Source organism: Coptis chinensis, chromosome 7 (genome assembly GCF_015680905.1).
Source record: "Coptis chinensis isolate HL-2020 chromosome 7, ASM1568090v1, whole genome shotgun sequence".
Lineage (NCBI taxonomy): Eukaryota > Viridiplantae > Streptophyta > Magnoliopsida > Ranunculales > Ranunculaceae > Coptis > Coptis chinensis.
The window spans coordinates 95,301,992-95,374,080 of NC_141462.1; the positions used below are offsets into that span (position 1 = coordinate 95,301,992).

At 36.3% G+C, this 72,089-nt stretch overlaps 5 protein-coding genes and 3 long non-coding RNA genes across 10 annotated transcripts; 6 read left to right on the forward strand and 2 right to left on the reverse strand.

Annotated features, from left to right (window-relative positions):
* Positions 1-9,255: 9,255 nt before the first annotated feature.
* Positions 9,256-9,809, forward strand: LOC147490217 (uncharacterized). The gene is made up of 2 exons (XM_086574829.1): positions 9,256-9,574; positions 9,646-9,809. The coding sequence occupies exons 1-2, from the start codon at positions 9,256-9,258 to the stop codon at positions 9,807-9,809; spliced, it is 483 nt and encodes a 160-aa protein (XP_086430955.1).
* Positions 9,810-18,080: 8,271 nt separating this feature from the next.
* On the forward strand, positions 18,081-19,276 carry LOC147490218 (non-specific lipid-transfer protein 1-like). Its single transcript, XM_086571673.1, has 2 exons — positions 18,081-18,524; positions 19,074-19,276. Exons 1-2 carry the CDS (start codon positions 18,178-18,180, stop codon positions 19,081-19,083), a joined length of 357 nt encoding a protein of 118 aa, XP_086427799.1. The 5' UTR covers positions 18,081-18,177; the 3' UTR covers positions 19,084-19,276.
* A 16,639-nt stretch (positions 19,277-35,915) lies between these two features.
* Positions 35,916-49,465, forward strand: LOC147490219 (uncharacterized). 3 transcript variants are annotated; one of them, XR_015201489.1, is made up of 5 exons: positions 35,916-35,971; positions 36,090-36,227; positions 47,968-48,115; positions 48,828-49,046; positions 49,132-49,465. It is a non-coding gene; the product is annotated as an uncharacterized LOC147490219 (long non-coding RNA). The 3 variants fall into 3 exon arrangements; XR_015201487.1 differs by having other exon boundaries at positions 48,828-49,465; XR_015201488.1 differs by having other exon boundaries at positions 47,979-48,115; positions 48,828-49,465.
* LOC147490220 (uncharacterized) lies at positions 39,593-43,785 on the forward strand. Its single transcript, XR_015201490.1, has 3 exons — positions 39,593-39,847; positions 43,196-43,267; positions 43,606-43,785. It is a non-coding gene; the product is annotated as an uncharacterized LOC147490220 (long non-coding RNA).
* Positions 49,466-51,910: 2,445 nt separating the features above from the next.
* Positions 51,911-55,840, reverse strand: LOC147490221 (transcription factor RF2b-like). Its single transcript, XM_086571376.1, has 4 exons — positions 55,275-55,840; positions 53,217-53,349; positions 52,733-52,817; positions 51,911-52,552 (listed from the first exon to the last, which is right to left on the reverse strand). Exons 1-4 carry the CDS (start codon positions 55,697-55,699, stop codon positions 52,188-52,190), a joined length of 1,008 nt encoding a protein of 335 aa, XP_086427502.1. The 5' UTR covers positions 55,700-55,840; the 3' UTR covers positions 51,911-52,187.
* A 3,120-nt stretch (positions 55,841-58,960) lies between these two features.
* On the forward strand, positions 58,961-60,519 carry LOC147490222 (RING-H2 finger protein ATL72-like). The gene is made up of 2 exons (XM_086573251.1): positions 58,961-59,105; positions 59,632-60,519. The coding sequence occupies exon 2, from the start codon at positions 59,794-59,796 to the stop codon at positions 60,355-60,357; it is 564 nt and encodes a 187-aa protein (XP_086429377.1). The 5' UTR covers positions 58,961-59,105; positions 59,632-59,793; the 3' UTR covers positions 60,358-60,519.
* A 1,527-nt stretch (positions 60,520-62,046) lies between these two features.
* Positions 62,047-65,181, reverse strand: CHIL (Chalcone-flavanone isomerase family protein). Its single transcript, XM_086573376.1, has 5 exons — positions 64,836-65,181; positions 64,585-64,671; positions 63,123-63,278; positions 62,705-62,931; positions 62,047-62,352 (listed from the first exon to the last, which is right to left on the reverse strand). Coding segments are annotated over exons 1-5 (630 nt in total). The 5' UTR covers positions 64,837-65,181; the 3' UTR covers positions 62,047-62,193.
* LOC147490224 (uncharacterized) lies at positions 63,285-64,555 on the forward strand. Its single transcript, XR_015202619.1, has 2 exons — positions 63,285-64,243; positions 64,330-64,555. It is a non-coding gene; the product is annotated as an uncharacterized LOC147490224 (long non-coding RNA).
* Positions 65,182-72,089: the final 6,908 nt, after the last annotated feature.

Genomic DNA, 72,089 nt, shown 5'->3' on the forward strand with positions numbered 1-72,089 from the left:
ACTGATAACACCCTAGCAAGTAGCAACCTGCAAAATGCCTGGTATAATAGTGGAATTTCTCATTTATCAACCTGAACAAGATGCCTTACACAATAGATTAAAACAACAAGAAATTGGTCCCAAGGCCCATTTTCGAGTGAAAATCACTCTTAGAACTAGTGTTTTTTTTTAATCACTCTCAAGGACAATTTTCAGGTGAAAATAACCAGGAAAACCAATTTTTGAATGAAAATAACCCGTAAGGACAAATAGCCCGGATTTGAAATAAATATTTTTCGATTTTACCCTTTCTGTCGTTTTGCTATGAACAATGAGTGTTCATATATACCTTATATTGATGTATGAACAATGACCCAAATAGGTGAATGTACCTCATACAATATATTAATGTATGAACAATGATTGCTCATAGCTCATATTGAAGTATAAACAATGATTGTTCATACTCCAGTAGGTGTTAAATTCTTACTGATCATACATTATGTTGAGGTATGAATATTGATTGTTCATATCCCAAATAGGTATGAACAATGATTGTTCGTAGCTCATGTTGGGGTATGAACAGTGATTGTTCATACACTAAATAGGTATGAATAGTAAGTGTTCATACACCAAACAGTGATTGTTCATATGAACAATGAGTGTTCATAGCTCATGTTAAGGTATGAACAATGATTGTTCATACTCCAATAAGTGTTCTTACTGATCATACATTATGTTGAGGTATAATTGTTCATACCCCAAATAGGTATTCATATGAACATTTATTGTTTATAGCTTATGTTGAGGTATGAATAGTGATTATTTATTCAACATAATGTATAGGGAGTTCGATACCCTATACATAATGCCAAACTTTATTCAACAAATGTTCAATAAATGTTTATTGAACATATAAACATTTATTCATATAAACAATGCTATCGAACTCCCTAAATGAAGAAAACAAAACAAAAATATAATAAAACAGGTGACACTCAACGGCTGGGATTCCATCAAAGGGTGGTCTGAGATTGAATATAATGCCTCAAGATGTGTGTGCAATAGGTGGGCTTTTTATACGTGGGCTATTTAAATTTGGCAAACCTTAAAAGCTAAAAACAGAAGTTAGAGCATCTTTAATGGTAAGGCCTGAAAAACATCAAATATTTTGACCAAACAAACACTAAACATCTTCAGCCCAAACATCAAAGATTCGACATCAAATCCCGCTGCTTTGGATACACCGCATGAAAAAGCCCACGTTGTGTTTTGAACACCGTGCCATATAAGCCCAAAGTACAAGCCCAAACCCACGCGGTTTTCGATACACCGCGTGCTAGCACCTTATAATCTACCAAAACCGCGCGACTTTCCTCATTTCTCACCTTCTTCTCTAAAATTAAACTCCTCTCCTTAGCAAAAAAAAAAGAAAGAAATACTACCGAAACTCTTGAACTTTTTCTATGGATCATAATGATTTTGAACCTTTTAACAGTGATGATGAATATTGGCATTACACAAATGATATTGGCGATGACATACAACAAGATGATGTAAAGGAAGAAAAAAAAGAGGAAGCAGAAGACAATGAGGGAGAAGAAAACGAGGAAGCAGAGCCGACTGATTTACATCCATATGTCGTTGACTACCAAATGCACGACTTCGATTGGCAATTTCATACGAATGAAAAGATGGATATGCAAGTAGTGTCTCCTACACATAATCCAAAGCAAGTGTCGAGTGTAGTGACTAATTCTCAGGTAAGTAATTAGTTTGAATTAAATATTTTTAATATTATGTATTAATTTAAATATTTAGGTTTAAATTAATTGTTTATCTTATATGCATTATTCTTTTTAATAACACCAGAGAGTAGTAGACTACCGGGTTAGATCAGCTTTACATGGTGTAAGAGAGTGGTGGAACATTCATAAGAACTTGGATGAGTTTGTACATATTAGAGATAATATTATTTTGTAGACACCTTTGGGTCCCTTGGTAGATGTAGATTATGAAAGGGCTAATTGGGCACGCAGTAGTGATTGCTTTAGTAGAAAGATGGTGGAATACAACTCATACATTTCATTTTCCTTGTGCATAGTTGGGGTTTACACCACTAGACTTTACCATGATTTTTGGGTTGAGTATTGGTATAGGCCAACCGATACCTTTTAGTACAAACTACGAGAACATTCTGCAGATGATGAAATGTTTTCCTCTTTTGCCTCCGGATGCGTATGATTATTCTGGGATTAAGCTTTCTCATATTAAGACTACATACATGGATCCTCTCTTGGATGCTCATACACGAGCAAATTTAGGTTTGACCGTTATACATGGTAGTGAGAGTGCTGATGTGTATGTCAGGGCTTTTTTGATGTTTTTCATTGGTCATGTTATGTTTCCAAATGGCCATTCTACTGTACGACTTGGGTATTATGCTTATGTGTCTGATTTGCATCGTATGAGAGATTATGACCTTGGTAGTTCAGTATATGCGACATTGATAGCGACATTAGACAAATCTTCACAGACATTTAAAAGTAAAAATCCCCAGATTGTAGGATTCACAGGACTTTTGGAGGTTTGGTTTTACGAGTACTTCCATTGTCTTTGTCTTAACATAGACATGATTGCTGATACTCCCCCTAGATTTTTAAGTTGGTCAGGGCCTCACTTGATTCGTAATAGAGGGAATATTAAAAATAATGTGTGTATGGCTTGTGGTTAGATTGATATTAGATCGTTGTCATCTATTGAGTAGATGTTGACTGGATATTTTGGAGTTCCATGTGCTCCCCTACCAGATGTTAGTGATGATAAGTCGTGGAGTACAACGAAAGTTCATGAAGTTCATGCTAGTGGTGGTCTTTAGCCAGATATGTCTCAGTTTGTTGTTGAGCAAACCGCTGATTAGTATTTTAGATGGTGGTAGCGTGTTTCTATGGGTCCATTGTTGCCCCTGTTGGTCATGGTAGCAACTTCGAGTTTGTGGGCCTACATGGGATGAGACGTAAGCTACATATTCCTCACCCACCATAATTTGTTTACAACCCACAACCTCTTAATGCATATCATCCAACTCCTGTGTCTGCCAATGATTCGATTAATGCCTAAGTCTTCATCTTCTTCTTCTTTTGATTCATCAAGCTCTTCAGATGATAACACTCACTATACCAAAACAGGACATCCCTAACAGTCAGAAACCGTTACTAAAAATATTTGTAACGGTTTTTATGCGTCACAGTTTGGGCGTTGCTAATTTGTTATTAATATTCGTAACGGTTTATAACCGTTACATAATTATTTATTGTAACGGTTTCTAACCGTTACTAAAATATTTACTAACGGTTTTCTTTGCTCAATTGTATTACTCTTTAGCAACGGTTTTATAAAATTAGTAACGCTTTTTGGTGTTACTCTTTTTTAACATCAGTAACGGTTTTATAACATTAGTAACGCTTTTTTGTGTTACTCTTTTTTAACATCAATAATGGTTTTATAAAAATAGTAACGCTTTTTTGTGTTACTCTTTTCTAACATTAGTAACGGTTTTATAAAGTTAGTAACGTTTTTTTTATGTTACTCTTTTCTAACATTAGTAACACTTTTATAAAGTTAGTAACGCTTTTTTGTGTTACTATTTTCTAACATTAGTAACGCTTTTATAAAATTAGTAACGCTTTTTTGTGTTACTTATTGCAAAGCTTAGTAATAGTGAAGAACCGTTACAAAACTATTTCATATGTAAAAAAAAAAAAAAAATCCCCAAAACCACCCCTTTTTTGGGAGACTACTTAACCTGCATAAAGATGCCCCCACTTATTGGGTATTTTACAATCGTCCATAATATAAACAAGAAATCTTACAAGTACATCCAATCACATAATCTTTTATTAAAATAACATCACCAAAACGTCTTTCATAAATAGGACTTGCCACTTAATGAAATACACACTGTTTTCCAAATCAATGGGACTTGTCCTTAAACTCAAGCTCTCATATCATTTGTACAAAACTAGCACCTTCAGTAGTTGTAAGCATCAGGGGATGACTTTGGGATGGTATCATCAGAAAAGTCCCTTTCATCCTATACACCAATAGAAATAAATAAAAGGAGTCGAGCAGTAGAAAACAAATATGTATATATAGATATATACTTATATCCTATTCTTAAGTAGTAGCTCCTTATACTCAAACTACGGAATTCAGAAAACAGATTATGGTAGCATAATTCTTAAGTAGCAGTATGTTTTGTCCCTTCCAAGAGATCGGAAAGTTCAGTATTTATTTTCACTGGTCCAACAACCAAACTCACAAAAAATGTGGAAACAGGGTCTCATACTCCTAACAATATGAGCAATTCAAACTCCAATAAACTGTTCCACTTGAGCAGTCTTCAAAGATCCTAATTTTGACACTGTTTTGTGCCTTCCAGAAAAATATTTGACGCAAGGAGGTGACGCAAGGAGGTGTTCTCTCGTCTCATATACAACCCTACAGACTCTATTAAATCCATGGGAAGAGTAAGAGAACAGTTCTATTGATTATTACTAAAGAAGCTCATGGAGTCCAAAAAAAGCTATATGCTGAAGATTACTGACCACTACTAGTGTGTATCTACGGGTATGATCATACTATTTGCAACAATTCTTTAAGGTTAAATAGCTAAACAAAGTAAACAAAAACAAACAAAATCATTCACAACAATTCTTTGGAGCTTTCAAGAAATTTTCGCAAACACGACACCTTATATAGCAGTTTGTACTTGAGCAGATTCTAGAACGAGATTAGCGTATTTGTAAGTACACAAAGAGAGTGCCTTGGTGTTTTCAATAATCTGTTGCAAGTCAGATCAGAGAAGAAAGGGAGTGAGTTGGAAAGGGCTAGCCGACAAAGACGCAAATGAATGCTTAGCAGGAGGAACACCAGTTGAACACTTACACATTCACATGATTGGGTTCCATGACAACAGTTCCGACTTGGAATCAATCTTTCGTCAAGCTTTGAATTTCGCACAAGATTCACTATCCATCTTTCAGCCTCGTCATAAGTCATATTCAACTTTTCCGCAAGTGTTCTGTCAGATATAAATGAAAAGACAGATGAATGGACACTGAATTTCTACACGTCACAAATTACTAGACGAACAAAGTGAAACTAATTTACATATAAAACTGATTCTTCAAGTCGCATTTAATTACCCTATATCAATGTAATGCGATGTATTTGCACTAAGTTTCAAATATGAAAAGACGGGCATTTTCGAGAAACTCATCCCTCAAAGGTGCGTAGTAAAGTTGCCTTCTTCAACACGTTTTTCCCAAGAAAGGATCATTCAGTATAACCTGCACAGAGTCCAGAGATTCAAAGGCAGAAAAATATTTCAGAGACATGCAGTTGGCTTTCATTCCCAATATAACATACAGTTGTTTTCGCATGCATCTATACACTTGGCTTTCATTCCCAAATCTTTTAACATTGCCTTCATTACAGGATACTTTAAAGGCAACGTGTTTCCTTCCGGCAACCATTTTCTTAACATGGACAAGAGCGCGGTCACACTGTTTCCTGACCAATTATATTGCTTCTTCAAGTTTTGTAGGTCCACCACTGCCGAGAGAGTTGTTATAGGAGCCTCGCATGAAGGGTATAATTTTTCTTCCGCTTTTTGTTTATATTCATTATACCTTTTACCCAAATCTGGTTCAAGAACATATGGTGGTTCCAAATCTCCACCCTCACTTTCATCGCCTCCATTCAAATCACCTGCTAGCCTTTCATGTATGCCATAAGCAACGTCAACAAGATTCCCCATTATGAGTCCTTCAGCCTCATCGTTTTCTTCTGCATCTCAGTCTACCATTCGATCCTTATATGGGTTCTCACCATGTAAAACCCATACACGGTATGTTTATTCTATACCATGCAAAATCAAATGTTTTCTCACTATATCAAACGGAAACCTTTTCCTATTTCGGCACTTAATTATTGCAAGGGCAAGGACACGTGGTCGATGTAGGGTCCTTGTCACTAGCAAATTGAATAAAATCCGACACCCCTTGCTTGTATACAATCCCAAATCTGTCAATTTCATTCATCCAATCCTTTGGAATTGGATTTGAGACATACTGCAAAATAACTCTTTACACTACACCGTTTAGAATAAAATAAAATCTACGCAAAATAGTTTAGAGGCAAAAGGATGAAAGTGACTTTGAGCTTGCAATATGACATATACAGACACAACTATTTACTTAACTTCATTATACCAAATCAGGGAGTTCCTTCAATATGCAAGTCTAGTATAGGTAATAGCAGAGTATCATTTTTTTTTCGGTAGAAATATCGGCAAAGTATCAAACCACTAAGGTAAGTATACTCAATATTTTAATCCAGTCACCATAACAAATTTGACAAGGAAACACTAAAGAAAAATACAAACACTCGAGTTCACTCATGACAATGATGACAAGATATTTGTCCAAATAATGACATATAAGAAAAGATCTCTCAAAGTCAGTTTTAACACCATCGATTAGTTTACTTACCACAATCATTTTACTTGAAAAAAAACCATAGGATAAAACAACGATAATAACATGTAAACAGATAATAACCACAAAGATGCATTTCCACAAACAATCCAGAGACTCAAAAGAAGAGTTCAAACAACATAGTATTCATATATTGAATAGTACTAATAGAGCATACCCATTACATGCCTGATTAAACCAACAAACTGAAACAGAGAACTAACAACTCCCAAAACAATTGTTTTTATGCCCCGATTGTTATGTAATTTTTTTTCTTGGTTACAAAATTATTTGCGTGAGTTTCTAATGGGCTTTGAATTTTATATTGTATGAACTCAAATATAAATATTTGCGTGGGTTTCCTGCTATGAATTTTATATTTGCGTGTGCTATGAATTTTATATAATATTTGCGTGGGTTTCCTATGAATTTTATATTGCCCAACTATGAATTTCCTACACTATGGGGGCATATGTGTGAGCAATGTCTACTTGCAGGCCCAAGTCCCCCCGTGTACTCATAGTTTAAATCCAAGTCCTCATTGCAAGAGATCAATTATCTATCACAAGTAAGGGAAGAAAAAGTAAAAGGGACAAACAAAGTAAAATAGTAAATTGAAAAGATGGTCTTAAGTCTAAATACACTAAAGAACACCCACTGTAGAGAAATCTATTATATGGTCTTGCACTAGGTCATTGAATTTCAGTACAAAAACATCAAATCCTAGGTTCTCTGATCAAAGTTTCTTTAGAAGAAAGGAAACGTACATATGGGTGTTGTAGGGACTTTGGAATATCTTTCTAGTTCGCTAAGCAAAGAACCATGAAAAGAGCAAGAAAAATAAACTATTGCAAACTGGGAACTTATGGTCGGGTATGGATGTGTGATGGGTGTGAGCTTAAAGTTAAGAAAACCCTCTCTTCACTTAAAGGTATCTCTACTACTTAACCCCTTAAAATGTATTTGCATATATAAAAAATAAGATATGATACATAATATGGTTGTACTCAAAACAACAAACCATATGATAGTGGGTATAGGTTAGAATATAATAGGTAGATTGAGCAAATAGTATACTAACACAGGCTATTGTATACGAAACTGACATGTAAGGACTAGGAAGCATAGGGACCGTGAATAGGACATATACTCACCATCGAAGCAGAATTTAGGGATCTCCTGGTGGCAAGAATGGGATGAGATTCGCATACTCCCAATTCCAGTCAAGTAAAAACAGACGAATTCCCAATCTTTGTCTGAATGAGGGAGATTCAATACTTGCGTGGGTTTCCTGCTATGAATTTTATATTTGCGTGTGCTATGAATTTTATATAATATTTGCGTGGGTTTCCTACTATGAATCCTAAAACCCTAAACCCTAAAAAATATAAAATTCATAGTTTCTAATATTTGCGTGGGTTTCCTATGTAACCTGCTATGAATTTTATCTCTCAACTCAAATATTTTGAACCTGCTTCAAATGAGCCTGAATTTCAAAAAGAGATATTTTGTGTGCCAGTTCATATTTCATCTATTAAAACCCACAGTTGCCAGAAACAAGACATGGGTTATTCTTTGTTTAAATATTTCAACCCATTCCAACATGAACTCTAGAAAACCCTATCCACGCTATCTAACTCAAAAAAAAAGGGAGTTAGATACTACTAACAATCTAACAATCCACAAACCAATGCTGACAATGGGTAGCTTTAATCTTGTTATATGGGATGATAACTGGACGGTTGTTACATCAGATGGGAGTCTATACAACTTACCCGAGATAGATGGAGTCAAAATTTCATCTCCAATCACCAAGGAACAGCCTAGAATCGTGACAAGCAAGAGCATAACTTGAGCCACTTTACTTTTCTCCAGCTTTTCTTTTATTTTTTGGGCTCTCCTTAACTGGTTTGATGGTGTATCTACAAGGAAAACTAAAGGTCTCGTACACTAGGCTTAAGATATTTTAGCATAACAAGTTCAGTAATGCCTAAGGTGCTTGTTTGGCATGCTTCAACAGCACATACTTCTCAGTAGTGTGTGTCAGGTGTACATGGATGGATAACCAAGAAAACTTATTTGAAGAACACAAGATATCAAATAAAAATCGAAATTTTTCGTTGTATTTCAAAATAAATATCATACCTTTGGTTATAACTGAAGCAAACTAGCACCGAAATTACTTGCAGTTGTGGATTAAACACCTAGAGCAGTGTGAAAAAAAAGCATAAAAGTGGAAATTAGTTAATGAAAATTAACAGACCCGTATAAGAAGAAGGAAAAGGAAGAGAAAACTACTGGATGTCGGTGGCGGCAGAAGTGTTTGTTTGGTTGAGAGAGAGAGGCGTTGGAAAAACAATAAGAGGGGATGAAAAATATAAGAGAGAAGAGAGAAGAGAGAAGAGCGCGATTTTTTCTTTTTTCCCTCTCGCCCAAAATTCTAATTTTGGATTTTATTTAGTTTCTATTATCTTTTTTTTTTTTTTTTTTTTTTTTTTTTTTTTTTTTTTTTTTTTTTTTTTTCCGCTAATCTAGTTTCTATTATCTTAATAACCTTTACGGTTTACTGCCAAAACAAAACTTTATAAATACGTTACAAATTAATTCTCAAATCGGGAAAATTAACTAACACATTATTTGCAATTTTAACGCTAAATAAACGTTAGGAACTTAGTTATGCCTAAAAAGCGTTAGTAAACAAAAAAAGTGTGCGTTACTGATTTTCTGTTTTGGTGTAATGACTGCAATTAGGCGTTGTCCAAAACTGGTGGCTACTGCTCTACCTTTGGTCCAACATCGCATGGTTTTATTGGGTGAACAAAAAGTAGAGTCTTCTTATAAACCACATGGTGGTTCGAAGAAAGGAAGAAAATACAAGCATCATCAGTATGAGACAACATTGGCGCGTTTAAATGCTAACTACTTCTGCGCAAATCCGATATTCACCAACCACGACTTTCGACATCGATTTTGCATGGGTCAGTCATTGTTCCTTCATATCTTTTATAATCTTCAACACAATGTACCATATTTTAAACAAAAAGTTGATGTTGCAGGTAAGTTTGGTATTCACCCAAAAATCAAAAAGTAATTGTTGCTTTATGAATGCTTAATTATGGTTCTCCAGATATGGATGACATGTTACATATTGCTGAGCTAACTGTTCATGAAAGCATGTGCCATTTCTGTGATGAAATTATTAGATTTTTTGGGGATGAATACTTGCGCAAACCAAATGCTGGAGATATTCAACGCTTCTCAAAGAGTCGGAGGAACGCGAATGGCCTATAATGCTAGGAAGCATTGATTGTATGCACTACCATTGGAAGAATTGCCCATCTTCGTGGCAAGGGTCTCACACTGGCCATGTACGTAAACAAACAATGATCCTGAAGGCGGTAGCTTCTCGTGACACGTGGATTTGCATGCATTTTTTGGAATGGCAGGTTCTCACAATGATCTAAATGTACTTGACCGGTTACCAATATTTGATGATGTAGTCAATGATGAAGCTGTTCCTTATAACTACACTATAAATGGCCATCATTATGATATGTGCTATTACTTGGCTGATGGTATTTATCCCCATTATGCCAACTTGATTCAGACGATTTCTAAGCCAACTGTTGGACAAAACAAATACTTTGCAAAGAAGCAAGAAGCTGTTATAAAAGACATTGAGCGGACATTTGGTATATTGCAGGCGCGTTGAGCTATTTTAGCGAATCCGTGTAGGTTATGGTATTAGGAGACCATGGCTACGGCGATGAGGGCTTGCATCATCTTACACAATATGATTGTGGAAGATGAACATGATGCCAATATACCGCAGTATATTCCTTATTATGAACCTCCAAGTAGAGAAGGGGCAATTAAAGATGAATGCCACTTTGTTTTGTCTCGTTGAGGAACTGGCGTTGATCGGGTTCGTTCATCAGTTGTTCATGATAGGTTGAAGAATGACTTGGTCGAGCATTTGTGGAGTAGGCGTGGTTAACGTTGATTCTACTTCATTTGGACTTTGTTTTATTTATCGTTTTATATGTGTTTGTGTTTTATGTATTTGTGTTCTATGTTTTATGTTTTATGTTTATTTATTTTGTGTGTCTTTTTAAATTCTCCTGTTGTATTCCGTTATTATTATTATCAATAAAGATTGATGTTTGCGTATCAATTTTATATTAAGGTATATGCAAAAATAATTAATTAACTAACTCAAATTAAAGGAAAACTTCAATTATTAAAGTACATTCTAAATAAAATCAAAATACAAACTCAAATTAAAGTACGTGCTAAATTGAAATACATAAATAGAAAGTAAATCCTTTATAACTCATCATCATCACCAAAAGACCCCTTTGCGCTACTTCCACTGCTAGCACCCATGCCATGAATTCGATTCTTCATTTTTTGTATAATTTCCACCTTTTTGAGTTGTAGGAATTCACGCTCATATTCAGGTAATCCATCTAATTTCATTCATAGTAGTTTACTATCATTTTCATCCTCTCGAACTCAAAGTGCATCTTTCTTCAATTGAAGTTTCTCTCTTTGGATTTTGAGCTTCTCACGTTCGAGCTCATGCTTCTTCGGTTGTCTTTGAGCTTCCAATTTATTGGCTTCTTTTGTGGTTTCAGAAAGATCCACAAGAAAAGCATCAAGTTTCTTAGCAGATTGCTCAACTTTAGAATAACTTTTTTCTTTCTTTTTTTGCTTTATTCTCTTTTATTCTTTCTTTCCAATTGGCCTATCCACAAAAGCCTATCAACTTGATGTGGATTATAATTCAATTGTTGAATTGTTGCACTTGATATTGGAGTTGATGAACCTTCTTCCCCATTGTTTGATTTCGACTTTTTGTTAGATCGTATTTCATTTCTCAATTGTAGTCTCCTCCATTTGGATCTTTGGTCTTCATTAGCCATTGTGGATTTGTGGTTTAGTTGAGTTTGTGAAAACAGTAAAGAGTTTGTGAGAGTATAGAGTTTGGAGTGCATGAAGTTATAGTGCAAGAATGAGAAATATAGTCGTTTTTTGGCCGTTTTTTTACTGTTTTTTCAATCAGAGCATGCTGCTTTCAATACACCGCGCGGTTTTATCAAAACCGTGTGGGCCTGATTATAAAGTCCACGCTGCTTTGAAAAAACCGGGCTGTAGGATCCCATAATTCAGTAAAAGCCCACGCCACCGGTGTTCGGTTTTGGGTAACCTGCGATGTACATTTGATACAACACCAAAGGCAAACACCAAATTGAAGCCGATTTGGTGTTTGGTTTGTTGTTTTTTTTTATTTGAGGATTCTCATTTTAATTAGAAGTGCTATATTTTTCTTTTTCAATAGGGGAGGAATTTCCATTATAATAGGATAATGATTCCCGTTTTAATTAGCAGTGCGAGAATTTATTTTTCCAATAAGGGAGGAATTCCCGTTTTAATAGGAGATGACGTGGAATTTTAATAGAGATTGGAAAATACTCTTTGTGGGAGCTTTAATTTAATATTAAGATATAAATAGAAACGGGAATTCCTCCCCTATTGAAAAGGGAAAACCTAGCATATCTAATTAAAACGGGAATCCTTCTCCTATTAAAATGGGAATCACACTTCTAAATTAAGTAAACTACTAAAACGGGATCTCTCTCCCAATTAAAAAACAGGGTTTTAAAACTTAATTAAAACAATTTATTAGAAATTAAAATGGATTTTTAAAACTTAATTAAAACAATTTATTAGAAAATTAAAATAGGTTAATGAGTAAAACGGGAATCACAATTTGTTAAAAAAAAATTATATGTATAGTTATGATTGTAGAACGTACAGTTTTCAAACGAGTTTGTGCGTATGCACATGCCTACTTTCTAGTATCTTAATATTAAAGCTTCCACAAATTGTATTTTTCGAGCTCTATTAAAATTCCACATCATCATCTCCTATTAAAACAAGAATTCCTATTTTTGTTGAAAAGGGAAATTCTAGCACTTCTAATTAAAACGAGAATCACACTACCAATTAAAATGAGAATTCCTCTCCTATTCAAAACAGGAATCACTATTCTAAATTAAGCAATCTCTTTAAACAGGACTTTTTCACCTAAATTAAGTCAACAGGTTCCCTCGATCCCCGACCCCTACTAATGTGTTATTAAAGCTTCCAGTTAATGGGTTTTAATCAATATAAATTTCCGGTGCATATGCATGTGCATACACAGCTAGGTCTTAATATTAAAGCTTCCACCAAAGGTATTTTTCGAGCTCTATTAAAATTCCACATCATCATCTCCTATTAAAACGGGAATTCGTCTCCTATTGGGAAAAAAAATAAAATCTAGACACTTATAATTAAAACGAGAATCATTATCCTATTAAAACGGGAATTCCCCACCTATTAAAAAAAAAAGTATAGCACTTCTAATTAAAATGAAAATTCCTACTATATTGAAAAGGAAAATTATAGCATATCTAATTAAAATGGGAATCACACTTCTAAATTATGTCAACTATTAAAACGGGATCCCTCTCTCACTTAAAAAACAGGTTTTCAAAACTTAATTAAAACAATTTGTTAGGAAATTAAAACGGGTGAGCGACTAAAACTGGAATCACGATTTGTTAGAAAATTTCTATATGTATAGTTATGATTGTACATCGAGCAAGTTTTCAAAAGAGCCTGTTGTGCATATGCATGCATGGGCCTACTTTCTAGTACTTATGAATTGTCTATTGTTGTAGATTTATTTTCTTTAAGAATTTTATTTGTTAGAATTAAATAGCCTTAGAGAGAACACCACACTAACCAAAGTAGATTGAATAATGGAGAGAATGAGAGAGAGAAATCTTATTGATAAAAGTGTGCCTGAATGGGAGGAGGTTACCTTTATATATAACTAGGTAACCTCCTTTCCAAGATACAATGATTACCATAATGGAAGCATATGAGGAGGTGCACCATATGGGCTCAATGGTAGGCATCCATATAGGCCTATGGATTTCATAACACTCCCCCTTAGATGTCCACCATTATTGTGGAAATTTTGGTGGATGCATCTTTTGTAGCATTCTTCTGGATGCTCTATGACTATCCAATGACAGTTGCCTCATTAAAACCTTGCTAAGGAAAACCCAGTGAGAAAAACCAAAGCGAAGGAAAAAGAGTACAACATTACTCAGAATCATTGTAACTTGTTTAATACTACCTCATTAAAACCTTTACTAGGAAAACTCAGTGGGATAAAACCTAGATAAAGGAAAAGAGTACAGTGCATATGTTATGGGACACATTTTTTAGGATGCTCCCCCTGTTCTATTACTCCCCTTGATAAAGACAAGTCTTTATATGACTTGGTGGTGAACTCTACGCATGCCGATCCCATATACAAGCTTTTGAAATGTATGTTTCGGTAGTGATTTAGTAAAGAGATCAGCAAGGTTGTCACTGGAATGAACTTGTTCAACCTTAATCTGCTTCTTCTTCTTCTTAAGCTGGTGAGTGTAAAAGAATTTTGGCACAATGTGTTTTGTCCTATCTCCTTTTATAAATCCTCCTTGAATTTGGGCTATACAAGCTGCATTATCCTTATAAATAATGTTGGGAACACCTGTTATAGAAGGTAATTGATAAGAACTACGAATATGCCCAATTAATAACCTTAGCCATACACACTCACGACTAGCTTCATAAAGAGCTAAAATTTCAGAGTGGTTAGAGAAAGTTGCCACTAATGTTTGTTTAGTGGAAGGCCAACAAATGACAGCATTACCACTAAGAAATACATAATCTGTTTGGGAGCGGCACTTGTGAGGATTTGACAGAAATCTTGAATCTATATATCCCACAAACTTGGAACCTTTAGAATCCTTTAAGTAAAACAAACCTAAATCCATGGTTTCACGTAGATATCTTAAGACATGTTTTACGCCGTTCTAGTGTTTTTACATCATTCCAGTGTCTTTTAGTAGGCACTGAGCTGTACTTGACTAACAAATTTACAGAAAAAGAAATGTCCGGTCTAGTGCATTGTGCTAGATAAATTAATGCACCAATTGCACTCAAGTATGGTACTTTAGGACCCAATACTTCTTCATTTTCTTCTTTGGGGCGATATGGGTCTTTCTCTATGTTCAGTGACCAGACTACCATTGGGGTACTTAATGGATGTGCCTTGTCCATATGAAAATGTTTCAAAACATTCTCTGTGTAATTGGTCCAAGGGACTAATACACCATTAGAACTTCTCTCGATCTGCAAGCCGAGACAAAGTCTTGTTTCCCAAGGTCTTTCACCTCAAATTCCTTATTTAGGTATTGAGCAGTTATCTCGAGCTCTTCTGGAGTTCCAATCAAATTTATGTCACCCACATAAACGGCTAGTATTGCAAATCCATTTAAGAATTTCTTTATAAAGACATGTGGGCAAATTTCATTGTTTGCATACCCTTCATTTGACAAATATTCACTTAGACGATTGTACCATAATCTTCCGGATTGTTTCAAACCATATAATGAACGTCTTAGTTTGATTGAGCACGTACTCCTTGATTTTGCTTCAGGCAAACCAAATCCTTCAGGGATTTTCATGTAAATATCTTTGTCTATGCCCCCATACAAGTAGGCAATTACTATATCCATGAGTATCATATCTAAGTTTTCAGAAACTGCTAAACTTATTAGATATCTAAAAGTTGTAGCGTCCATAACAGAAGATTATGTTTAATTTCTTCATAATCAATCCTAGGTTTTTGCAGAAAACCTTGTGCCACAAGACGTGCCTTATATCGAGAAATTTTATTTTTCCCTCTTTTCATTTTCGAACAAACGCCCATTTGTAACCTAGAGGGTTAACACCATCTGGGATTTGTACTATAGGTCCAAATACACCACGTTTATTGAGAGACTCTAATTCTGCCTTGATAGTAGCTTCCCATTTTGGCCAATCAGATCTTTGTCGACATTCTTTTATACTACGTGGTTCAGTTTCGTCATTGCCCTTGGATATTTTAGTAACTACTGTATATATATGCAAATATGTCATCGATGGTCATATCCTTTCTGTCCCACACTTCTCTCGAGTACGCATGAAATATTGAGATCTCAACATTTTCTAGTACCAGTTCCTCTTCAAGGGTTTCTATAGTTAATTCGTTCATAACCTCTACTGGGGTTTTAGAGGAAGTGGGTGTTTCGCGCATAACCTCTTCTGGAGCGTTTTGCACAACTTCTTTTAAAGTATTATTGTGGCATAATTTTTTAGTAGACCTCCTCTTCCGGGGAGCTGAGTCTTTGGAGCCTATAGGTCTGCCACGCTTCTGGCATGCAACAAATTCATTTGCAGCTATATTCAGATTTTGTCCAACGAGAACATTAATCTTAGCAGGTGTATTCATAGCTGTTCTACTGGAACATGTGACCTAGTTACTTTTTTCTACATCATTGAATGCATCAGGCAATTTATTTGCAATTTCTTGTAGATGCAATATTCTCCTAACCTCATATTCACACTTAGGAGTTCTAGGATCTAGATGAGACAGAATGGGAGTATTCCACTTTAATTCTTGTCATTTTTCAGGAACGGGTTGTCCTGCTAGGACAAGACGTTCTTCAAGAACTTTCTTATCTCCCCCTAACAGCAAGAATACTGTCTCATCAAAATACGATCCATACATTTTTAGAGAAAAACATAGAAAAATAAATAAATAAAATAAATTAATGTAACCTAGACAATCACAGAATAATAACTAATTCATTATAATTCCAAATTCAAAATAATATCGAAAAAACAATAATTACCATCACCTAATGAGGAAAAATCAAACTTAAGAACAAAAAATTATTGAATTGTCTACCAATCAGACAAGTAATAGTAAAATTTAGATCTTATGGATCTAGTTTGGTAATGGTCCAAACTTAGCATCAAATGCTTCATTACTGAGAGTTTGGCCATCAGCATCCTCGAAGAAATCATTACAATTCAAGGATGTAATGTCAAATGGTATTCTTGTATTAAATCCTTCCACCACATTTGTCTCCATCTCCATGGCATTAATAGAATCCCTGTATTTTTCTACCTGATGTGCTGGTGTACGACAAGTACGTGACCAATGCCCAGGTTCTCCACATCTGTACGTAGCAGTTGCTCTCTGAATTTTGATTTAGAACTTCAAGTCCCTATTTATGTTAGAACTCGATCCAGGTTCTTAAAATTTAAATCTTGGAACTTCAGGTTCCTAAAAAAAATAGATCTTGGAACTTCGGGTTCCAAATATATCGTAGAACTTTAGGGTCTACATCATTGTTCAAGAATATACATAAAAAAAAACAAAAAGATCAAGTATGAACAATAACGTTCTTTATTTTATATCTGATGATCTAACCGTTGGATGTTCCTAAAATTTTGATATGTTTGTACTTCATGAGTCGTGCATCTACAGTAAAACTTTCAGGTCAATCCAATAATGGAAAGACTTTTATCTAAGCGGAAAACGAAAAACTGCTCTAGTGAAACAAATCAGTTAGTGTTCTCGTACCTTTGCTTTTGTGTAGTAGATGATGAGTAAAAGAATATAGTACTTAGTAGTTGATAGCTCATAGAGTCTTCGTGCTGATAACGTGTTAGAATTAAATACCCTTAGATAAAACACCACACTAACCAAAGTAGATTGAATAATAGAGAGAATGAGAGAGAGAAATCTTATTGATAGAAGTGTGCCTGAATGGGAGGAGGTTATCTTTATATATAACTTGGTAACCTCTTTTCCAAGATACAAGGATTACCATAATGGAAACATATGAGGAGGTGCCCCATATGGGCTCAATGATGGGAATCCATATAGGCCCACGGATTTCATAACAACTAGTGAGTTTTATGATAGATATACACAAAGAGGGCCACATTTCACTGTTTGCACAAGGCCATTGAAAACTCAGAGATGGCCCTGTATGCAACTATAAAGATGAGTGACCGTCACCTTAGTGGGCCATGAAATATAATCCTAGCTGAGTGACCTAAACTACAAACTCGCCATTTTTTTATATTTTTTATTACCTTTTTTTTTATCAAATTGATCTAATGAAAATCATTTTTTTTTAACTTTTTTATTATTTTTATTTTCATTTCTTTATATATGTGTGGATCCAGCAATAGTTACATAATTCAGAAATAAAATATGCCAATAGGAGGGACTTTGCTTAATTGAGTTTTTCTTACACAGACACACAGTGAAAGTGTTAGCTAACTCATTAATGGGAGTAGTTGTAAAGATGGCATTTTGGAAAAGGTCCTCATCTACATTTAAATCAAGGGTCTTTGTCGAGAAATGCAATTGTTCGTGACTAATGCACATCTCTACGTACAGCGTTTGCCTCTTATAGCACCTAAACCAAATACAGCACTCGTGGTTATATACTTATATCGATGACGTTCCTATACAAATACAACATTTCAAAGCAATTATGAACTATGCTTTCGTTGAGAATAAGGTGTCCAGGCCATGCATTTAATAGGGCCAACTACCAACAATAATATTTGGCACTCTAAGTATCTAAAACATGTCATTCATTCTCTCTATATATAGAGAACATGTAATGGCTTTTAGAATCACTCAGCCCCGCAAGTAGAATATATAACTTAAACCATTTATCAGAGTTGTTTAGTAAAACCATCAACCATGGCTTGCCCAATGATCCTTAAGCTCACATTTGTTGTGCTTGCATGTATGGTGGTGAGTGCACCCTATGCGGAAGCCGCCATATCATGTGGATTTGTTGTTAGCAAGGTGTCTCCTTGCATTCCCTACCTACGTGGAGGAGGCCCGATTCCTCCAGCTTGTTGCAACGGGGTCAGGACACTTAACGCTGCAGCACAGGGCACACCAGACCGCCAGACTGCGTGTAATTGCTTGAAGCAAGCGGCAGCTGGGATCTCTGGCATCAATCCTGGTTTTGCTGGCGGTCTGCCTGGCAGGTGTGGAGTCTCCATTCCTTATAAGATCAGTCCTTATACTGATTGCTCTAGGTATGTACTCTTCGCCTTTTATAATAATATTCGTCTATATTTGTCGATATGGGGACAGAGCATGAGAACAAGCAGGAATCTGGGTCTTGGGAAGGGGGGAAGGTATATGAGGGGGAAGTAGTGCATTACTCCAAATAGTTTCAGGAATCTTTTTACCAATTGAAGTATGTGTTTTATACACACAAACTCTTTTATACAACCTTGGCTGAGTGATGCTTCAATTCTAAGTCTCGTAAAGAAGGATTTAGCATCTGCATGATGAGGATATGACAGCCCCTGATGTATAGCATTCAATTCATAGCATGATGGGTGAAAAGGTTGCAGAACACCCTACTGCTTACTGCTTAGGAGCTCTGAGGCGATACTAGATGTCCCAAATATTGGTCCTTCCACCAGAAACATGCACTCGTATTATTATTATTTCTCCTCTTAAATTTGGATATTCTAGATAGCTATATTTTGAGATTTCAACAATATAATACTACTGGTAGGACCATGACTTTCTACGATATGGATTCTAATTAATTTGGTGTAATATTTTGTTGGCAGGGTGAGGTAAAAAAAAAGTACAGACGGGACAGATTCTACACACATCATCATCAGTACTAAATAAGATGGATATGTCCCATATAAGCTAGTGATCAGAGATTAGTGAAGAGTATTGTTATCCTCTGTCTATATTGTGTGTTTCCTCATTTGGTGTTCCCATGTAATACAATCGATATAATTATAGTTGTGTCCCGTTCAATTCTTATTTTGCTGTCATAATATATTTCACCGCCCTTCTTCGTTCTCTCTTACAATAATTCATATACAGGACCAGTGGACGGTTCTTCTTCATATATATATAATACACATACGAAATCTCAGCCAGAAAACCAACGTCCAATCTGACTGTACTATCTTAATTATTTGTCTTCTCCAAAACTGAAATGATCCTTCAAAAGTTCAAAGTATATATATGCATCTCATAGGATCTTATAGTAGGGCAATAGGGAGAAGAAAAGTAAAATATAAAAAAATTATTGCACCGTTTAGGCAATAATTACAAAAAATTAAGTCCACTATTAGATGAAAGGTATGCTGGCTATGGGGTTCGAACCCATGCGCACGTGTGTGCAGAAGATCTTAATTCTTCCCCTTAACCTCTCGGGCAAACCAGCCGAACGAAATTTATGCAATCAATATATTATTAGGCCATTACAAACAAACCAGTATTGGACAAAATCTCAAATTTAGAAACAAATACTAAATTGTGATAGATAACAATTTCAGCTGTGCAAATAATTATTCTCCTATGCTTGGGAAAAAGCCAAATTCAATTTGTTATATATCACATCTTAGTGGCGTGATAGTTGATATCCGACAACTCGAAAAACATGAACTTTGTTCGAAATTCAACTTATTTTTTGGAATTTTTGGCTAAGACTGTCGAAATGCAATGTAAGATTCGAGTAGAATAATTGAAAAACTAAGATTTAGTAAGAATTTTGGATATCGTTCAAAAGTGTTGTATATCGTTCAAAAGTGTTGTATATCGTTCAGTGTCTTTGAAGTTTGAACATATAATAAAGTAATAAACAGTTGGACACTTAGACCTAAAAAATCATTGAAGTTTTTTTTTATAGGAAAAAAAAAAAATCATTGTGGTCGTGATTATGGCTGTCAATGGATCGGCTTGGTTCGGGTTTTGAAAAATCCGAACCGATAAGAAAGTTAGGAACCTGAAACTGAACCGAACTGATAAGATATATTGCAAACCGAATCCGAACTGAAAACTATAAAATCAGTTAAATCTTAAATTAAATCAATTAATTTCAACCACACAATTAATAAACATATACAAGATTAATCATAAATATTACTAAAATGTCATCTTATCAGTTCGGGTTCATATCGGTTCGTTAGAGGGCAAACCCAAAACCAAACCAATATCTTATCGGTTCGGTTCGGTTCGGTTTCGGGTTGGTGGAAGGTAAACCAAATAACTAGAAACCAAACCATTTTTTATCAGTTTGGTTCAGGTCGGTTATCGAAACCCATTGATAGCCCTAGTTGTGATGGTCTCCGTGCTCAACACTTGTTAGATGCTATGAGTGGCGTTGCTGCTGCTATAGCTACAAACCTTATTGATGCCTTAACACTAGTGGTAAATCTCTAGTTGCAGGGTTGATGTCCTCAGGCTTTAACAGAATTTATCGATAGTGCTCCTCTGACTCCTCTCCTCAAACTAGATAATAACATTCGTCCTATAGTAGTGGGTATAGTTTGGCATCGGCTAGCGTCTAAGATTGCCATGAAAGGAGTTGTTGGGGACATGGTTCAGTAGCTTAAGGACTTTCAATTTGGAGTTGGTGTGTCAGGTGGAGCAGAAGCAATTCTTCATGTTGTTAACCATATGGTCTATAACAACAAAGATGACACCTCCCTCACCATGATGCTAGTGGATTTTCATAATGCATTTAATCTTGTTGGTTGGGAGACCTTGTTGAGAGAAGTTCGTGTTAGGTGCCCAACTATTTCTCCTTGGGTCAATTACTTGTACAACCAACCGGCTAGATTATACTTGGGGCAACATTACATATGGTTAGTTGGAGGTGTTCAACAAGGTGATGATCCCTTAGGGCCTCTTCTTTTTGCCTTGGTCTTACATCCACTGGTATTGTGTATCCATTCTGAATGCCAATTAGAGCTCCAAGCTTGGTACTTAGGTGATGGTACGTTGATTGGTGATATAGAACAAGTTGCAATTGCCATGCGTATCATTCAGGAAGCAGGTCCAACATTAGGGCTTGTACCTAACTTGAAGAAGACAGAGATCTTCTGGCCTTCTCTTGATTATCGATGGTCTAACCCATATTTGTTTCCCCTAGATATGCCACGATCTCAACCCGTATCGGAGTTAAATTGCTTGGTGGAGCAGTAAGTACAGATGTTTCATTTATTAGGAGTCTTGCTTGCAAATGGGTTGAGAAAACCCTTATTTTAATGAACTTATTTTCCCAGCTCAAAGACCCCTAATGTGAGCTAGTATTGTTACGAGCATGTGCAGGGTTAGCAAAACTTGTCTTCTCTCTTCGCACTTGCATGTCCACCATAATTTTTTAGAGAAGCAGCTGAGTTATTTGACCGCGGTCTTTGGAATGTTCTTCAGATCAAGCCATTGTAGTATCTTATGGCCCTGGGTTTGGTGATCTTCAGTGGCTCCTTTCCACACTCCCTTTGCACCTTGGTGGTCTTGGTATTTATTGTGCTACTAACATAGTCAATTTCAGTTTTGTGGCAATGCGAACTCCAATAAAAGAGCTTCGATCCAGAATCACATCCTAAGAAGTCATGCAAACACTCCTATGGGACAGGTTTTCGACAATGCCATAGTTGATTTACAGCTTTGTATACCTTATTACGACCTTAATACTCTAGCCACAACAACAACCGTCCCTTCTAAACCACAACAGATTTTGGCAGAAGCTTATTACGACATGGTTATCTCTGGTCTTGAGATGGAATTTGAGTTGTCAACTCACCAAAAAGATGTCATTGGATGCATACATTCAAATCATGCATATGATTTCCTCCTAGCAATTCCAATTGAGGGTCTTGGCCAGCACATGACACTAGTTGAGTACCAGGACATCCTACGTTACCGCTTCATGATCCCATTGTACAAGGATGGTGATCGTTGTCGAACATGTAAGAAAAACGGATTAGATGCTTTTGGAGATCACGCTTCACATTGTAGGTATTTTCCTGATTTCAAATATCGTCATGACCATGTACGTGATATTTTGTATGATGTTATTTGGCGGGCAGGAGTGCAAGTGAAAAAAGAGGCCCCTGTCAATTTTCTAAAGACCCAGCTGATGGTAGATCGTCACTTCAACCGACAGATGTCCTGATCTATAACTTATTAGAGGGTAGCATGTTTGTGTGGATGTTATGGGTGTCTCCGCTATGGTAGGGTTTGGCAATGGAGTGTTTGAGGTAGGGCATGTGTAGTGTTCTGGGAAAACTCTCTAAAATCACTAAGATTGAACTACTGTTTGAATGAATATTTAAGATTGAGATGATGTAAAACTGAGCTTTTGTATTGATTAACAATGGCGATTACAAAGTCTCTCTCTCTCTCTCTCTCTCGTTTTACAAGTCTTTCTCTAATGAATCGAATCTCCTTTCTTTCTCTTCATCTTCGTTTTATATAGTCCTCCAACTATAGTGGTGCTCAATCCTATCCTGACGCGTGTCCATTTCCCACTATTCTCCTTTCTTTTCCCGCTTGTTCCTGCAACATAAGCACTTATGCGCAAGATATCGATATCTCAAATTATTTACAATATTTGGGCTGGAATATTGGATTGACGATATTTACCCATGGGCAGCTAATAGTACAGCGGCAATGAAGATGGAGAAACATGAAACAGCGTGCAAGGCCAACCAACATCGGTTTATTGCACTTACCTTTAACACTTTTGGGTTTCTGCCATTAGAGTTAATAGAACTTCTCAGAAAATTACAACAAGTAATGGATAGTAACGTGATGACGACTGGTTCCAATGAATTTGTATTTAGGCGGATTGGTTTCGCTATCTAAAAGGGGCATGCGGCGCAATTTGTAGCGCGTTTGACCCCTTCTTGCGGCACAATTTGTAGCGCGCTTGTGTATTATCTCTTTTCTTCGTTGACTGAAAAAAAAAAAAAAAAAAAAAACTGTGTATGATCTCTTTTGGATATCAAATAAAATATATTCTTAAAAAAAAAACATTAAAGTCATGGGATCTTAAATCCGTACACAAAATTTGGTGGTCCTAAACCATTTGCTAGTCGAGTGCTCGATTCATTCTGTGACGTACTCACATAGTCACATACACATTCTGGGATTGGTAACCGACAAGGTAAAACAGTGACTTAAACAGAGATTCTCTTTGTTGTTTCATTGTGATTTCTCAAGTCTTTCTTAATTTCATTTACACCTAGTCAGCTACCTACTTATTTTCAAGGTTGTTCTCAGTTCTCACCATCTCACCTCGGAAAAGGTATATTTTACCCTAGATTTTTTTGCATAGACTGATCTGATGAATTTAATACCTTTGAACCTATGTGTGGACAGTCAAGAAATTTTATTTTCCTACGTTTCAAGTTTCGACAATGTTGTAAGTTCAATTGAAGAAACAAAATGTAGCACACAGCTAAAGTATGTTTGCGCATTATCTTGATTTTGCGATATAACAAAAAAGCTATACTACCTATCAGCTACGAATCTACGATAAGAAAAAATCTAGCTCGCAATCTACGTTGAGCGATTGATAACATGCTAGGGCCTAGTGGTGGGGGGGTTTACAGTCCGTTTCATGCGCTTCACATCAACAGATGGTGAAAGCTAACCAGTTACTAACTTTGGTAGGGCTAAAAGGATTAAGGAAAGATGGAGACATTTGTCTGTGTATGCTTGTGTAAGACTGTGTAAGACTGTCAGGTGGTGGTGTACTGTTGCCTTTGTTATATTGTGTTCCAGGCGCTCAGCTTGTGTCACTACATTAAAGTATTAAACTACTTTTACATACCTGTGCATGTAGTGTGTGGAATCTAAATTCTAAAGTATGCAGGCAGGCCTGGCTAACAGCTTGAACTACCTAATAGCAAGGTCTAAAATATCGATATCAATGAATATATCGGTATACCTAAAACCGATATATATTGGATATATCGGATATTTCGGATATATTCATTTTTTTGATAATCAGTCCAAACTATTTAAAATATCGAAAATATAATATCGGAAATATCGGATATATATTGGAAATATATTAAAAATATCGGATTTATATTTTAAAATAGTCAAAAATTAATCGATATATATCGATTATATCGGAAATATCGATTATATTGGCGATATAAAATTTTATATCGGAAATTCCGATATATATAAAAAAAAAAAAATTCTATATTCGGTGGATATATATCGAAAATATCGATATCGGTGTTAAAAATACCAATATATATCGAATATATCGGATATATCGACGATATTTTGGTCCATGCCTCAGAGGCTCTATTTTCAAGACACCATAGAGAGAGTTGTGCTATGTTTTTGGTCGCCGCGTTAAGCGACTTGTGTCAACGCTCAAACAACTGCATTTTTTGTCAAGCTAAATTCAATTAGTGCTATATAGCTAACACTTGAACTTCGGTATAACATTCCGCCTTTGACCAATAACCCATTTTAAGTTTTAGAGCGAAAAATACCTTGAAAGTGTCACACTTTTTACTTTGGCTTTGCCATTTAGCATTCTGTCAACGATATGCTGACTTGTCAATATTTTTTTTTATACGTTCCTCCCCTCATTCATCTATGGGTACCCTTCATCTAATAGGCAGATAAATTTGACTGTATAAAACTCTTTCCACATCAGCTCCTGGCCTCCTACATGCTCTCACTCTCACCTCACGTGCTTTCTTGTATATAAACCAACACCAAAAATCCCTTTTCGTATCCTACAGTAAAAAAAACCCTTTTAAAGCTATCTGATATGATTTTAGAAGCGGCATGAAAAAACTTCAACTGCTCATTTAGAAGGGGCGTGAAATCTGCACGGTGTTCAACTGCTCACTTCAATTATGTAAAATACAATTTAATGGAGATGAAATTACTCATTAAAGCTATCTGATATTTTTAAAAAATTAGAACTAAACTGCCAGATACCGAATAAGAAGTTCACCGACGAAAAGCAAAAAATATATAAAAGTAGCACTACTGCATTCCCCATCACTGTCCATAGAGACCATTTAAAGGGACCAGTCTCAATCTTCACTTGTCTTCTACAATCTTTAAGTGTACCGCAAACTTGCATCAAACCGGTAACTGCAAAGCGTCTTTCCATTGATTATTTGTCATGCTTCTCTCCTTGGTGTTGCTTCCTTGAAAATTAGATAGATACTTCTCTTGTGACTTGGTCATTAGAGACCTATTTTCATGCATTCTGTACGCCTGCTATCATGCAACAAGCCTTCACAATGTTGCACTGGTGCCTAAATGCTCGTGGCCATGGCTAAGTCCACCCTTGATCGTCAAAAAGCTTGCGCATGTACAAAGCATTTCGAACTGATGATTCCAGGGATCCGTTATGACCTCATTGACTTGATCCCTCAATAGTGTGATGACCCTCTTCCATTCAAGATTTCATCGCCTGAAATAGATAATTCAAAGTCAGTCCTCCTGCCCACTATCAGAATTCAAGATAAAATATACACCCTCTGACAGTAAATTTTATTTTGATCATTCCTATTTTAATATAGCTAATGCATATGTTTATACAGCAATTACATAAACATCAAGAATTTGACAGTCCACAGTGCATACAGCCATGATATCTAAACTCAATACTACAACTCATTAAATATGGGGGTGTCCCGTGTGGAAGGGCACTCGTTAAATGGTTCAAAGGTATGCCGTGGATAACAAACTAATGACACCCAAGAGCTCTTATTTGGTCATGAAATCTAAATTTCAAAACATTAAAGAATATTTTCGTGAATTGGGTGCAGGGTCCAGTGAGTTCATGGCTGGTGTCAAAACTTTCATAAAGTGATCAAAGCTCATTCTGTAGAATCAAATTAATTTATTGGCCATTCTTGTCATGTGGTTGCCTGAGCACATATAATTAATCACTGGTTTTAGATACTACTTTAAATTTTGATGTAGGAGCAAGTTCAGGCCAGCACACTAACCAAAGTTATTAGATATAGTTGCAGTTGAATAAGTTTATGCTAATGATGGTATACCAAAGTAACTTGGCCAAACCTACTTTAAAAGTTAATTTAAGAAAGAGAACCACAAATAATTACTCCACAGAAACTGAACCAATATATCTGATCAATTCCAAATCAGACCAAATTTGATGTTTAAAAGATAGAACTTTGCATTACACTTAAGAATTTGGTGGCACTTCGTCTCAGCTCACTGCCTCAGGTCACTGGTTTATAAAAGGATTGTTTCTAACCCCAAGAAACACTATCACGGGGAAAAGAACACAAGCTAATCTCAGATCTCAATCTTTGGTACCTCAAAATAGGTAATTGTAATCAGTAAAGATAATGCAGAGGTACCTTATGGAACTCAAAGATATTGATACAATTCATAAAGAGGAATAACATAGCTGTACGCTTCCGCTTCATGTTTTTGATCCCAAAGGAACCTCAAATAAGTTAGACCTTTATCCCTATGTTTCGACACTTATGTCTTAAAAGCATCTCCCCGTCTATTAAACATGCCACTTGATACTTGCCATGTAACTAACAAAGATCATCATTGTCAGGGGAATGGCAAAATACACTCACCAACCCGATAGTACATTTTTTTGATAAATAAAGTATATTTCAACCATCCTAAGATCATTTCCTTGGCATCAAATACACTAAGTGTGTGATTGGATGTCACCTTTCAGAAAGGTGTTCTATTCAAATTCCCTTTTTTTTTTTTTCCTATTAAATTCTCCGGTGGTCGATTCAATTTCGTTATTTTATACTCAGATCAATTGTTTACGAAAAAGGATATAGGATTGTTCCTAGTTGCACCCATAAATTTCCATAAAAAATTGAAAAAAAAGAAGGTATGGAAAAAAGGGGGCTGAAAGTACAACAGAATTTAGCAGCTTAACAATCAATATTGTGATTTGTGACAAACTCTCAAAAACTAGATATGAGTGGTGAAAACCAATTTCTATTTTGCCATAATAGATTCGGGAAAATTCTCGAAGGGAGACAAATTTCTACATCGTACATTCATACCTACCTTGCATACGTGAAAATTTAAAACTGCTTGGTTTTGAGATAAACATGGCACAAGATCACCAGTAAGTAAGAAAAACATGACATTTGAGGAAAGACAAAAATATATCATTCAAAGACTTGCATTCCGATTGTATCCTGCAATACAGGGTACACCCTGTTTTTAATCATAAGGAGAAAACAATATATAGTATCAGTTTTACTAAGATAAGGCAGGTATATCTATTATACAATGTTGATAACATGTGACACCAATACCACAGAGAATTGCAAACTTGACTAAATGGAAAAAGCATAAACTTGTGACTAAACAGATGAATAATAAAAAACTTAAAATTTACTTTTAAGTAAATCACGAGAGTATAGAATAGAGTTTAAATAAGTGAGACTGAACTATCTCTGTACCTTGCTAAAGTTCCTCCCCATTCATATCCGTTTCAAGTAAAATCTTTTCCCAGCGATCTATGAGACTATGAGAAGATGAAAGCTGATTCCTTAAAGTACCATTTTCCATTGTCAAATTATCGATCTCCTTCTTTAATTCCAGAATATGCTGTTCTTGCTGATTCCTTAGTATACTAATTTCACTTTTCAGGTCATCGTTCTCCTTCTTTGATTCCACAAGCTGCATTTCTAGCACTGTCTGAGCTCTTAAGTTAACCTCCTGCGTGTAAAACTTATGTCTAGTTTAAGCAAGACTAGTTCTAGTATGTACACAAAAGTTTAATAATGAGAAGAAAGAGATAAGCTCACATCTCCAGCTGTACCACTTGTGGAAGCAGACACTGATCTGGATAGATGCTCTATACTGTCTTGTTGAACCTCCAGTGCATTTTCTATTAGAGCATTGTCTGAATCTTCACACTCTATCACATGCTCTTCTAATGCTAAAGTTCTAACTCCCACTTTTCCTTCCTGTGAAAAAAAAGTAATTGTACTTTAAGGAATAGATATAAGTATAAGACATATGGATGAAACAAACCAACCAACCACATCAGCTGCATCACTTGTAGAGTACAGTGATGTTGATGAAATCTCTACATTTTCATTTTGCATTTGCAGCAAGTCTCTGATGATGTCAATATTTGACTCCTCGGATGTTGGCTGTAACCTCCAGACTATCTGAATAAAATACTAGACAAATTACCATCTTGACTTACAAATAAAGTGTTAGCATGCAAAGCGTACCAATATGAACAAATAAAGTTCCATTCTCAATCTTCCATAGCCACCAAAGTATGAAATCACAAAACCAGTGATCTTTTATCAACAGTTGTTGACTATGTGTTATGTATGCACTTACGCATAATTGCAAACAAACGATTTTGCTAGAACATATTGACACGGTTTAAAGTTTAAACATTGTGGACCACCTTTTGCATTTTTATTTTATTTGGTAGGCAATACTGCAATACTACAGAAGGCTCACACCAGCCTGCACCATTGTGCAGATAGGACAGATGGGTCAGCCAAATGGTGGTCAACATGGTCACATATGGGCAAGGCCCACACTCATTCAGTCATTTGCATGACATCACAAGAAATTCCATCATTGTGATTTGAACAGCAAACATTTTGGTATACAATTAATTATACTTGAGCTCCTAATCAAGATACATGACTCACAACCAATTCATGATCTCTGCACAATGCTCATTACGACCATATAAAGTAACAGAAACAAAACTTCAAATACCTGATTGCCCTGTAGTTCCTCAAATTTAGTGGTGAACCACTCCCGACGACGAGAGCTACTGTTTTGCCACCTAGTAGAACGAGGAAATGTCAAGTTGCATGACGTTAAACCAGGACGTCCAACATCAATGTGTTCAAAACTCCACATCTGTAAAGAAAGTATAGAGGAATCATTAAAGCAAAATATGATTGAATAACAAGGTTATGAATGTGGATAATTACCTGGAGAAAAATGAGACAACCGCCCATGTAGCGTAACTCTTCACTTTTATATCTGTATATCCATTCAAACAGGTCATCAAGAACAGCTTTTCCCCATGCAAACTGGGGCACCCTTTCTAGGTTCTTCAGAAGCAAAAGATAACGAGAATCAACTGTTCCAGAATCATTTGGAACAAGAACTGTCCCAAGAGTAAATAACAGAAAACTCCTAACAAAATCTTCAGTTACATCTGTTTTAAGAGAATCTAATCTCTTCTCAAGATAACCTACTGAGATGCTCCTCTTTTGTACAGTGGCACCATACTCTTTTTCAATAACTGACATGGGCAAGTCCTCCTCTAGTACAACAGGCTTGCCCGTTACTTGGAGACCTAAAATCAAGGCAACATCCATTAAGAGGATTTCTAGTTTTCCAGGTGGAAGTTGAAAGGATTTATCTTCACAATCCCATCTTTCCAACAATTCAACTAAAAGAACTTTGCTTAAGATTTGAGAGTGCATGTCAAGGAGATGACCAAATCCCACACTATTTATCTTGTTTCTTTGGTCTTCTGAAAGTTTCTTCACTCTTTTGATAAAGGAAGATAATGAATACTTAGTATTGAAGCTCGAAACCTGCATCCAGCACAAGTTCAAACAAAGCCAACAATCAAAATTCGAGAAAAGTGCGCATCGACATATATGTACATCTGCAGCCGTTGTTGGGAAATGCCATCTGCACTCTAAAATGCCTTCTCCTATAGTGCAAATGCCCATTCAAACTTCCCAGTACTTACTTTTTACTTTGATTTTCTTCGACCAGAAAACCAATCAAATTTAATTTATTACCAAGTGATAGAAAAGTTTAGAACATTAATGAACTAAAGCAGTCATGAAATACTACACAGATGCAGCTCTTTGCATAATGAAATTATTCAGACCAAGTCATAAAACCATTCAAAAACATCTCCAACGGTGTCCAGGGGTACACAAAGAACAACCATCTGTCCACTTTCAGAAACACACTACAAAATTCCTACCAGGGTCATATCCACGGCTCAAACTCGGTGTGCCTATTAAATTAAGGGAAAACTTTTGGTAAAGAGGATCTCCAACCATGGAGATCATCTTAGTAGGGTGATGGGTGGTGTTAATGTAAGTGTAAACACTGTATAACTTTTCGAATTTGATTAGAAACATTCAAACGAGTTTACCCAACCAACCTTGGAACAAATATGCTTAAAACGCAAAATGAAATAACATTACCATGTCTTCTCACCAACTAGTATACAACAAAGCCAAATGGTCCGGTGTTAATTCAAATATCTGCAACACCATAACCATATGAATGAAGTTATACACACATACAGAACACCTAGACTATATTATGGCATTTTATTTGTTTGAAACTCGTTATTTTCGTAATAATAGACAATAATGTTCTTTTTAAGCTGAAGCTATTTAATTTCTATACATATTCCAAAGAAGCAATGTATATAAAATAATTAGACTAATTAAGTAACAAAACCCTAATACAAATAATAAACCAGAAATTCCATTCAGAGAAAATTAGCAAATGTTACTGAAATAAGGATGTCAATTTTTTATGTAAAAGGCTACTTACAATAAAGTTGGTTGATAGTACGATGCGTAAGCAAGGGAGAATGTGATGTGAAAAACGTGACACGGAGAAAGAAAGAGAATGTTTTTTTTTTTAAGAAGAAGAAGAAGATAATGTAATGTGATAAATGAGCGGGAAACAAATGAAAATGGGCAAAAGGAAGAAGATAAAAGAGGAGTTTGGTGGGAAGAGGAAGAGTATGAAACAAGTCACTCACTCAATAAACATTAAACAACGCCTTCTTTTCGATTCTATTTTTGGTGAAATATGTCGCAGAATTTGAAAATTTGACCACTTGCTTCCTTGTAGATAAACTTGTATGGTTATGGCTGTTATGTTTGTTTGCTTGGATATAGTTTTGACATTTGAGTGTGCTGCCGTGCTGGTAGTCACCATTCAAAACTAACAAAAAGGATGCAAATTTGTTGTTATTTCAAACCTGAAAAAAGTGGACAATAAGACACAGCTCTATGGAGTTTTGTCAATGAAAACAGTTGGTGCCAATTCAAACTTTCATGTCATTTCGAAATTTAAAAAACTGAGGAAAAAAATCATTATCCCATCAAAGACCATTAATACTGAGAAGTGGAAAATGCTCCCAATGACCCACGTCAACCCCCCTTTTTTCTCTAATACTGACACATCAGATTTTACATAAAAAAAAGAATTATATGCCATTTTTGGCGATTTCAATTGTTCATAATCCAAAATAGATAAAAACTTCTTTCTATATTTTTTTTTTCAATTCTACAAAACACTCCCAACTCTCCAAAAAAAAAATTCATTTCTTCAAACCCTCTCTTTTATTCTTCTCTTCTTCCAAAATTAAACGACGTAAAAAGATTTACTTTGATGGCTTCCTAGGTCAAGGGATTTTCAGGGTGTCAGCCCGAACCGTTTTGATGGGCATGGAAATTATAGCATTGGTATACGAGAGCAAGGTGTCTTTCCAGAGATCCATTATGATGCCCTTGGTAAACCAAGGGGGATGGATGTTTGCATAACCACCACAGCGAAAACTGATAAAGAAGGTCAAAAGCTACTTGCACTCATGGGGATGCCATTCAAACAGGGTGAAAGCTAAACTACTGTAGTTCGCAAAAAGAAGTTGAAGAAACATCATTTTGATTCCAAATATAAAGGAAGGAGGTAAAAGTGAAGAGTGTTTATGTTGTACTTTTTGTGTATTCTTGAATTTTCCAATGTGATGTTCTTTCAAACAAATTGTGTGAAAGAAAACAAATAGTTATGGTTTCCTCAAGTAGTTAAATTTAAAAGATACTCCAAACCTTTAGCAGTTTTGCTTTTGTCTTGGTAAGTGTGTTGTAAGAGGAATTTTAAGTGTTGGAGGTGTTAGTTCTACATTGAAATTATAGACAAAAGAGAGAAGGCATCACTACATTAGATGTCAGTATTAGTATCTCGGGGTACTACAACAACAGCCAATGTGGGTTTTTCGTTAGCACGTCTAGGTTTCTCAGTTGTTGCCACAGATGCTGACATGGGTCTTCGAAATCTCGATTTTATGTATTTCAAAACCGAGATCGAAATTACCCCTGGGGTTTGGAGGAAAAGCTTTTGAAATCCAAATTCTAAGCCCAGACTCAGATAACAACAACAATAGTAGTAGTTGTAGTTCATCTTCAATTAGGGAACAACAACAAGCTTTGGTTCCAGAATCACATATACTACAATGGAAAAACTTGATTGATACTATAAAGAAGAAATCGATGGTCGTGTTGTCATCATCGCGGTTTTCGCTTCGGGTGTCGATCCAACTGCAGATGGTTTAAAACTCACGTCAGATGGGAAACCCAAAATTCTAGACGTTCTCGATTGGAACATACATTAGAATCTTTTTTTTTAAGCATCTTACTTTGTTTTAGTATTAATAAAGAAATATTGTTGTTGAAGGTATGATTTAGCAGACTTGCACAAAGGAAATGGATGCGTATGCATGTTGCATCTATTACCACACCAATGAGTTTGATTTGTGTCGCAGAGAGGAGCAAAAGTTTGATAACGCGTGCCCGTTCCCTGTATGCTATCGTGTTTTTATATTCCTTTGTTGCCAATAATATGTTTTGTTTTTTTATGCATTGGATATTAAATGACCATATCTATATTTGCGCTATACATTATGTGATTCTAATGCAAATGGTTCTGTTGTCTTGGTTTGATTTTTTTTTTCCCTGTTTCTGCAGGATTTTAAATGTTCAAAAAGGCAGGACATGGAGTTGCAAAAGCCTCCTCTGGGTAGAAGTGTTTGGCCTATCCCGGATCGTAAAGTTATGCCTGCAATGGTATTGAAAATGTGTCAGAATTGTTTTTTTTTCCTCTCCCGCATCTAAATCTCAGTATGTCAAATTATATATTGGGGAGCAATATCTCCCTGCTACAACATAGTTCTCATTTTTGTTACCTGACTAGAAGCCGTTTTCCTTTCTTTCTAATGTATCGTACTTAACCGGTGCAATTCAAAATTGGGTTTCTTTACGAAATTGATCATAAACAAATGCCCTTAAAATTCCGAACTCAACTTGAAGCCATTCGAGCAGTCATGGTTAGAATAAGAATAAAAAAAACAACATTAGTTCTTCTTCACTATCTCTACCAATATTTTAGAAATAATTTTGGAGGTTTCTGTTACTTACAGTGTGTGAAATTGGGCGATCTAATTTAACGTGTATATCATGTTTCCTAACACACTCTCTGTGCGTGCGTATTTCAGTAATATGAATCCCAAGGGTGTAAATCTCCAAGGAAGAATCTTCCCTGACCTAGATGAAGAGTCTGTTATGAGTTTCTGACGATATCCTTTTCAAATACCGTTCAAACAATCGATCCAACTGTTTAAGAGGGACCAAGTAGATAGCTTCCCTGGGCAAATTTTGCCATAAAACGAATATATCCGTTCAGATATATCAGTTGTAGTCCATTGGTATATCGATCTTTTGGGACTTATTCAAATAGGTTTTCTGGGAAAACTTCTTGAACGGATCTTAATTTTTCTGACCCATGCTTACATTAGTTTTCCTTGAGAGGGTTGGGTAGAGATGCCTGTAGCATACTAAATTTTTTGCACAGTTAGTCCACCTGCAGATGGGTAAGGCCCGTTTTCTGAGATATGGGGAGTTAAACCCCAGAGAATGATATGCACCAAAAAAGTTTTCTTCCCATTTTCGAACCAAGTCAAAGAGAAACAGAGGAAGTTTTATCGTCATTACCATAACTTCTATGTTCTATCCCCCAAACAATAATGTAAAATTTTAATTTTTGCCTATAGTGTTATTTACGTTTTTTTGTTTGCTCTTCTAAGATTTTGTTTTATGAACCTGTGATAATACTTAGGAATGCATTTGCTTGGTTAGTTGGATTGGAGCCATAGTTAGAATGGAGAAGAAGGCAAAGATTGTTCTCCCAGACGAGATCATTGAGAAGATACTCACATTACTACTTGTCAAGTCTCTTCTACAATTCAGGTGTGTATCGAAACCATGGGCGTGCGTTACTTGACAATCGTATTTTTGTTGATTTTCACCTTATTCAATCTAAAGACAAAAAACCATCTTCAAAGAACTATTTTTGTTGATCGAGATTTCAACCTACACTCATTAGATTTGGAAACAAATACAATTAAAAGAGCTCTTTGCATGGATGCGCTCCTTGCCTCCTCTCTCTCGGTATCAAATGCTGGTAATTTTTTTGTTTTAACATATATATTTTGTTTCATCTACCAAAATGAAAGACTATTTAAGTGAAGAACATGAAATTTATGGAAGTCAATCATAAAAAATGACTCAATTAGAAATTCAGCTGGATTTCACGCCATAAGATACATGAAAGATTCACACTTTTGAAATTGAGGACTTCAATTATAGAGAGCTTATGCAGAAACGTCAACAGATTGAAGAACAACATGGACAAATGGAAAACTTGAATAAGGGAATTGAAGATTTAAGGGAGATTTTAAGGGAATTGAAGATTTAAGTTTGGGAGATTTTATAGTAAAAAATATGAACAAATATCATGAACTTACTAAGTTTCATTTTACCCATGCTATTTTTGATTTAAAATGTGCCAAGAAAATACTTTGTTAGCTTTGCAATTTTCTTTTTCGTCTCGAGTTTTCAATGGCCCCGTGCAATGGCAAAAGTGGTAAGTTTGCATAATAATGGATTGTCTATTTAAAAACTCTATAGTGATATTTAGGATCGATCTAAGGTTATTTTATAGGTACAACTCCAAACACATATGAACCCTTATTGCATTAGGAAACAATCATGCAGCCTGTGAGTGAACTTCTACTAAGTTTCATTTTAAGCATCTACTTAGTATTTAAGAATGCTAGATTTAATTTTACTTATGTGTTCAATAGCTAGATGATCATAAGGTGAATTTTTTTTTTACCGTAATTGAGGACATCCAATTAATTGGAGGATTTTACTTTGTTAGCTTACAAAAGGAGCCTCATCTATTATATCTATTGTTATTTTCTTTTTTATGAACATAATTAATGAGGAAAGAGAATATGGTCACTAAGGTGCACATTGTTGGCTCCTCTTAATTAGTCTAGCACTTCAACTAAGATCGCCATCTTTTATAGCAAGGTCTCTTAATTGTTGCAGCCATCTTTTATGTCGTTGTATTCTCTTCATTGTCCGATTTCGTTTGATTTAATTTGTTGAATAGTTCTTTGTTTATATCGTAATCATTTTTACACGTTAAAGTTAAATTCTTTAAAATTATGAGTTCTATATCGATCTATTAATTAAGTTTCATTGTGCATCTAATTGTATATACATTTTCTTTTTATAGGATTTGATCTTTTTTTTTGAAAAAATAATCGGTTTGTACATATTTCTTAAAAAAAAAAATCTTTTGTTTTGCACACATTTTTTTTCTCACGGCTTGAAAATGTAGCATGTTTGAACTATTAACCAATTTAGAGTTCAACACCAACTCAGCCACAAATCTTCTTCAATAAACATATATAAACTCATTAAGCCTATTATTGGTTTGAAGCCTTCATTTATTTGGTCTCCATTTTTTTTCTTTCTAAATTTTTTTCCCCCTGGTTTTTAATGATTAGGAATTAGGATGGTGAAACCTCACCAATTCAAGGACCACCTATTAATTAGCTAAGGTAGCTTCGATCATTTTATTTTATTTTATTTTTAAAGTAATGTGAACACTTAATTCACTTTCTTAGAGTGTAATGAAATTTACAACGTGCCCAACTAAAGCTACCCATGAGACTCCAGTAGTACTTCACAGGTAACAACGAACATGCATGCAATGAAGAATCCCCTTGGCTCAGTTCCAGTTGGGTACAAGGTCTTGACGGTGGTAGAACATATCATCGATGTCGTAGCTCAATCATGATTCTGATTCCGAATCAGGTATGACTGTTTATTTCCTATGATCACCATTTTCTAATTTACCATTCACTTTTATTAATTATATCTTTCCAATAGTTATCTGTTGTTACCTGTTCATCAAGTATGATAAATATACATGGTGGATTAAGTAGGCAACCCCATCTTGCTCGACCATATACTAAATTGTTTTAAGACCCAATTGAGATGCACAATTCACAAAATTAGAACTTGATTTTCAAATATGCTTCTCACACCTTATATTCAATTGTAGTTTGGATCATCTATCAATCAATTGTGGTCAATTAATTACCATATCTATTCGGGTTTTATTTGTTCTTTGATTCAATGACTATTATTTTTATATCAATTGAATTTCCTTTCATAAATTTGGTTATCCCTGGATTGTCGGTCTTTAATATTTCTCACCGAACTCTGACTTCTCTCACTAGAATGATTTTTTTTGGGTTCACCTATCTTTCTGATTCAGTTAAGAACTTTCGAGCTCTGTGAGATTGTCCACGTCATAGGGGTATTATGAGAAAATAGTCCTAATCTAAAAGGTTTCCTAATGTAAAACATTCACTTCAAAATTTAGAAACTTCAATCTGTAAGTTTCGTAATGATGAAAATAAAATTTAGAAAGGAATAAAATCTAATAAAAAACTTTCATTATCCTCATAAATCCTTAGAGATCTTCTCTAACAGTCTGTGTTACTGAAGCTTTGTTATAACCTTAAGAGTGCTTCCAATATTTTGCTTTGTTATAACCTTAAGAGTGCTTCCAATATTTTCACACTTATTGGATTTTCACAACCAACCTCACTAGGAAAAAAGATGCTCGAAGCTAAGCTATTCTATTTACCTTTCAAAGATAGATCCCATTTATTTAGTTCCATTGCATCGCCTTTGGTTAGTTTGATTAATTCTTCCCTTTGACTTGGTTCAATATCTTTAAAGGAAGTGAACTCGAGGGAGAGTTAATACTCCGTTTCAAAAGAAAAGGGATTCTACCTGTTGAGGAATAAATTGTTTTTTGATAATTAGTTATTGAGTTGTTCTTTTTTATTGATCCTGGAAAAGCCAAGATGTGTTTTGCAATTTTATTTTTTTGAAACTCAAGATAGAGTGGTAAGTTTGCATAATAATGGATTGTCTATACTCCATAGTGATATTAGAGCATCTTTAGGAGAGCTACCAAAAACACACCAAAATTTTGAACCAAAAAAACACCAAACCAAAAAAATACCAAGCAACTTTAGGAGCAACATCAAAATTTCACCAAGCAACTACGCGGTTTTGCCAAAACCGCGCCATATAGCCCAAGCGGTTTTGCCAAAACCGTGCCACTAAAGCCCAACTGACAGGCCCAAGCCTATGCGGTTTTCAGAAAACCGCGTGGTGTTCAGAACACCACGTGCTACTTCTATGCAAAACTCATAATTTTTCAAGTTCTATGCACCACAGTTCTAATTTTTATAAAAAGCGCACGCGGTTTTGCCAACACCGCCCCCATAGAAGCCCAAGCCCACGCGGTTTTGCCAAAACCGCGCCATAGAAGCCCATTTAGCAGCCCAAGCCTACGCGGTGCTGGGAAAACCGTGTGAGGGATTTGATACAACATCAAACCTGGAACCAAATATTGGCTGATTTGGTGTTTGGTTTGGTGTTTTTTGGTGTTTCCATCAACATGTAGCTCTCCTGAAGTTGAAAAAACACCAAATTTGGTGTTTAGGTGCTAGGTTGATATCACTCCTAAAGATGCTCTTAGGATGTTATCTTATAGATAAAGATCTAAACACATATATTGAAGCGTGCACCTGTGAGTGTATCAAAGGGGGTTCTTCTTAATATAGCACACCAGCCAGCATATCCCTAGATTCTCTATATTTGTTTGTATTCCATTCCAAAATAACCTAGAGAATATCTTGTAAATATCCTAAAAGATATATTGTAATATCTTGTAAATATCATTTGCTATTCTATAAAAGGGACATAGGTATCTCAAGGAGAATACCGATTCACAATATTCTTGAGTCTTTGACATGGTATCGGAGCCCTTTTTTTTTTTTAAAAAAAAATGAATTTTTTTCTTGTTTTCGTTTTCTTAGCGTTGCGTGGTTTCGTTTTCTTAGCATTGTGGTTGAGCCTTTCACGACAGTCTAGGGGTTTCGTTTTCTTGGCGTTATTGTATTTTCTCGATATGTCTTGTGAGAAAAGTGATTTTATTTGCATTCGACTCACTGGGAAGAACTATTCTGCCTGGGCCTTTCAGTTCATGTTATTTGTAAAGGGAAAGGAGCTTCTTGGCCATCTGGATGGCACTACTGCAGCCCCTGATGCTGTGAAAGAACCGGCCAAATTCACTTCTTGGGATAACAAGGATGCCAAAATTATGTCTTGGATCCTTGGATCTGTGGAACCCCAGATTCTCTTGAACCTGCGCCCCTACAAGACAGCTCATGCAATGTGGACTTACTTGTAGACCATCTACCATCAGTTTATCGCCCTCGCCCCGGTTTCAAATTTTGAATTTGAAATGGGTAACTACTCTCAAGGTCGTTGTCCATTGAAGAATTTTATTACGTTTTTCAATTTGTGGGAAGAATATTCAGATATTATTTCTGCAACTCTTCCTACTAATGGGTTGGATATTATTCAACAAGTACATGAGGTTAGCAAAAGGGATCAGTTTCTTATGAAACTTAGGTCAGAATTTGAACCTGTGAGGTCTCAGTTAATGAATAGAGATCCCGTTCCTTCTTTGGTTGTGTATTTGGGGGATTTATTTCGCGGAAGAACGAGACTACTCACTCGGGCCTCTATGGAACAAGAAAGTCTTTGTCCTCCTCCTCAGTCGCCTATAGTGCTCAACATCGATCCAAGAGATGGGATCCAGCCAATACTCAATGCTTCAGCTGTAAGGATTTTGGCCACATAGCCAAAAATTGCACTAAGAAGTTTTGCAACTATTGTAAGGAGTCTGGTCACATCATCAGTGAGTGTCGGATCCGGCCACCAAGAAGGTGCTTATTCTGCGGTTGCTAATTCTGGTTCCCCTGCTCCTATTGTTCATGCTCATGCTGCTACATCCTCACCTCTCTCTCAGGATATGTTACACCAAATTGTTTCTGCACTCTCGGCTTTAGGCTTCTCAGGTAACAAAAAATCATCCTCTCAACCTTGGTATCTTCGGGGGCTTCCAATCATATGACAAATAATTAAACTTCTCTTCAGTATCTCAAATCCTATGTTGGTCCTCTTAAAATTCACACGGCAAATGGTAGCTCTCTACCTATTACTGTCGTGGGTGACTATAACAACCCTATTTTTTTTATTCTCCTTTTTAATTAAATATATATATAAAGTTAAATAATAATAAAAAGAAAAGATAAAGATAAACATAGAATCATAAAAACGTGGGAAGTGGGATGAGTAGTTGCTGGAAATAAGGGATGGGGGTTTCGGGTGTTTTGGTTTTACCAAACACTCGTTCTTGTTTTTGGGGGGAGTTTTTTTAAGAGAAAAAGAAAACAAAAAGAGAAGAGACATGCTCTAAAAGAGAGAGAGAGAGAGATGTGCAATGGTGTGACTTTCGGTTTCGTTTCTTTTCGCTGGTTTTTGCTTTTCTGATCAATTCACAAGTGAGTAGTCTAAATCTTTTCTTTACAACTTTATTTGATTGATGAGCATATAACTTCTTTTAGTTATTTATTTAATTTATTAATTAGAATTTTGGGATGAAAAATTATTAATTGGATCAAAAGAGATAAATGGCGTACTGAGTTACTGACTCAAGGTTTATTTCTGCTATATTTTAGATAGTCGTGGGTATGTTGTTATAGCCATGGGTGTTCTGTAGGCTATTGGTTGCTTTCAAGTATTTCAGTATATATGTGAGAACTTTATATTTTCTTTTGTAAGGCTTTGATTATAGCTACTGTTGTAATTAGTAATGAATTGTATAAATTGGGGTGTTAACTCTTCAGAAAATCAGCATAAGTTAATGAGGAAGTAGCCTAGAATACCTATTAAAGCTCCAAGGCAGAACGGTAACAAGTTGTTGAGGCAGACAAGATTTTCTTTCAAAGGTCCGTTCTTGTTGTTGTTCAACATTATTAATACTATATATCATAATGAGTTTATATTTTTTTTGAAGATATAATATTAGAAATATTACTGAGCTAGAACTCCTGCAAAGGATTTGATCGGACTTAAAAGTGTATGCAACCTTTTGTACTCATTCATATCCGATTCCAACTCTTCGAATGCCCACCCCCATCATTCTCGTACTCATTCTGAAGGAGATATTATCTTAAGAGCCTCAAATGTGGGCTACAATGGCTTGGACGATTATTTCTCCATTAAATTACAAGATAAAAATACGAGTGTAGAGAAGTTCGATCTGAATATTGCTATTCCTGAGGTGGAGATGGTATTTGAATCAATGAATATTGCTTAGTGGGTGGTTAATTGTTGGGGTTCATACATATGTTGATTTCATGAAACTAAAAACTAGAACACTTATACTTATGTCCTGTTTTGGAGCTGATTTTCTTATACTTCGAGTTTAAGTTAGATTTTCCTCTAAACACGAAAAAGTAAGGTCTGAAAGTCTGCTTTCCAACCCAATTGACCTCATTGCATTCCGAGGTTTTTGGATATGGTTACGGTGTTCGGAAGTTAGCATGTCAGAATTTGTTGACTGCAGAAATCCGGTCTGTGCCTGGTTTGGAATCGAGTTTTTACATAGTTAGGGTCAGATTCAAACTCTCACCAAAACATAAAAAAATGAGTTTTCTGAGTCTTCTTTCCAACCCAATTGGCCTCGACGCATTCCGAGGTCTGTGGAGATAGATATAATATCTGGAAGTTCGGTTGACAGAAAACAATGCATCAGAAATCAGTTTCTTCGCACTGTGTTCAAGTCCAGTTTTAAAATAGTTAGGGTGAGAGTTAGAATTCTTATAAAACATAAAAGAGTAAGATTTGGAAGTCTTCTTTCTATTCCAATTGGCCTCATCGCATTCCGAGGCCCGTGGCATTTATTTTGGTGTTTGGACGTTTGACTGGCAGAAAACAGTGCGTCAGAAATTAGTTTCTTCACACTGTGTTCGAGACTAGTTTTGGCACATTTAGAATGAGATTGGGTTTTCTTGTAAAACATAAGAAAGTAATTTCTGTGTGTGAGCTTTTCAACGCAAAAAGCCTCGATGTATTTAGACACCTGTGGAAAGAGTTGTGTCATTCGGAAGATAGTCCGTCAGAAATCTAGTTTGCTAAAAAATTAGGATTTTTACCGTTTTCAACTTAAGTTTTCTTCTAGATGGGCTGAGGTTGGGCCTTCTAGTTCTACATGGAAAAGTATGTCTACATACCCTAGTTTCTAAATATTTAAGTTACATGTAATTTGGATGAATGTAGGAAAAACTATAGCATTTACTATGTGGCTGATAATAACTACGAAGGCTTGATTCCAATCTTGAAAAATTTGGATACGTAGGCAGCTTTGAGCAAAAGTGCAGCCACTACACTACACTATATCTATAATATATATATTAGTTTGTGTGATAACTAAATGATTGTGTTAGAAATTACTGTTGTTTTGAGACTACATAAATATATATGTGTGAGATAGAAATTGTATATGAATATAGACTTTAGTATATGTGGATCTGTTTTGGACATTAGTGTGTGTGGACTTGAATTTAGGCTAATGAACTATTTGTTTACGATATTGTGTATATGAGTGTGGTTATGTAAATTGTATTTGTTTGATTATAAGTCTGTTTACATTCAATGATATTTAAGTGCTTGATTTGCCTTGACGCGCGAAAATGACTCTCTGCATGTGTGGTCTGTTTTGACATGAGTAATGCTAGTATAATTATAAGTGATAATAATGTTTTAATGTGTCACCCACATCTTTAGAACTCTCCATACCTCAGGATTTGGTAATGAGATATTATGACTTGTGATGTCATGTGATAGATGGGTATTCATTGAATGTGCCATGAATGACCCAATAGTTTGGACTACCCTAGAGAGGAACTAAGGTATTCGCCTTGCGGGTTGATCATATTTCTTGAATGTACGGAAATGTAGGTTTGGGTATTCCTTGAATGTGGCAGGAATGACTCAGGGCATTCATTGAATGTGCCATGAATGGCCCGTTAGTGTTATGATAGGTATTCCTTGAATGTGGCGGGAATGACCCAAGGTATTCATTGAATGTGTCATGAATGACCTGAGATTTTATGGCAAAAAGGCTGTGATTATGTGTATGGAAAGCCCAGAGATGGCTGTGATATAGTGATACTCGGTGGGAGAGAGGCATACGTGTATTTGTAATTTGGCAAATGTGTGGAGTGCAAATCGTGGAGTAGGAATTAAAAGTTGGGTTGAGTCTGTTTATAAATGAGTCAACAAGATAATTAATAAGCAAAGTGAAATATTGATTTTATGTATGAGTGAGTTATTGCCTATGAATATTTATGTATTATGATGTATATGCTTTCTTACTGAGAAATATATACGTGGTTTGTATGAGTTGATACTCACAAGGGATGAATGTACTTCTTGGGTGTGATATTTCCCCGTTCTCATAAGTAGACGAGTGGTTTTTAAGTAAAAATATATTAATTGTGTGATGTTATGGATGTGAAGTGTGACTCTGAATAATATTAGTAAATGATTGTGATTTCTATGTGACTGCGAAATGACTATAACTTGATATGTTATTATGAAAATATTAATAACTTGTGATAGTCTGAGATCTATGGTTATGTACGCCGAAACTTTATGACATAATGATGTCATATGAATGATTAACCTTGATATAGGTGGTATGATACGTAGTATTCTCCGAATATACGGGACGAACCAGGTTATATCAATTAGACTTAAATGTCTTAAATGAGGTTTGGTTATGAATAAAAATTTGACTGACTGAGATAAATCATTTTATTGTGTTGTCTAACTCTGTTTTGCAGAAGGGTAGGATCTATTAATCTTTTATGCATGGACGTAAATATCCTACCCTAAGACGACGTGTTGGCTTAAAGGTAAGGTATACCAAACTCATATTTAATTAGGTTATCATATGTGCATTTAATAAATGGAATGTAAGTGGTATTTATGTTGTGAGTTATTTTGAAAATTGGGAATGATGAGTACTGTTATATGAGATTATTGGAAATTTGTATATTGGGAAGAAACTACACGCCGTTTTGGAAAACGGAACTATATTGTCTTCCAAGTTGAAATGGTTGGTAATGTTATATTTATTAATTTGAAAAATTATTATATATATTTTATTGATAGTCTACTCATACCAGCAAATTCAATTTGCTGACCCATGTTTGCTTTGTTTTGCAACGTGGGTGTGTTTTTGGGAACATAGATGGTGGAATGCAGCGGATGAAGACGCTTGATTGGGATTCGCTCTTGGAGTCTTACTAGTATAAGTTTTATGAAGTATAAAGTCTTGATTTGAAACAGATGTAATAGAGTGGTTTAGTAAATTCTTGAATTTGTACATTAAGAGTTGTTCGTTTGGTTTTAATTTGATCTCATATTTTAATATCGTGGTTGTTAATGGATTATTAGGGTTTTGTTTCATCCTGGATTTTCAGAAGATGAAATATGGTGTGGATAATTCCCTATTTTTAATTTTCTGGAAATTTGGGGTGTGACAGTGACATTTCTCCCATTATAAAAAATGTCTTGGTTTCTCCCCAATTATCTACGAATCTAATTTATGTTGGTCAACTTGTTAATAATAATTGTAATGTGATTTTTTCTTCGTCTGGTTATGTGGTGTAGGATCAAATGTCACAGAAAACAATTGTGAAGGGTCCTAAGGAGGGGTGACTATTCCCATTGGTCATACATCCCAAATCTAGTTCTTTCATTTATGCATGGTCTTCTTTTTGTACTAGTTCTAATTTGCGTCCTAAGGATTGGCATCGGCACCTAGGCCATCCTAATCCTCGGGTACTTCATACATTGTTTCAACTGGTTTTCTATACAATAAAAACTCTGTTTCCCTTGATTCGTTGTCTTTTGATTGTTCTTCTTGTAAGCTAGCTGAGAGCAAAAGTCTACTTTTTCTCAATCTGGGTTCACATGCTTCTCAGCCCTTTGATATTGTGCATAGTGATGGTTGGGGAATTTCTCCTGTCATCTCTTATGCACAATACAAATATTTTGTAACCTTCATTGATGACTATAATAGGTTTACTTGGATTTATTTCTTGCGTGCTAAAAGCGAGGTTTTCTCAATCTTTAAAAATTACCTTGCACTCATTAACAATCAATTCAATTCCTCTATCAAGAGTCTTTGATCTGATTTAGGAGGCAAATATCTGTCAAATGAGTTTCAACACTTTCTTCAAGAATGAGGAATTCTTTCTCAACGATCTTGTCCAGCTACTCCACAACAAAATGGAGTGGCTGAACGTAAGAACAGACATCTTCTTGACATGGTTCGGGTTTTACTTCTAGAATCCTCTGTTCCTCCTCGTTTTTGGTGTGAAACTTTATCTACTACTGTTTATCTCATAAATAGAATGCCTACTCCTGTGCTTGATAATATTTCACCATATTTTCGTTTATTTGGGAATCATCCTCGTTATTCTAATCTGCATACATTTGGTTGTGTTTGTTTTGTTCATCTTCCCCCGCATGAAAGAACTAAGCTTTCTGCTCAATCTGTGAAATGTGCATTTCTTGGTTATAGTTCTCATCAGAAAGGTTTTTTATGTTATGATCATGACGCTCATCGTTTACACATTTCACGACATGTTGTTTTCTTTGAAAATCAAAATTTTTTTCTCTCTCATGCGGATCCTGCGCCTTCTATATATTCTATTCTTCCTGATTTTTCCACCCCTGCTATTCCTACAAATCAATTTCAGCCAGGTCTAGTTTATACTAGACGCTCTCGCCCCTTGGTTACTCTTTCTCTGGACCCTCCTGATTCTCCTGTGACGATTGATCCGGCACCCTCTCTGGCAGTTGTTCCTAGACGATCTACCCGAGTTTCTCATCCTTTTGATTGGTATGGTTTTTCCTCACATATTTCCATGACTGCCACTCTCTCCTCTATTTCCATTCCTAATTCTTATAAATAGGCTATGGCACATGAATGTTGGCAACAGGCCATGCAGGCTGAACTCGATGCGCTTGAGCAAAATCAAACGTGGGATGTAGTACCTTGTCCTTCCTTGGTGAATCCTATTGGTAGTAAGTGGGTGTTTTCTGTTAAGCTTCGGTCTGATGGTTCTTTGGAACGTTACAAAGCTCGATTAGTAGCCCTGGGCAACCGACAAGAGTATGGCATAGATTATGATGAGACATTTGCCCCTGTTGCCAAGATGACTACAGTTCGGCTTCTTCTTGCCTTGGCTGCCTCACATTCTTAGCACTTACACCAAATGGATGTTAAGAATGCTTTCTTGCATGGGGATCTTAAGGAAGAGATTTACATGAAACTTCCTTCTGGTATGGCACTTCCTACCCCTAACTCCGTTTGCAAGCTGAAACGTTCTTTGTATGGTCTTAAGCAGGCTCCCAGGGCATGGTTTGAAAAGTTTCGTAGCATACTACTCGGGTTTTCATTTACCCAAAGTCAATATGATGCATCCTTATTTTTTCACAAGAGTAAAGATGGCATGGTCTTTCTATTGGTGTATGTGGATGATATTATCATCTCGGGTTCAGATGTGACACTTATTACGAAGCTGCAACAACATTTACATACAGTATTTCAAATGAAAGATCTTGGGGCACTCACTTATTTTCTTGGTTTAGAGATTCGCTCTCAACCACACGGGTTGTTTCTTAATCAACACAAGTATACACAAGATCTGGTCCACCTTGCACGACTGGAAGACACCACTTCAGTTGATACTCCTCTTGAAGTGAATGTAAAATTAAGAAAGGATGAGGGTGACTTTCTTGATGATCCTACCTTATATCGACAATTAGTAGGGAGTCTAATTTATCTCACTATTACTAGACCTGACATTTCTTATGCAGTTCATATTGTTAGCAGGTTTATGGCTTCACCACGACATCTTCACATGGTAGCTGTTCGTCAAATTGTACGGTATATTTTGGGGACTCCCCATCGGGGATTATTTTTCCACATGGCAAAGCACTCAATCTAGTATCATACGGTGATGCTTTGATTGGGCCACGATGTCCGATTCTCGGCGATCTACAATTTGGATGGTGCGTTTTTTTTTTGGTGATTCGCTTATTTCATGGAAATGTAAGAAGCAAGATTGTGTATCAAAATCATCTATCGAAGTTGAATATCGGCCATATGGGTCCCTCCGCTTTCGAAGTGGTCCGGCCGCGGAGATTCTCTTTGAGTTAGGTTTTCCTCAAACCAACCCAACTCCCCTCCATGGCGATAATACTAGTACTATACAGATTGCTGCAAATCCAGTGTTTCATGAGAGAACAAAACATATAGAGGTTGATTGTCATTATATCCGAGATGCCTATGAAGCAAAGGTTATTACTCTGCCTCACATTCCTACCGAACATCAGGTCGTTGATCTTTTTACTAAGGCAATGACAAGACAACGACATCAGTTCCTTGTTAGCAAATTGATGCTTGTTGACTCACCAACATCAATTTGAGGGAGGGTGTCAAAGGGGGTTCTTCTTAATATAGCACACCAGTCAGCATATCCCTAGATTCTCTAGATTTGTTTGTATTCCATTCCAAAATAACCTAGAGAATATCTTGTAAATATCCTAGAAGATATATTGTAATATCTTGTAAATATTATTTGTTATTCTATAAAAGGGACATAGGTATCTCAAGGAGAATACCGATTCACAATATTCTTAAGTCTTTGACAAAGTGAACTTTTACTAACTTTCATTTTGAAGCATCTACTTAATAATTTAAGTGCTAGATTTATGTAAGTGTTCAATAACCTTTAAGAAATGACACTATGACCATTAGCACATTTCACCCTATACATTCTGCAAGGGCTTAAGCGTAAACTGAGAAAGAGAAAACCTCAAGGCATGATCCAAGCACGTATTTGCTTAGGAACCTAACCTACGAAGGGGCACATTGTTGTTCCTCTTGATAAGGGCGCGCAGGTCCAGAATGCTCTCTAGCAACCTTTCTAACAAGAACATAAACTCCAGCCCCAAATTGTTGATCCAACACCTGATTAAAGGAATCAAGAACTTAACCGTAAATTCATTGATAAGATTACAAACTGTCTACACTTCCTACCTATTGTTTCTTTCTTTTGCCTTCATTTTTATTTCTGCTTTTGTATCCTACGAAGTGCAGACCTTATATGTGAGATGACATCATACTCATATAATCAACTAAGCAAAGAAGCTCATATATGGTGAAACTTAAGTACTTTTGTGACTTTCTTTCGATTTATATTGTTATATGATGTGGCATGTGTTATGTGTTACCTAGCTAGGGGGAGGGAACAAATTGTATTTGGGATAATCACTCGATTAATTAGTTCCCGATTATTTTCGATTACTAGGACTAATCACTATGCGCAAAGTGTTTGTTTGTAGGAATAACTTGAGAATCTACAAAATGAATTTGATATAAGCATGATATGTTAGCAATTAGTATTAGCCTGAAACGTTAGTCCTTGACAGCAAGGCGATATATATCCTTTTTATATTTTTTAATTGATCTTTGATAGTAATATTACTACCTTCAATTCTCTAATTGATGCACATTTCCACTCATTTGTGGTGTTAGATTTCTTGCAGACAGGCATTCATGGATGAACATGAGAATAATGTTAGCTAAGTGAACGGTGATCATATATACGAGCACTTTCTACGCACTATGAAATGGATGAAGCCTTGAATTGGCTGATGAATATGTCTCAAATTCATTCCCTCAGGTATTACATATTTACACTAAGTTATTGGGTTTTTTTTTTTTGCAAATCTATCCTTAGTAATTTGAACTCTGAAAATATTTAGCGATTTGGTAAGTACGAGAGTCAGAGTTCCTGAACTAATCAATAATTTGTATGGTGAAGACATTGAACTAAGTTATTAGTTGATATTGCATACTGACAGTTTAACCCTACATACATAGTTTTCCCAATAAAAAGTGGTAAATGGATAATAATGTTTGAACTTGACGGGGATGATAATAACCATTTAGGTTTATAATTTGGGCAACATAATTAAGACATCTGTTTTTTTGTTTCTTGAAAAACCTATAAGAGCTCGCTGCATTTAAAGTTTAAAACAGAACGGTATTGTCGGCTTCGTTGTTGCAAAGCCAATGCTCTTCAAGACATTGAAGGAACTTATCAGTCAAAAGCTTCTAATTGAAGGGATACTTTGTTTATGTCGGTCCCATTGGTCCCATTGAGTTGCCTGTAGTTTACAGGTACTATAACATGTGTATAACATGTGTAGTACTAATAATACGTAGTATTAGTGTAAAAGTTTGTAGTGGTGAAGTAATTTCCGAGTTACATCGTTTATTGTGTATTGTCAGTGTCTGAATTTAAGTTTGTATATTTATTATTATTAGTAGTAGTAGTAATATAGCTATTATAGTGTTATTGTTATTCTTATTATTGCACTTCCTTTTTTCAGGGATTTACGTACCCCGTAAGATCACACTTTCTGGAAGATGTTCTAGAAATGACTGGATACAAATTGACTTCATTTAATCAGATTGATGATTTCGTCTCTGTAAAGAAAGAAGAAAAAAGTCAGCTACGTTTCGCGAGAGAGGGTTTTGGTATTTTTCAGAGAGAGAGACTTGACTATTTGAGAGAGAATGAGCTTGCCAAAGATTAAATTTGTCATATGGTATTTTACTATTGAAGATGTATTTTACAGAGCGAATAAGATTTTGGCTCTATGTTCGAGCTCACTGTTTCGTTGTTTGTTTCAGTCTCCATCATCTGCGCGAGCTGATTATAGTAACCTCATAAAGCTTCTCTTGAACGGTACTGATGTACTTGCTGTACTGCTTTCTCTCTTTAACTACTTACATTGTATGCTTTTGTTTGTGGGATTTTTTTATAAACTTTTTCGGCAATGAAGATCTTTGGATCCTGCGAATTGAGTAATGTGTATGTAGATATTGCATGCACTGAAAAATTAAGCTTTTGGTTTAGGACTGCCAAGGCAAGGCATGGTTGTGATGCTTCAAAAGTATTGGCGTTGGATAACAATGCTATTTTTTGTCTTCTGACATCTATTTAAATCATGTGATTATAATGTTTTTCCTTTTTCTTACTCCTTCAAGTAATTTAATCATCTATATTTAAGTCATCTGATTGGAATTCTATCATTTTCCTTGCTCCTTACGATAATTTTAATCACATTAATATTGTTGTCTCAAGCTTGGTTTGTCCTGTCAGCTCTCTTTGTCCCGGCCTTTTGCCAACAATAGCAGCTCCTTATGATATTTATCTCTTGGACTTTTATTAAATGAAATGAAGAAAGAATGCCTATGTTCACAGACCGTCTTACAGAGAATATGGCTAGAACATCTTATGCAAGACTATGCATAGAGATTGACTCAACATGCCCATATCCAACAGATATACCAATAGTGTTAGATCAACGACTAGTATACAAAGTGGCCTTCAAATATAACTAGAAGCCACCGTGTTGCAGTACTTGCAATGTTTTTGGGCATACCAACCAAACATGCCCGAAGGAACCTAAGGTAGAGAGGGAGGTTAAAAAAGTTTGGCTAAAAAGAGAAACTAAAACTGAAGAGGTGAATGTCGTTACTGTGAAAGAATGTCTACAGAAAGAGGTTACAGAAACAACACAAACCCAGGAACAGGAAGTGCAAGAAGTGCACTCTGTTGATGATGGAAAAGGGTGGGAATCTCCAACAAAAAAACATACATGCAGAGCGAGAAACACAACTAATGAGCTGAAATCAGAAGGTAATGAGATGACTGACAGATGCTCGAGGGCTTTTGCAGACAACAAGGACTTACACAAAGGAGTTGTAGACAGAGCAGAAGACATGAGGCCAAGGGTTCTACTGCAACACGGGGAAAACACAGTCAAGCATTTGAGTATAGCAACAACACAGCATGAAGAGGGTACAGAAACAAAGAAAGTCACACCACACTCAGTGCATCAAGGAATTTCATCAAAGAGTGACAAGGTTAGTAGCAGCAGAAAAGAAGGGCCTAATATCACCCCCCTTAGGCATCCCCCACCTGCTTAAATGATCAAGGTTGATTGCTGGAATATAATATGAGGAAACTTAACAAAGCATGTAAGCAAGTGGAAGTTAACGAAATGGTTAGGAAGCACAACATCAGTATAATGGGCATGGTAAAGAAACGAGGCAAGCAGGAAAAGAGAGAGACAGTGATTACAAAAACCTTCAATTAATCTAAGGAATGGCAGAAAGTTTGATAATAAAAAATTTTACACACATTAGTTAGTGAGGGCAATGATTGAGGAAACAAGAATCAAGCTAATGACAGGTGCAACGGAGATGGAACAAGGACCAGAAACACAACGATATGCTGGAGTAAAAGGTAAGAAAAGGAAACCGAAGCTCAGCATATGGCAGAAGGCATAAATGGGTATGTATAATCTAAACACAGACGGAATCCAAGGGCTGTTAGGGGGTTGGGTAGCTGGCTTTCAAATGGATGAGGGAGAAGTAAATGTGGCAAGTCACGGGCAAACCAGCAACCATTCGATAGAATCAAAAGAACTGCAAGCAGTAGAGCAAGGTAGGAATTTGGCAATTCGGCATGGAATCAGGAGGATTAAAGCACAAAATGACTCTATGAGTGTTATTTCTTTCTTAACTAAGAAGAGTCAACATCCTTGGCAACCAGAGAAGATGCTCAGAAGCATTGACCGCACGAAGGAATTGTTTGAACATTTTAGCTTTATCCGTGCTTCTAGGGAGTCCAATAAGATAGATGATTTTTTAGCTACAAATATTCAAACAACTTATGTAGAGTTGGGACCAAGTTATTTTCTCCGAAGATGTAAAGAAAATTACTACTTCGTACATTCTCTCTCTCTCACATAGAAAATAATATGTGAGAGAGAGAGAGAGAGAGAGAGAGAATGTAACAAAATTATTACTTTTATTTTCTAATAAAAAGTGGTAGGGACCTCTCTAAAAACCTTGCTTACCGATAAAAAAAATTGAAAAAAGAAATAGATCTTTCTCGAGTTTTGAATTGATTTGAGAATATTTTGCACTTGGATATACCGTTGTCCGCGCAAGAGATTAAGCCCAAGCCCACGCGGTTTTCGGTAATCCGCGACACATCAAAATTTGGTGTTCGAAACACTATGAGACAGAGGCCCAAACTAACACCAAAGCCCTCGCGGTGTTCGCAAAACCGCGTAGTTTATCCAAAACCGCAAGAGAGATTTGATACAACACCAAAACAAATACCAAATTTTCGCTGATTTGGTGTTTACTTTAGTGTTTTTTCATCTTTAGGAGAGATTGTTTGATGCTAGAATAGTCTCTCTTAAAGATGCTCTTTACTACTCCTTGAAAGAATCATTATACTTACTCCTCAAAAGAATTAGTACAAAGGAAAACTAATTTCATATGGCAGGCCTGCTATTAATTTTTTATGCTACTGATGCATCAATTATATTTCATTGGAGGAAGGCCAGTCAATACTCTGCCAATGGTAGGTAATGCAACTAATGACAGGTAATGCTCGGTAATGTTGTATTGCAGTTGTTAATAGTTTGATAAAAGTAAAAATAGTTCATCGTGAACTATCAATGTAGCATGCCCGGCTGCAGGCGGGCTAATTGGCTAGTAAATAAAGAATATTCAGCAACAAGAAAGCTAACAATGAATGGAAAGAAAAAGTACAAGGAAATTGAATAAGGATCAAGCCTAAGGAACTGTGTCAAGTTTTCAATCTATGGACAGTTTTAAAAAATAGGTGGGAGCCATTGGTAGGTCAAGTGGGAAACGAGTTCGAGTCAGAATGTGCTGTTGCTTTCGCTAGCTGAGATTGAGGGGCCTTCTGTTTTTACAAGATGTGAACTCCTGCCGTTACTGATATCAAGCCCTTGTAATCGACCAAGTTGGTCTTGCTGAAACAACTCGGAAAAGGCATGAGAATTGGCTGTAAATTGTGGATGCCTTGAAATGTTAGACTGAGAAGGATGGAACTGTTGAAACGGGATATTCTGGTTCCCACCCGCACCCAAATGTTGTGGAAAGAATGATGGAGGAGCATATGACATATGGTACGTTCCCAGGTTGAACGAGTCGCCAGAGCTCATCATTTCCCCAGTGGCAATCTTGAGCCCCTCAACTTCCTGCTTCAGTGCTTCGTTCAGAGCTGCATGTGTTTTCAACTTATTAGATTATACACTAAATCATTTTTCGAACAATAGACTACATCAGAGGAGAATACAGGATTGCGGATTAACATGCTTGTCCACACACATCTTAATGCAAAGGAGGACACAGGAAAATCGTATCATAGCTAAGTGGAAGCAATTTATGAGTAAACACTTACCATCGCGCAACTGAGCTTGTTGTTCCATAGCTTGTAAACGAAGCTTAAGTTCTGTATTCTCAGCAGCCAAAGACGATGTATCTCTCTACGAGATATAAAAAAATTAAGTCTGAGAATTAACTGGACCAATAACGAGAACAATAAAGGTTACCACAATTATTTTATAATGATGATAATAATTACTACTACATATTGCTTCTATGTCTTGTGCAACTCAATACTTTAAATGCAAAACTAAAAAATGGGGCTCTACCCATCCATTTATGTGAAATGGGAAGCAATAAAAAGATAATATGGACTTCATATTTTTGTTGTGAAAAATGGGGGTTTATATCATTGTTGTTGTGGACTTCATATATTCATCTCAAATGATCGGGTTGACAGCAGATCTCAATGCAAATCCAAGTAAATACTTACTATGGAAAAAAAAACAAAGAAAAAATTAATCACAGCTCACACATGATAAATGGAACTTATTACACACCTGGTATAGCGTGAGTTGTGCAGAAAGGGTCGTAGCTTCAGTTTGAAGTGTCTGAACTTTTCGCTCAAGTTCCAATATATAACGCGCTTTCCGCTCTTTTGAGCGGGCGGCAGACTGTCTGTTTGCCAGAATCCTGCATTTCATAACATAAATGATAAGAAATAGATAACCTCCCACTTATATGAAAATCAATTCCAAACTAATGAGTAGCTTGATGTATTAACAGATACCGGCGAAATAAACAAAGTAGCTGAAATCCTATCATAAGAGAAGAAATGAAACAAACAAGTTCTACCACTGCAGGGCCCAATCATACGCAAAAGTCACTAAAGATGACAAGGTACTTGTTCATTTGAAAGTCCAAACATGACATTGGTACTTCTTCATTTGTTAGGCCCTTGAAATCTTACATCTGATGTCGAATGCCCCTTATCAACACTTAGATGTGATTAACTGATTGAAAAATGTTTCTGGATATAATGTAAACACAAGAAATAACACACGATATTGAATATTTGCTTTTGACTTATTTTCCTACATCATTTTTTTAATCACCATTAGTTCTAGCAGAAGCTAACATAAGATGTGATGGGCATCAGCTACAACGAATTTCATCAGTCAATTGCGTATACAAACTCGAGACGAGTTCTTTTCAAACTAGGGAGAATGATGCAGAGCATTAGTTCGTCTGTCAAGTGTTATACGTGGGCGCCCCTTAGCTGAGTCCAAGCCCATGGGTCGTGAGCCCACTAATTTAAGTTATTCTATTTTAGTTGTTGACACATGTCGTGTTCCTATTGGTTTATAGTTTTTAGGATTAGTATAAATAATGGGCTGGTAATTAGGATTCAGGGGGAGTTGTGTTATTGAGAATATTTCAGAGAGAAATAAATATTTGTTTTAGTTTTAGTTGTTTTGTTTAATTCAAGAGTAGATTTGATAAACTGAAGCTTCCGCCAGTTTAATCTACATCAAGATGAGTCCTAAGATGATGTGAAGACACAAATTGAATGTTTGTCCTTCTTTTCTACTGCACTGATGTGCATTGGTGCATAACTCAAGCTTGGAGCAACTTTTGGGCATTCAAAAATGTACGTGGAAATGGGATGGGCACAAGTCATCAAATTAGGTGGATGCAGCACTTCAGCAGTTCAGTTGTATTATGAAATAGCTTCCAGTGCAGAGGTGAACTTGGGAAGACTGGTGAGATGCCTTGTGCCAAGTGTAATAGGAGTTAAGTGTACATCAACCCATGTATTCCTTCATACAGAGCTATAACTTACTCTTGAAACATGCGCTATACTAACAACGCACATTAAGTAGCTGACATTGTTGTTCTATAACAAAGATATCCAACAATAGTGGTAGATACATTGTATTTGCATCTAAAATCCCTAACTTTTACAATAACTAATTGTGCTGACTGCGTGCATGTGCAGACTTGCATTTCATCGGCTAAAACACACTAGCAATTAATAGATCTAAAACTATCACAGTTTGACAACAGTTACGTACTTATAATACCTACCAAGGAGCCAAGCAAATGAGAAACCAATATAATGATCAACCCAAGCTATGAAATCATTCAGAAATGTGATTATAATATTATATATGAGTAATGCTAAGGAGCTCCCTTTGCAAAGCTGCATATATGTAACCCTAAAACCACATTTTCCACCTTTAGGAACACTGTAGCTATCCTAGGAATCCACCAAAAACTCAGTCTTCTAGATGGGTCCCCCATTTCACAACCCCTAAAGAGTATCTCTTTTAGCATTTCTCAAAATATAAAAATAACACCAAAAGTGATTGTCCCACAAAACATTACCTAATTCCATTCAAACGATTACACAACAATTAGAATCAATAGTCTATGTATTAGTGTATTATTACATCACCCAAATAAGCTGCAGTTCATGCTACACTAGGCCTGTTTTTTACATTTAAAAGTTTTTTTTTTTTTTCTCCTTGTGTATAATGCCAAGCATCAAAATGAAACCAAATTACACATCATTAAAACAAAAAACAATGAAAATGACAATGCTTGAAATCTCTGACCTTTTAGCTCGTTTAGGATCAAGTGTCCATAACTCAGCAAGTTTATCAGGAGGCATAGCTTTCTTAGCCTCAATGGAATCACCCAACAAACTAACCGAACTAGAGCCATCAACCGAGTTGCTATACCGATGCCGAGTCCTTACAACATCCTTCTCTTCACAAGCACCACCCATAGAGCTAGGTGCATCACCACCATTAATCCTTAAATCAACGTTTTTAGACCCCATCTTGTCCATATCCATAAAAGTAGAAAACAAATCATCACCATCAAAACTCCCCGTTGTTGATCCACCAAATGGGTCAGAAGAAACAAATTCAATGTCATCTGGGATACGGAAATTTACCTCGGAATGGGCTCTTCTATGGTGAGTGGTTGTGAGGGTAGTTTTGGATTTTTCAACATTTTCGGAATCATTGGTTTCCATAATATGTTGTTGTTTGTTTGTCTTCGTTGGAAGATGGAGATGTTTTTTAAGGTTGTTTGGATCGTTTGTTCGGTTTGCATTGTTTTTTTTTGGTTTAAGGATAGAAAGATAGTTATTAACGGAAAGTGTTAATTTTTAGGAGTTTTTAAGTTTGGAAATAATAATAGGATTATTCATGAAATCTCGATCGATGCCAACTTAAATACTGTGCTATGAAATTTCAGTATATACCGATATATGGGCAATACTGGATGTATGTGGCATATGTGCTATGCCTATGTGTACGGACCTACATAAACCTCTAGCTTATCTTTTTCAGTACACGGACTTAATTTTGTGCTGACACACCTAGTAGTACTGTATGTAGCAGGCAGCAGCACTCCTGATCAGGAGAGTGGGTTTGCTAACCAAAAGGATCGTCAAGATGCTGTAGCAAGAAGCTTGGAAGCATAGTTACTTTTATCCTAAAAGCAAATAATGGCCCAGGACAATATTGAGTTTCTGATTGGGGCATCTCCAATCCAGGGGGTAAACTTTACACTCGGAAAGCCCCATAGGTAATTAGCTAATAGCTAATATAGCGAATTGGGAATTCTCCATCTGGATACAAATTGTTAAAAAGCTCAAGAGTCATTTGGAGTGAAATATGGAAGTTAAAATATATTTGAATTTTACTTGCATTGACGTCCCTCTTTGCTTAAAATTATTGATTTGTAATTTTTAAACTCAGACTTAAAATTGGTTCCGGTAAATTTGTTACATGGGTTTTAAAACAACATGTCATTGGTCCTCTACCGAGTTGTATTGCCAACTCTGGATGGGCCGCTATGCCGGTAGGATAGTTATTGGAAAATAAAAATTTTGAATGCCCTACTAGAGTTAAGTGGTTCATAATATTTGTATAGTGAAACTGTAAAAGATGGGAATTATATTAAGCTTACTAGAGGTTCAACTTACTTTCATAATAATTGTCTGCCATGGTACTCTTTAATCTCAACAGTGGTTCAACCTTACTTCTCTCACAAGCCCAAACTCCGACTATATAAACCAATATACCTCCCTGCAAAGCGTCCAAGAAGAAGAATAACACCCCAAATTCCAATCTTTTGAGCTAAGCGCATTCTTTATTATGATATATGTATTTCAAATTACATGATGTAGTATTACTAGTTGATATGATACATGTCTTCAGGATTTAACTGAAATCAATTATAATCAAATGTCATGGGAAACCATCAAGATCAATTGTTCTTAAAAATGTTCGAAAGCTTATCAAAGGCTCCTATATATGGGTATTTTTGGGTCCATAGTTTTCAATCCAAGATCATAGTAAAAAAAGTGGTTGATGAATTAGTTATAGACTTAGAGTTATAAATGTCCTATAACCTAAAATAATATGTCATATGGGCAAAAATTATATAGTGTTTGCTAATAATGTTTGTTCTTCCATGGGTTTATTCACCCTATCATCTATCATAAACAACAACTTTTTAAAACTCAATAGAAATCCTTTTTGAGAACCATTGTTTTAATGCATCATCAACCAAATTTACCACATAAACAACAACTTTTTTAAACTCAATAGAAATCCTTTTTGAGAACCATTGTTTTAATGCATCATCAACCAAATTTACCACGTCCATGGTCTCATAGTCCTAGAGAGTCAAATCTCAAGAGAACGTAGCTTGTCAGCAACTCAGCATATCTATCAATATTAAACAAATCAAAGAAAAAAAAAAATAGATCCAAAAAAGTTTGCATCAAACATATTTATCAACAACTAATGTCAATTTTAAACTACATGTGCTAATCCATGCAGCATTTCTTAAACAAATGGAACCTTATTCACTAATAAATTAATAAAATTATGATCATCAAATGAATTCTTATATATTTGGAACTTTGGAAAATTGGAAGTGATGGCTGCATATATTATGTGCAGTTGTTGCAACAATTCTCGTACTGCCCAACTAACCAGGACATTGATTACGAGCATGGCACAGTGAGGTAGGTAGGAACAACCGAACAAGTGTGGTTTAGATACAACTACCGCGAAAACAAGCAAGAAGAATTGTGTGTATCCGGAGGGTCCACACACGCACAGCATAGCGACGTGAAGTAGGTACAGGCATACAGCATTACAGCTGAACCAAATTTCTCACCGTCGAGCTAAGCCTCGTGAGTCATATCTGTTGGAAAATTATCTGAGATATCAGATATGAAACTATTCATCGTCTTCGTTTCAAACTTCATATCATGTATGTGGTTATGTCCTTCAGTTAGTCCAACATATAAACTTTTTTTTTATGGTAGTGCAACACGCCAACACATAAACAAGTGGTCACAACGGTCACAAAGACCCAAAAAAAACAGTAAAAAAAATAAAACAAAAGAAAAAACGATTAAATCTTGAGAATTTTTCATGATTAAGATGGGCTTCAACTATGCCTATTTTATCTATCTGCTTTTATGATATTTAAGGGATTTGATATATGTATCAATCTACCAGTTGTATAGGGTGAAGGGGTTAAAACTTTAATGTGCCTGCTTGCTAAGCCTTGAGAGTGTTTGGCAATGGTCTTTCTAATCAATTCCCAACCTTCATCTGGTGAAAGGTTTGGGTTTAAAAGTAGGATAAGTTATAAATATATAGCAAATGGTGATGGGGGTGGGTGGGGGTGGAGATTTGCTTTAAGGTGATTGTGTATTTCATTTGAAACCAAATGTAGTGGTTCCCTAATCAATATAATTTCGTTTCGATAGAGGAAATTGGATAGAAAATATACATGAATAAAACTCAGATTTGAACGATTTGGAATCATGATTGAGTTTTGAAGAAACTAAACAAATTCACATAAGATTGTTGATAAATCAACGCATAGGGGTGGGTAAAAAGGAAATCAATGATAGGTTCATTGTCAATTCAGTTTGCACTATAAAGACCTAGATCAACATAGTCGTCTTACTACTTTTGTACCTATAAATTATCTGCCATGCTAGGGCAGATTAAAAGCTATGCAAGAAGATATTTTACAAGAATTGGTTAGATACTTGTATTTAACCAGTGTTTATGAACCTACTATGACATTAAAAAAAAGTTAATCGGTACACAGAATCAGCATTTCTTTTACCACTAATCATGATTAGGTTGCAATGTGGCATCAGGTACCACATTTGAAATTCTCTTCTGCTCTTTTGGGCTTTGGCTTTGAGTTCGATTCTTCGCACTATAAATACAAGTTAACCTGTATCTTTCACCTCAAATAATGACACTAAACACAAATCTCACTTCCACTTCTTATAAAAATCTTCTCATTTGTAACTTGGTGCCTAGTACTTATAAACTACCACCACTTCTCTTTGCACCATATAATCCAATCCTTCAAGATATAACCAAGAAAAGTTGGTAAGTACTTTTCTTTGTAATGTTCAATATAATTCATTAGTTTTCTTGAGCAACTTCATCATGAATTGTATCCCTTCATCCATCTTGCTTCAAGAGTATTCAGTTTGATCATAGGAAAGTTTTATATAGTGTCACTGGTCCTTGTTTAGAGATAAACACTACTATTCACATACACAGTTTCTTCCTTATCTTATTAGTGACAAAGAAGATGCCTTTGCTTTTAAGTTTTATCTACTTGGAATCCTTACAACGCTACACTTAACTCAAAAGTCACATATCTCTCTCTCTCTTACAAGATATTTTTAGAAGATATCAAGAACACAAGAAGAAGCATATAAAGAAAAAGAAACTTATTCACTTTTTTCTGTTCGCCCTTTGCCTTTGTATTCAAACATCAAGATCCAAAGCAATTAGTCCTTTAAAAGTAGAAACCACTTCATTCCTAGTTCAAAGAAGAAAAAACCCAGGAATCAATTGGTAGAAAGAGTTAGAAAAATGGTTGATCTTCTTTTGATATCTTTTGTAGTACGATTTGCTCTGCATACTTCATTGTGTAACAGAGCAACTCGGAGTGACTCGGCCTAGTTTGAAGGTGTAACTCAGTAATCAAGAGTGCAAGTATACAGTTTGAGGAAGTTGCTAGAGTTTTGTTGTGGGCTTTTGAAGTAGGAATTGGGCCTAACTAGCAATGGGAAGTGGAAGGTACCTTGTTGCTCCAGAAGCTGAAGTGCCGGCGGCCAATGCGAATAAGCCACATGGATCATATAACAATGAAGCAAACTTCGACACTAATATGGTGATTATATTGGCAGCTTTGCTATGTGCATTGATTTGTGCACTTGGATTGAACTCAATTATTCGTTGTGCACTTAGATGTGGCCGTCGCATTGCGTTTGAGACACCAGATGAGACTGCTGCACGAACTGGTCTTAAGAAACGCGCATTGCGTCAAATTCCAATAGCAGTTTACGGGTCAGGTTTTGATATACAGGCAACGGAGTGCCCAATTTGCTTGGGAGATTTCGAGGATGGGGAAAAGGTTCGGGTTTTACCCAAATGCAACCACGGGTTTCATGTGAGGTGCATAGACACATGGCTAGCAGCACACTCGTCGTGTCCTACTTGCCGTCGTTCGTTGCTTGAAAAACCAGCTCCATCGAATGCAACTGATATTAATGTTGAGATACTGCAGTCAGGACATGTGTTTCCCGAGCAAGGAGGGGCCACGATAATTGTCGATGATGCTAGTTGATGAATTTAGAGCCAATTCTAATACTTGTTACAAATTCTTTTACTTCCCCCTCCTATGAATCTAAGGTATATGTACATTTGAGTTCGGTATAAGGTAAATGTACATTGGAGTTCTGATGTAATGTAAAGTACTTGTTAAGAAAATGCAATCTCAGTTGTCTCATAGGTTTTGTTTTCTCTTACAGAAACAATCTGATTAAAATTCTTTACTCTTATGATCCCCTATCCGGACCTTAAATTCCTATTTCACCCACTGGTTTGATCAACAAGGCACTCAAGAGTCGAGAAAGGAAAGATAAAATGAGAGTATTAAGCAGGGCAGAAGTGTAGCTGTGCACCTGTGCGTGGCGTGCCAACAACTTAAGCGTTTAATGTTTGTACTCTTGTTTGTGTAAAAATTTAAATGGGATACAGCTTAATTTGGAATATTAGAGGTTGGGAGGTAGCTTTTCCATTCATGCTTTGGACTTGGGAGTAGATGGCATTTTAACGAAGAACAAAATTAATTCTATAATACAAAAGGGAATAAGGGACTAAAGACTACTGAAAACATTTAATTTTTCTGGATCTCATTGATATGAGTACATAAGTTGCAATAGTCCATACACGCATAGTGATGGTAATTTGTAAGGGTTGTTTGAGTCCTTGAGAACATAATTGTAACCTCAGAGAAATTATGAGACGCACACGCTCTATTCGTACACGAAAGTGTTGTTGCTCTTTAATTTCCTAACTGCAATATTTATGAAGAGAAAGTGCTATCACATTTTGGAACTGTTGGATGATTTGAGTGGTAGATGAGAAATAAAAAGTAGTCAAGTTCACAATCAAAGAATCGAATTTCCATATCTTCGCTACCAAGTTTGTTGTTCACTTTTTCCCTCAGGCAAGAGTGCAAGACCCCTCTCAGAAAATCGATCATATCCCATTTAAAGTCCCAACCTCGACCAGTGAATAAAAAACAACATACATCGGGAGAAGAAAGAATAATGCGTGTATATTTGTTGTCAATGATATTTACTATTCAAACTTAAATGTTGGCATCAAGTGAACAAAAAGATATGTATTTGACAACATACTGCCTAATGTTGCTGTGCGCCCAACACGATTAGGATTTAGGAAGGAATTGTTGAAGGCAATTTGTCTTGGGTCTGGACTCGTACATAGAGCATCAAAGCCTCAAAGGACCACCCTCGTACCTGATTGAGGGAGTCTATTCGGTAAGCATAAATGGACCACTCACTATGCCTGATCTCTAAGGATTAGCTTTTCATTTTTGGTCCATACATTTCAATGATTTTGTCCCTGTTGCTGCTACAAAAGTACAAAGTATAAACTAGTGCTCCATGTACGGACCACTAAGGTTAGCTACAAGTTCATGGAATATGTCTTCATACGAATCTATTGTACACTGGTTGGGATTAGTAGGTTAATTTGTTGAGGAAACCAGTGCAGATGCTGAAAACAACACCACTGCCTGCAACAACGACGATGACAATAATTAACATTTAATGGTCAACCAGTTCTGCCCTTAACAAAAAGGGTGAAGATGCTAGTCCAGTTGGTTGTTGTTCACTATAACCTGATCCGAACCCTGAAGTCCAGTTCTAGTTCAAGGAGCACAGGTGCAGTTTTTGTTTATTTGCTACCAATCCAAAAAAAAACTACACTAAAATGCCAATAGTCAATACAGTCTCGAATTTTAATTTATTTATGTCAGTGTCACTAAAACCACCTTATGTCCATCCAAGTAGGACCAAACAATAAGTTGGGTTACAAAATGCAAAGACAAAAGGAATACATAGGGGCATATAAGAGCGTTTTCATGTCTTTTAATTTAAGATAAGAGGGCCCCAAGGTTGTTTGCCAAGGATGAAATGGTAGTCTGAGAAACTCCCCTGGTACCTCCTAAGTACCATTTCTGTATCATCTCCACAACATTTGCATTCTCTACTCTGATCTTTGATTCATCTTTGCCTTCTGTAGAGAACGAAATCTGTTCCAAACACAAGTATGAAAATATCAATGTAGTCAGAAGGGGACTTGAACTATATTATTTGAAAGATATATTAGAGTATCACTTCTGTTCAATGCAAAAACACGATTTATCACCTCAAGATCTGTGTACTTTTCTTTATAACATGCAAGATTAATTTCGAAAAGTTGCAAGATTGCGCAACAAGACAATCATATGATATAAGAAAGGATTAGATAAATTGCAGTCCTAGGATTAGATTACGTGGTCTCATTTCAAAGATATGAACCATAATTTAGTCCAAGACATTTGTTTCAAATTGTATTTGCTGGAATCCAAGCGTAATAATTGTAGATTATTAGTGCTTCATTACCTCTAGAGTTTCTGCCTTTGGTGGGAAGCTGAATGTAATGATAGAGTGCTTCTTGAAGTACTTGGACTGAAAGAACTCGGACACTTTCTCAAGAGCTTCCTCCTCTGGTTCTTCATATTTATCGTCTGCTGCCAACCGGTCCCTTACCGCACTTTCTAGCTGCACTCCATATTGAGAGCCTTTTATCTCCTTAATCACCACAACTCTCAGAAATTTCTCTACGGGAGCTGTGGACATGGAAAATATATGAAGTAATGAATTATCTAATAATGGTGCGTACGAGCTACACTCTTACATATCAAATTTAGTACTACAACTTTTCAGTATGACAGGGCATAGAGCTACAAATGAGCCACCCTCAACCTCTTTTTAATGTATGAGAGATATTGACATGAATAATGCAAGAAGTAAAATGTACCTGAAATAAGGGCTTCGAAAAAGTCATCGTTTTCAGCAAGTTCAGATACGGGTTTGCCTTTCCATTGCTTCAAATGGTCCACAACTTCAGGTTCCAAATAAACCCCAATTGCCGTAAACTTGATCTGAAGAAAATGTATCTCTATATCGGTAATTCCTGTGCACACAGCCAGCCCAACTTTAAAAAAGTTTTAGACCCGTAGTTGTTAGTCTCTCGGGTTGGGCTTGACGTTCAAAATAAAGAAATGCCTACCCAGAACTTGGGTCGAGTCCAGGTTAGAACGTTGCTATACTTGAGCAACCTGAGCCCATATATATAATCATTAATTTACAAGTCTAAAGACATTCAAATTTAACGTTGTAATCATTTTAATTTCCTTCTATGTATTTTTTTATAGTGATTTTAATTTCCTTCTAGAGGTGTAGGAGGGTTCCTACTTCAAAATTTATATGTTTTATTTATAATTACAATAACAGAAAGATTCTAGATTCTAAAGTCTTAGTGACATTTTAATTGTGTAGGGTCATCTTTGAAGCATATGTACACAAAGATGGATGTCCATATATCCATTCCCCAACTTAAGCTAAACCACTAAATTTAAATAATCCTGACATGTAAATCCCACCATACTTCACAAGGATCAATTCCGATCAGTTTAAACAAAAACTTGGTTTAGTAAACTTGTTTTTCAGAGTTTGGACTTGTGTTATATTTTTTTTTTCTTTTCTTTTCTTTTTTTTTTTTTTTTTTTTTTTTTTTCTAAATGAGCGGAAAAATGTTTTTTTTTTTTTTTGATAAAATGTACTGAGTGAAAAGTTACACGGTATTTTCTCAGGAAAATCAATATTCCGTTTTTTTTTCCTCCACGTGAAAATAGTGAATCAAACAAGCCCTGACAACCCAAGTAAAAGATGGCATGAAAAGAGATTATATAGTCAAACAAAAATACTAGTGAAAAAAGGGCCGGGTACTAAATCACAATTTATAAATTAATATGGAATTGAAAAAATGTCAATCGAAGATCATGCTTTTGTCTTTTCATGTGCTTGAAGGCCAACTTCAGCTATGGGCAGGACTGTGGGTTCTACGCCTCTACTACGGAACTAACTAAGATCGATCAGGTTTGATTGTTTAAATTCTTATATTAACTTGGGTTTAGTTCTAATATCTTGGGTGCATATTGGATCTCACTTCGTGTTGTTACTAGCTAGGGACTGGATATGGGGCAGTGAGGCACTATCAGAGTATCACGTATCACCACTGTGGGAACTAGGAAAGTTGCAGTTAGAAGTTAGAACACAATGAGATGACGTATGTATGGTTGTGCTGAACTTTATTTTTTCAGCATGCTATACTATGCACATGAAAATATCTCTCAGTTTCAAATGTTCAATTGATCGATGATATGTTTGCAATTATCACTTCAGTTTCATAAAACAAAAATTACCCAAGGTAAGTGTACCTTGGCCTATCAGTGATAATAGCTTAGTTGTTGTAATCTTAGAAGGAAAAGGAACTTCATCAGCCACCATCACCATTTCTGTTGCCACTGCCAACAAAAATAAATAGATGAGTGCTATATATATGAGATACGATTAAGGAGCTAGCTATAAGAAATTAACACTTTATATTACATGTATTGAGCATTTATGAAAAATCTGCAAAGGTACACAAATTATCAGTAGATGAGCAAGATAGGCCAAATAGACTCACTTTTTTCGGGAAATGCTTGGAGATGAACTTCAGAAGTACTATGTAACTTAGACAAGAGAGGTCGGCCTGGGGAGAATATGGAGATTGTTCCACCTTCCAATGGAAATGCAAAGGAACTTTTAAAGGCCTTTTAGCTAAACCTACTTCTCAATGATCACTCTCACTTGTCTTACTTTCAAGGTAGCTGGAGGAACTTGTGATGTGCATGCGCATATCTTCTTCTCCTCTATGTTTTACGGGCAGATTCTTATCATTCCATTTTTGTCCCTAAATAAAGTACGAAACCCAACCCACCCCCCACCCCCTAGAGCCTAAGAAAAGAGTGTCGGATTTATTCTAAAGAGCAATTCCAATATCCCAAATACCAAAATGTCATTCTAATAGAATGCTAGAAGGATTTTAAATTTGGCTGGTGTGATAAACTCAATTAAATTTGTGATACTGAATTGTCTAGCAGCTGTTATAATAAGGTCCGGGAGATGGATGACATAATTTTTGTTGTCTGTGTTAAATTTTGACAAACGACAGAAACTGGACTGCCTGTCAAAAAAAAATCAACTAAAAGTACAAAATAATAGACGGATGTTAGAAACTGTGCCGTTCTTATCATTTAGCACTTCATAACAGAAAAAAAAAAAAAAACGATTGAAATGAAATTAAATGTTTTAGCCTGCCATATTTAGCCGGTAATGTAAAAATCCTATGTGGCAAGAGTTTAGCAACTCTTTTTAACAGCATTCCATTGAACTTGCTCTAAATGTGTATAATCTCAAAGCACAATATCAATGGTTGTAACCATTTTATTAGGATAGCTTGACACACAATTTTTTGAACAACAAAACTCAATTCAAGATGAATACTCATCCTGATGTTTAATTAAATCTTTTTTTTTTTGTAACTTTAATTAAATCTTAAGTCTAGACTTAAATACTCTCATATGAAATCTTTGTTCTTGTTCAATCCTCATTTACGTAATCTATGGAGGATGTTTTGGTCATGTAGAATAAAATGGTTGGTATTGAAGTTCGTACTTAAGTTCTGAAAGACCATGAACGTGGCTTCTGACTTACCCATATGTCCTGTCAATTTCCAACCCTTCATTTCACCTACCAGTTTTAATGGGTACTTGCAGCTTGCTTGAGCCTTGATGCGTGCCGACATGCTGTTATGCAGTTATATCCATGTCCCACAATCAAAGAGAATTTTGGTGCAACCGTGCAACAGAACTACCAAAGTCACACGCCAATGTACTCCCTAACATATGGTTGCGAATGGTCTGGGCTTTTAAAATTCACAGGTTTCTAGCTGGGCTTTAAAGTCTGCTCTGGCAGGCTGATAGTATAGTAGTATCCTTTCTTTTATACTAGAAATTGCCCATGTCTTCGACACGAAAAACGTTCGCGAACACGTTTGAAAGTTTCCGTTCTCTAATATTGGTACAAGTATGCAAACTGAGCTACACATCAGTTGTTCAGTCTTCAATTGTGTGGAATAAAAACAGTAGGGGGCTAATTGAAAAGGGGGTTTCTAAATTATTAATAGAAGGGGAGCTGATTATAATTTCAGTGAGGGAGGTACTTCTCAATTAGATAAATAGAGAGATTAAAATTTGCCTGTTCGATGGTGAGAGTTAGTTCTGGAAAACCCGGCTATCATATAGTGTAGAGATATACAATAATCTCAAAACAAACTAAATAAGAGATAATATGCCGTTATGGGTTTATATACTCCAATAACCGACCCAAACCAAACTGATAAAAAACGATTTGGAAATTGATAATTTCGTTTGCCCTTCACCGAATCAATAAGATATTGGTTTGGTTTCGGGTTTGTTCTTGTTGTGAATAACTAATATCGGAAACAATGTTATCTACTACAAATAGATCAATCCTACACAAAGATTGATCTTTCTCTCTAGACAAGACTTCAACACTCTCCAAATACTATCCCAACACTTCACAATATCAAATAACAAGCATATAAAGTAAAGAAATTAATGTAAAAGAGAACAAACCACAAGACACGGATATAACGCGGTTCGGCAATGTGCCTAATCCACACGACGAGTTTCAAGTTTTACTAGATGAACAGAGTAACAGGTTACAAGAGCTCTCAATTCACTCACAAATAATAAACACTCACTTACAATCTTTCTCTTTGTTCTAGTATTGGTTAGGTTAAGTTTTTTAGAGAAAAAAAACTTATGTTTATACTGTTTCCGAAAACAATCGAAGTCCTGCTGAAATACGATGGAGCCTTGGCCAGGCAAAGTTGAGCGTGCTCGCGCCTGACATACTGTTCGTGAAAAAGAGAAAAACTCTTTTTTCTCTACATTCTCCACCTCGGTGAGGCTTTAACACATAAAACCAAGCCGAACACATTCAGCTAGAAGCACTAATCTTCAAAACAACATCCCGAAACTCACCGTCAACCACCCCGAAGGGCCATACCCACAAAGAGTCTTGCCCACAAAGAGTCACCTACAAAGAGTCTTGCCCACGAAGAACCACCCACAATAAGTCATGCCCACAAAGAGCCACCCACAAAGAGTCATGCGCACAAAGAGCCACCCACAAAAAGTCATGCCCACAAAGGGCTATCTTCACAGAGAGTCATGCTCACAAAGAGCAATCACGCCCACGAAGGGTCATGCATACGAAAGGCATCAATCAACAATGCATGATGAGCCTCCACCATTTGTGGAGTATCTCCAACCAATGTTGGAGCTCAACTCCATAGTGAACTTTCTACATATATACAACCCAAAGTTGTCTTGCCCTTAGGCAATGAAACAAATTCCCAAGTACAAAACTTGTTACGAGCCCCCACCATTTCATGCATATCCACCAACCAATATTTGCAATGACCATCTCTAACAACTTTTTCGAAGTCGTTTGGTTCATCACCCTCGATATTCAGTGCATAGGCAACCGAGTCCGATCAACCATAATGCTTCACTGGCTTATCATGCCCATACTTCGTAACTGGTTTCACACTTCTCTTTGGCTTTGATCTAGCCAAAGCTTGCTGCTCAGGTTGTTGTAGCTCTACTTCTTGTTGAATAGTTCTTTTATTGAGAACCTTACTCTTTATAGCTTCCTCTAATGCTTCCATCTCAATCACTTGAGATTCTATAGAATCACCACTATTTCCAGTTTTCTCCGGCCTGCTAAAATATAGCACCGAAGTCTTATCAAATGTAACCTCACTGCTGACCAGGAACTTGTGGTTCTCAAGACGCCACAATCCGTATCCATTTTCTCCCTTTGCATAGCCCAAGAATATAACTTTCTTAGCTTTAGAATCAAGCTTACTATCCTTCATATGGTAGTAAGCACTACCATATGAAGGATGGTAGTGCTTACTATCATCCTTTCAGGGCAGGCATGATATGGGAAAGAGGCAGGTTTATCAAGGTAGTGGTTTCGGGTCGCAACAGATGCATAGGCCGGTCATCCAGCAGGCACAACAGTGGAGGGCACCAGCGGTACATAGGGGTTTGAATGTGGTTAGGCCAGCACAGAGTCTACCAGTTGTGAGACCGACGGGTGGATCACAGATGGCACCGAGGGTACCTGCTCCTTCTCAGAACAAATCACCAGCACCGAATGTTAGGCCTCTGGGTCAGAGAGCTAGATTGCAAGCGGTAATACCGCAAGGTACACAGTCAGGACGAGAGGGTGTGGTTTGTTATAACTGCGGTGAAGCTGGGCATATCAGGCGGTTTTGTCCCAAGTCCAATTCGGGGGTGGAACAGATACCACATGGCAAGGTGTATTATCTAGTGCCAGAGGAAGAAGTTGTGGATCTTGATCCAGTCCAAGAGGAAGCCACAGTGTATAATGCGATGGGGGCCGATATCAGTGCTACCGATCAAGTGGTTGAAGGTATGGTATGTTTGTTTACACATAAGGTGCATGTCTTGTTTGATACGGGTGCTACTCATTCCTTCATTTCTAAAAATATGGTGGAGATTCTTGGTTTGGATGTAGTTAATACCAGGAGGAAGCTTATTTTATCTACTCCTCTAGGAAAGAAAACTATGTTCTTTGAAGTTTGGCACCATTGTGTGATAAAGATAGGTGATAGGGAGATGATAGTCGATCTAACGGTGATGGACCTAAAAGATTTTGATATCATAGTAGGGATTAGGGGTGGGCAATGGGCCGGGTCGGGCTAGCCCGGCCCTAAACATTTAAAGCCCTTCAGATATTATTAGGGTCGGCCCCGCCCCTAAAAGTCGACATAGGGCGGGTCACAAGTCTAAATCTCAAGCTCGACCACGACCCTAGCCCTTTTAAAGGGCTTTAGGGTGGTCGGGCTTTAGGGCCGGGCTTTTTAGGGCGGGCCTATATATTTTCATTTTTTACTACATCGGTTTTAAAACTCATTTATATTACAAAATGTACAATAATCTACAAACTCAAAGTCCAACCAATCTAGTAATAATCTCGTATAAGTCCAAAAATTTAAAATGCACATCCACAATCTAATGAACTGAAGTACATCGAGAGTTCGGAATTTGTTCTTCCTTGTACTCAAACCTCACTAAAATTACATTTAACATTGAAATACATATACAAATAATTATATTATCATTTTAAAGGAAGAAGTAATAGATATAAAGAAGAAACATAATAGTTTTGGTTAAGGGTCATGGAAGTTGTTAAACTATTTGTAATATCATAAATTATTTCTATAATAGATTCAAACAAATATAATATTACATTTCTTCTAATTTAAAAGTGATTCAAGCTTTGTATATGGAAATGAAAATATTAGCTTTTGAACAAGTGATGGAGAAAGGTTTGAGATTACAAATGTCATTTTTCTGACAAAGGGTGTTTTTTGGTTTCTATGTTACAAATGTGCGCTCAGATTTTGCTTTAATGGTGTGGAAGGAAACCTTTAGTTTTAGACTTGGCTTGGATGTGAATAAAAATATAATTTATAAGAAATAAGTGAGAAAAGAAATTGAGAATAATAAGTTATGGACTTTGACTTGATGATCAAAGGAATAAAGTCTTATTTTTTATTAGGCTAGTGCTCATTGTTCTTCATGGCTGCTAAGTTGACAAGTTTTTGTTATATAAAATAAGTTATTGGAAGTACCTTTGGGTGTAAGTGATAAATTACAAAGGACAATGTTATTTTAATTGAAAATATTTAACAAAGAGTTAGACAATTATGGTATGTGTATTTATAGTGAAAGTATGAAACAGGGCCGATTAGGGCTTGGTTAGGGCTTGGTTAGGGTCGGGCCTATGTTTTAGAATCTTAGCCCTAGCCCTGCCCTAGAAGGCATTAGGGCCGGCCCGGCCCGGCCCTAAACTCTGTGAGGGCTTTAGTTGTTAGGGCTTTATAGGGCTTAGGGTCGGGTCGGTCAGGGCCGGGTTAGGGTCGTTAGGGCCAAATTCCCACCCCTAGTAGGGATGGATTTGTTAGGAAAGTATCATGCCCATGTAGATTGTTTTACAAAAACAGTGATTTTTAGAGTACTGGGACAGCCGGAGTTTGTGTTTAAGGGGATTAGAAATTCGGTATCTCGGGTTATGAAGGCCAAGTCTAACTTCAAGTATGATAGATACGGATTGTTAGTTGGTCTTAGTCTCCAAGGGCCGAAGTTCGAATCTTCTGAGCTTGTTCCCGTGGTTCGTGAGTTTGCGGCAGTGTTCCCAGATGCATTGCCGGGATTGCCTCCCTGGCGTGAGATAGATTTTGTAATAGATCTAATGTGGGAACGTCGCCTATTTCGATGATTCCTTATCGAATGGCTCCTCTTGAAATGAGAGAACTCAAGTCCCAATTAGATGAATTGAAAAGATTGGGATTTATAAGGGAAAGCCAGTCACTGCACCTTGGGGAGCACCGGTGTTATTTGTGAAGAAGAAGGATGGGTCGTTTAGGTTATGTGTGGATTATCGGAAGTTAAATAATGTGACTATCAAGAACAAATATCCGTTGCCTAGAATCAATGACCTATTTGATCAGTTAAGGGGTGCCAAGTATTTCTCGAAGATAGATCTCAGAACAGGCTACCATCAGATGAGAATTCGAGAAGAAGATACAAAGAAGACGGCTTTCCGAACACGGCTAGGGCACTTTGAATTTTTGGTGTTACCATTTGGATTGACAAATGCACCCACCGCATTTATGGATCTCATGCACCGAAAGTGATGTGGAAATACTTAGATCAATTTGTTATCGATTCATAGATGACATATTGATTTATTCCAAGACTAGAAATAAACATAAGGAACACTTGAGGATTGTTTTCCAAATATTAGTTGATCATCAGCTTTATGCCAAGTTTAGTAAATGTGAGTTCTGGTTGAATGAGATGAAGTTTTTAGGGCATGTTGTATCGGAGAATGAAATAAAAGTTGATGGTTCAAAGATAGAGGCAGTGAATAATTGGCCGAGACCGACGTCAGCAATGGAAATCAAAAGTTTCTTGGGACTGGCAGGTTATTATCATCGTTTTGTATAATGATTCTCTAGCATAGCGTCGTCCTTAACTAAATTGACGCAAAAGGATGTGAAGTTTGAATGGTCGGAGGCATGTGAAAAAGCCTTCCAAGAACTAAAGACTCGATTGATAACAGTGCCAGTTTTGACTATCCCAGATCCAGAGAAGAGTTATGTGATTTATACTGATGCCTCTAACACCGGGTTAGGATGTGTCTTAATGCAAGAAGGTCAAGTGATAGCGTATGCGTCTAGACAATTGAATGCCCATGAGAAGAATTATCCTACTCATGACTTGGAGTTAGCTGCGATTATTCATGCTCTAAGGATATGGAGGCATTATGTGTATGGTGAGAAGTTTGAAATATTCTCTGATCACAAGAGTCTCCAGTACTTGTTTTCACAGAAAGAATTGAATATGAGGCAGAGGAGATGGGTTGAGTACATGGAGGATTATACGTTATCATTGCAATACCATCCGGGTAAAGCAAATGTAGTTGCTGATGCATTGAGTAGAAAGCGAGAACATGTTTGTGCTCAGATGATGATGAAGGAGTGGAAATTGCTGGAGTATGCTGCTTCTTATGGTTTTGAAGTCACGGGAAATGGAAGTAGAGATCCTCAGAAGTGTTGTTATTTAGCACAGATGACAGTGACGGCAGAAAACACCTTAGTTCAGGAGATTGTGAATGCCCATAATACATCAAAGGATGGACCTAGGTACCGAGGATATGTGGATAATGCCGAGGATGTTGATTGGGAAAAATACGGAGACGAAAGTATCAG

Excerpts from the sequence above, each read along its gene's own strand:
- LOC147490217 (XM_086574829.1), top strand. The coding sequence starts at position 9,256 with ATGACTGCAATTAGGCGTTGTCCAAAACTGGTGGCTACTGCTCTACCT. Across the intron at positions 9,575-9,645 it reads ACAAAAAGTTGATGTTGCAG|ATATGGATGACATGTTACAT; the intron begins GTAAGTTTGGTA and ends ATGGTTCTCCAG.
- LOC147490218 (XM_086571673.1), top strand. The coding sequence starts at position 18,178 with ATGGCTTGCCCAATGATCCTTAAGCTCACATTTGTTGTGCTTGCATGT.
- LOC147490221 (XM_086571376.1), bottom strand. The coding sequence starts at position 55,699 with ATGGAAACCAATGATTCCGAAAATGTTGAAAAATCCAAAACTACCCTC. Across the intron at positions 53,350-55,274 it reads GATCCTAAACGAGCTAAAAG|GATTCTGGCAAACAGACAGT; the intron begins GTCAGAGATTTC and ends TATGAAATGCAG. Across the intron at positions 52,818-53,216 it reads CACAACTCACGCTATACCAG|AGAGATACATCGTCTTTGGC; the intron begins GTGTGTAATAAG and ends TATATCTCGTAG.
- LOC147490222 (XM_086573251.1), top strand. The coding sequence starts at position 59,794 with ATGGGAAGTGGAAGGTACCTTGTTGCTCCAGAAGCTGAAGTGCCGGCG.
- CHIL (XM_086573376.1), bottom strand. Across the intron at positions 62,932-63,122 it reads TTTCGAAGCCCTTATTTCAG|CTCCCGTAGAGAAATTTCTG; the intron begins GTACATTTTACT and ends CCATGTCCACAG. Across the intron at positions 62,353-62,704 it reads CAAAGGCAGAAACTCTAGAG|ATTTCGTTCTCTACAGAAGG; the intron begins GTAATGAAGCAC and ends TGTTTGGAACAG.